A 72,089-nucleotide genomic window follows, 5' to 3' on the forward strand; every position below is an offset into this window, starting at 1 on the left:
CTTGCATTGATGGTACATTAGGAGCCAAAGTTTCGATCACTTGTTTTTTTATATACCATAAATAAATATAAGTGATACAAGAGCAAATGAAAACAATCATACATCATGTATTAGTCTGCTTGTATTGGCATGTTTGTATGTATCACAGTTCACACGGTATTCATTAATACAACATGTATTCATCGAATACAACATGTATATATCATTTCCCCTCTTTGTTTCATTCTCACTTGCCTCTTTCCTCTTGGTATGAATGATAAATATCCAAACTATAGTTTATAGATTTCTAATTAAGTCCAAAAGTTACTCAATTTATTAAATTCTCTTTTATTTTTATGACATTATATTTATAATATTAATGTTTTGTCAAACATGCATTTCATGATGTTAATATAAATTTTGTACTTTTAGTTTTTGTGATTAGTTTAATTAAAATATAAAATCAATTATTTTTTATAATATTAGTTAAGAACATATGTTTATTAGTTAATATATTTTCAAAAAAATATCTTAAATATTTAATTTAATATCATTTATAAAGGCTCTTATTTGTCTAATATAAATTTTTAATTTTAGATAATTAATTTTAATTTTTAAAATTTAATCTAACCTTATGATTACACTTGTGCAACAAAATAGTACATTGTTAATTACATTGTGGTAACCAAACATGTCAATGTAATTACTAGATTGTGTAATTACTAGGCTGGTAATTACTACCATATATCTTGTGGCTTTGCAAACAAACCCTAAGAGTTTTAAAATAGTTTACTTAAAGAAATATTTAATAACAAATTTTGGTGTTAATCCTAAAGTCCTAAATATTTTTTTTTAAATGTGTTAATTAGTTCAAAAGCTTGAGTTTAAAATTCGAATCGACACAAATGAGCTTTGTTTTGAGTGGGTAATATATCAAAATAACAGAAACGTTGAGAAAAGTTTATATCTCAAATTTATGGCGTTTTGGAGAAGATTTAGGATAGTTTTGCATCAAATTTTCAAAACAATGGGACGAAGAAGATGAAGAACATGCACTTGAAATAAAATAATTCTAGTTGTTGAAATCAATTGTGGTTTGTTGGGAATAAAATATAGATCAGATTGTAGTAGTATTTAAAGTTTATTGAAGAAAACTACTTGGGTGCCCATGTATTAAGCTTATTCAAGCTTAAATTTACTTTGATTTGAAAGATTTTTGGTACATAGGTCTTGATTGTGGAGAGTGATGGGTGAAACTACTATATACGATTTGTGGTGTATCAATTAATGTAGTGATGACAATGTTTGAAGATAGTGAAGAAATTTGGTGTTGTCATAGATGCTCTATCAGTTTGCTATGAAGAAGAAAACAAATTAAAAGTGAGATAAAAATAATAAAGAAAAAAATCCATATATTTATGAAAAAATATTTAAAATAAAATTTTAATACTTATTTTTAGTCTTCACTCTCTCAAAGAAAGTAAAATACACTCATTTTGTCAGGTAAGCATTTAGGGAGGTAATAATTTCAATTTCAAACAGTACGGTGGTGATAGGACCCCCGTGAACTTGAAGTGTGTAATTGAAAATCCGAAAATAGATTAGGCGGCATGTGACTATATTTTTCATAAATTAAATCAGAAAATTGGACATAACTTAACTATCTAATAGACGAAACATTGAAAAATAAATCAAACTTTGATTCGAAAGTATCTAATTTGAACATTTTACTAGAAGTTAATATTTTCAATTAAAATAGGACTTAGTTTAAATATTCAAATAAAATATTTTGATTTTTTTAAAAATGACTATATATTAAGCCATTTAAAGAAGGGCAAGCTACATAAATCCCATTACTTTAGATCCTAATTACTAGGATTCACGATAGTTTGTAATATTACTCTTTATATTATATTTTGATGACGAGATACATGTATCATTAAAGACGAGATATGTGTATCCAACAGTTTTAAAAGTCAAGATACACAAGTTATTAATTTGAATTAAAGGGGGTGTAACTTATTCCCTTTATTAAAGGAATAACTAATGACAAATTAACAACTCAAACTGATTTACAGGATCCTTGCATATCAATTCTAGCAAGTTTTCCTAAAATAGTGAAATCATAAATCAAAGTAATTCTATAATCATAAACTTCATCTTCTTCATCAGTTCCTTCTTTGGTAGTAAATGTGAGATACATGTATCATTAACAGTGAGATATGTGTATTCAACAACTTTATAAGTCGAGGTACACGATTTATTAATTTGAATTAAGGACAAGATACGTATTTTCAACAGTTTTAAAGCGTTTAATTGTGTATTTGTTCTGTTAATTAAAGCTTGACGTAATTCTTCCATTTTGATTGAGTCATTCCTAAACTTAGATCTCTTTTCGGCTTGAATATTGGGGGATGAAGACCCTGCAATGAAAAAATACATAACAAAATTGTTAATGAAATAACAAACAAAAATAATGTGCGTGAATTGTTATATAATATGTACCCTAAATTGTGAGGTTTTAATGGTATAGTGTAAATGACTTGTTTCCTATTATGTCCTCTTTTAGTTTTTTTTTCCTTCTAGTAAAGTTTGCAACCACTCATTTGTGCAGATAACATAACACTATCAATACTCCAACAGCTTCTAAAAAAATTATTGTACATGTGTGATATTGAATTAGTAAAGAATATACATGTTCAATAAAGTATTTATAAAATTAATCAAATCATAATTCTAATATATTAATGATAAATATGTAACGAGAATTGTTTAGAAAAAAAAAGAGGTAAGAGAAATATCATAAATTACAGAAAAAATTATAGCTTGTTTGGTCAAATTTCTTGGATTAGCTTATTTTGAAAAAATCTTTTGAAAAAATAATATCTTCAAAAGTATTCTTTGTGTTCCATATTAATTGATCATTATACTAAAAATAGTTGATATTAGTTGCTTACCTTACTAAATTAAAGAATATCTTTTATTATTTCTCGGACCATTTATTTTCTATCAAAAATTTGACCAAACACATCATTTTTTTTTAAAAAAAAAAGTTAATAAGCATTTTCGAATAAAAATAAGTTTGGTCAAACAGACTATTAGCATTAGAAAGCGAAATCGGAGATAGACCTTCAAAATTATTTGAAGAAACAAAAATCTTCATCGATGACGTAGCACCTGGGCCCCAATTGACCCCACCCATGTGCAATTTGTTGTACATTTTCGGCCCATTAGTCCTCGTCAAAATCAAAGCCCAACCCTAAAAACGAGGCCCCTTTCCTTTTAATTCCCAAAAATTTGATCGGTTGTTTCGTTTTGAGATAAATATTTTTTTTATAAGATTTTATAGACGTTAGAATATAACATAATAATTTATTAGTTTCTAAGGTGATGTTTGTACGAATCTTAGAAATAGAGATAAAATACGAATAATCACCTAAAAAAGAGAAAGATATTTGTGTAACTTAATTAGTCGATAATCTAACTGAACAATCTTTTACAAAACAACTTACGAATTACTAAAAGTAAATTTCTTTTTATTTGCCAAAAAAGTTTAACTGTATATTAACAAATACATAATTTCAATCTGAACAATATTGAAGTGATGATTTGAAAGTGTATTTAAGTAAAATATCATTAATATTTAATCACAAAATCTCAACTTTTAAACTTTTGTTGCTCAAGTAAAGTTCATTTTCAAACATAATTTTAGTTTCTACACCTTTTTTACAAATGCTTTATCTACCTTCAGCTAACATATTTGGTAATATTTAAGGTATAGGGATTAGTAGACTCCTAAATAATGAAATCTTGGATGAATGAAATGCCATAAGCAAATAAGGTTTGAAGGCGTAAGTTTGATAGATGTTCTATTTTAATGATATATAAATTATATTCGTCAATTCGTATTAAATAGAAATTAAAATAGCAAAAAATTCATATATAAGTATAATTAAATACTTGACTGATAATTTTGTGTATATATATATATATGTTAGTTTTTAAGGTTGATCTAACTTAAATTTATTGTACAATTTGCGAATGCATGTTAGGTTGAATCACGTCGAATGACGTGAGTCTTGTGCGCAAGATTCTCACAAATAATTTTTAGAAAGATTTGATTGAAAATCGATCAACATTCGCCTCATTAAAAGGGATTATAAATTTAATTGAGTGTAAAACTTATATTCACTATTAAGAAAGGTGCTTATTACTTGTACATATTGACTGCCTAATTCTTTTTTTATATTATTACAAATAATATTTAACAAAAGATAGCACAACATATTAGACTCTATTAAGAAAGGAGTTTATTACTTGTACATAACGACTGCCTAATTTTTTTAAAGTATTATTACAAATAATATTTCATTAAAGATAGCACAACATATTGATAAGTTAAGCATTTGCATATTATCAATTTATCATAGTGTTCAAGTCAACTTTTACGTATCTCAACTAATTCTATGAGATGAATGTCAAAAATAGAATAGAGGAAAAAAATCATCTAATATATTCTTGTCTCTGCTAAATTTTAAACTTAAAATATCAAAATTCTTAATTACTTTATTGATTACTAGATCACACTAACCATTTGCATTTCTCATTAGGTAATCAACCTACAATGATTATCAATAAAGGCAGCTCAGTAATTCACGTCTCCTTATCTCTTCCAACTACAAGGGCCCCCTTTTCTAACACACACATCAAAGCTTACTTCTTACCCTACAAACTTCTATTCACCTAAATAGTACTATTTCGGATCGTGAATTATTTGAGAATTTTTTTACAGTTCAAAATAAGTGAATTATTAAATTTTAGAGAGTTGTTAGTAGTTTTTTCATGTTTATCATTTATCTAATGAAGTTCTTAACTGTTTAAATTTTCTAAGAAAATAGTTAGAGAATAAAAACAAAAACATAGTGAAATATAGTCTTTTATTTTTCAAAATATTTTTCTTAAAAAGTGTATCATATCACCAACAATTCATTTAATATGAACTAAAGGGAGAATTTCCTTTGTTTTTATTTTACTTTGTATTTATATTTAAAAAATAGATATTTTACTTTACTTGTTCATTTTAGCAAACTAAGAGAGTTTTGATGTTTTTTTTTCATACTAAATCTTAAATAACTATATAAAATGATAATAATTAAATTTAGAGTTCAACAATAACATATCTAGTAAAATTTTACAAATAGATTATGATGAGGATAAAGTGTATGCATTAACAAGAATGTGTTCATTAAGGTATGTAGATCAAATTTAGAGTTACAAAGTATCAATTGTAAAGATAGTTGATAAAACACATCACTAAGTAAAATTTTACCAATGGATGTGTATTATTTCCTGAACCAAAATCAAGTAATATGAAATGGAGAAAATACTCTCCCCTCTTAATTTAAATGTTTTCCTTTTTTTTTTTGATTTGTACAAAAATTCTGTTTTTCTATATTTAGTACTTATAAGTTTTTTAATTACAACATATAACATGACAAGTTTAGGACTACAAAACTTTAAGAACTATACATATTTATAATTTAAGACCTCAAATTTAAAAATCTCTCTTTATTTCTTAAATTTTAAATCCAATCAAACCAAGGGCTTATTTGATTCGAAATAAAAATTTAGAATGTGTTTGATACGAAAAAAAATATTTTTTAATGTAAGTTGAAATAAAATAAATAAATTTTATAAATAATATTTTATATAAGTATCTCATTGTCACCTTTTAACACACCCCACTCCCAAGGCACATGTAGAGTATCAAAATTGAATTTATTTGAACATTTTTTTTCATGTGGATCATAAATTTAGGTGTTAAAATATACGAGAAGTGCAATAAATAGTAGATGGTGTGAATCTATAATTTTAATAATACAGTGGGTTCAATGCTATAAAAATGTTTCCCTTTCCCTACCCCACCCATTACCCTTTCTGCTTGCCTTTATTGTAATGGGTCAAACTTTTTTAAATTAGATAAAATTGAATAAAAATATTTTTAGTTAATAATTTGTTTAAAGATATTTTTGTTGTCAATAATTTGATTCAAATATACCCATATTAATGTGTAATAGGTCAAAAATGTCCCTTTTTTAAATAAATATTTTTCTTTTTAAATATATTTTTATTGATAATTTTTTTTGTTTGAAAATGATTCTCCTACTTCAATTTGAAAAAACTAAGAAACAAAAATATTTTTATTTTATTAGGAATTATTTATTGTTATCTAAATAAAAATTATGATCGGGTTACTATGATCTTATATATGTGTGAACTATATTATTAGTTAAAAAGGTACATGAAGTTAATCTATCTTAATCATTGAAATGAGATTAAGAAGAAAAAAAAAAATTCTACTTATTTATTAGTTAAAGTGATTTTAAATTTTAAAAAACAAGAATTGAGTTTTTTGGTAATAATATTTTTATTAGGAATAAAATATGTTTAAAAATAAAATAAAATAAAATACTGATATATTTATTAAGAGAAGGGCATTTTTGCTCATTAAGTAACTATAGAGGTATTTTGGACCAAACTGTTAGTAGTATGGATGTTGTATTTCTGGATCACATTATTAACTGAGGACATTTGATTTAATTTCACATAGTTTAAAGACAATTTTTTACTTTTTTTTAATTTTACAATTTCTATTTACTTTCTTTTTTTCCTTTTTCACTTATTGAGTTTTGCTTCATCTCCAAATCCAAATTGAATTAGATTCATTTAATTTTTAAATAATAGATTTCAAATATTAAAACATTATAGGAAAATAGTATGAATTGAAATATTTTTTCATATTAATATGATAAGAAAATACATATAAAATTATTAATAAAAAATCATATAATTTGACTCTCGAACAATAAAACAGAACAAATTAAATAGAGCGAACAAAGAAAGTATCAAATACCAGAAAATAAATTTTAAAAAACTAACATTAATATTTTCCTTTAATTCAACTTATGATATTTGAAGAAATAATCACTAGACTAGTAATACTCGGATGAGACCTACCTGAAAATAATGTAGGCATTCAAACTATGAAGGTTAACGCTTTAAATTTTTACATAAATTTAGATATATATTAATGTACAAAATTTTATTTAAAAAAATAACTATTCAAATTTTTATATAAAAGTACTAAAAATCGTGATTTAATATAGTTAAAAATATTTTTATGAAAAAACAAAATTCAGTTCATTAAAATGGTGATTAAAGTACCGATAGGTTTTATCTTTTGTGACAAAAAAAAGAAGTTTCAATGGGTTAAAATAAAGAAACCCACCCATTCAAATAATTTCAAATAAATGAAATAGAAAATTGTACTGTCCGTTTGACTCATGAATGATTTATGAAGGAATTTTTAAACTGACATAATTATTATGCAATGAATAATAACTCAAAAATTGTTGTTTTCTATGTGTCATTTCATGAAACATTCTCTTTTAATTAATTAAAAAAAGAATAATATCTTTTTAAATATTTAAAAACTCTTTAATTTTTGAACTTTTTATTTTTACACTTAAAGCATGCTTGGTACGAAGAAAAATGTTATTTGAAAAATAAATAATTTTTTTAATTATTTTTTTGTTTTTGGTAAATAAGCAAAGACATATTATTTCAAGAACATTCATATGTAATCTAGCAAAATAATATAATATTGAGATGGTGTGGGGTTCGGAGGTGGCGGGGTAGGGATGGTCAAGGAGTCAGGGTCAGAGGTATAGGTATTCGGATACCTTCCATCATACTTTTCGGTTATTGGTGTCATTGTCGTCAAAAAAGTAGAGCATATATACCATTTATACTAACAGATATACACATGTCATAATCTTATACACCAACCCGACATTTATTAAATATCGGATCGATGAATAAGATTGCGCCACGTCCACGAATGTCTCTACAGAGGTTTATGTATACTATTTACGATAGTTCAGAGTGTATTTATCCCTTTTCCGAACTAATTAACATATTATGATAATAAGAGTAAATTCAACATTTGAATATTATGAGTTTTCAAATCAAATGTATTTATAAAGTTAACAAAAAAATATCAATTTTTCATAAATCAACATGTAAGGCTTTAGACGTGTCTATTATAACAAGGTTCTAATAAAAAAATTAAGCAACTTTATGGTCAAATTTATCAAGATTTTTTATTAGTTGCTACTTTATTTTATATTTATATTTATAGATCACAGAGAAGTATAGGGAGCGATAACCTTCTTAGATGAGGGAGGTTTGATTATTTTTATTTTTTAGAAGCGGCTAGAAGTTCTGTTTTTTTATTATTTTTTTTTTTATAATTCATATTATATATTTAAAAATTATGTAAATAATACTATAAATTGCAACAATTAACATCTTGAAATATTTAAAAGATATTTACAAAATTTGTTTCACTCTCAAAATTATATCCATGCCACAAAAATGACATAAAGGAAGTAACATATATTATTTGAAAATGACGTAAAAAGTACTATAAATCACAGTAATCAACAATTGAAAATATTAAATGGTATATAAAAAATTCGTCTAACTCCCAAAATTCTATTGGTACCACATAAAATGAGATAGATGAAGTAACATGTATTATTTGAAATGACGCAAAAAGTATTATAAATCACAATAATTAACAACTTAAAATTGAAAGACATTTGTTTGACTAACTCTCGAATTCTATTAATGCCACATAAATTGGACAAAACAACTTTATTATTTGAAAATGACGTAAATACGTATTATAATTATAAATTATAATAAGTAACAATTTAAAATATTTTAAATTATTTTAAAATTACATAAAAAATAATATAAATCATAATAATTAATAACTTAAAATATTTTAAAACCATAAAAAATTTAAATGCTCCAAATTTCATTTATATTATATAAATTGTGACCAAGAAATGGAGTAACATATATTAAGCCCGCGGTGGTAGCACCAATTGTATTAATCCATCTATTTTTATTTATATGTCGTTCTTACTAAAATAGATGATTTTTAATATTTGTCATTTCACAAAACCAATGCATAAATAACACTATTTTTTCTGTTTTTATCTTTGAGAGTTATTAGTTTGGACTCTGGATAGTATGAATTTGATAAACATAAGAAAACTAAATGATTAAATTATGTCTATTGGTCAATTTCATTAATTAAAATAAATTAATTTATATTCATTTATTAAAAATTTGACTTTAAGAGAATGCTAAATAAGAATATATGGTAAATTTATATAGTTTTTTAAAAGACGTAAAATCTAAAATAGTGACATATAAATAAAGAAGAATATTATACAAAAATGGTGTATTGGCAATGATGGAATTTTATATGACTATGGTTTCTTTTAATAATTCAGAATTGGAAAGGAGTGTGAAGGAACAGTTCCCAAACTTAGCAGCATTTCACAATCTTCAGTTCCTTAAATTCTTGGGGTCCCTTTTCCTATTTCTCTTTCCTTCTTTCTTCTGTAGCTTTCAATATGTGAAAAGAAAATCCAATCAACTCAAAAAAAAAAAGGAAAAAAGTACAGCTTAAGAGATCTACTGAATAGCCTACTTGAGCTCTCACTCACTCTGTAGAGCAGTAGAGATCTTGAAGTAACCAAAAAGTTGTTTCTCTTACTACTGTTACTGTTGCTCTTTAAGGGTTTCTAGTTTGTTTAACTTCAAGATCTGTGGTTCAGTTGCTTCTGCAGTTTATTTGAAGAAAAGGGTCTTTAGGGTTTGTGTTGTTTCTTGATTTTGAAGTGACTAATTGAAGATCTGGGACAAGTATGAAGCAGCTGTTGATGGTGGTGTTTAGTTGTGGAACTGGGTTTGGATGAGTGAAAATATGGTTTCTTGTTTCTTGGTTTTTGCTTGGGGTGGGGGGGTGGGGGTGGGGGTTGTACTAGCAAAGTTTTGATTTTTTTGGAGTTTTTGCTTTCTTGGGTTGCTCTTTTTTGGCTTAACTAGTGAAAAGTAAGTTGCTTGATAGGAGTTTTGTTGATTTGCTGAAATGAGGGTATCATCATCTGGGTTCAATCCTCAGCAAGAAGAAGGTTTGTTTGTTGTTATTTCTTGTTTTGGTGAACTTGAAGTGAAGCATTATTTGCAGTCATTAATGAGCATATTTCATATTTTTATGTTTAATTATAGCAGCAGGGGAGAAGAAATGCTTGAATTCAGAGCTGTGGCACGCGTGTGCAGGACCCCTAGTTTCACTTCCACCTGTAGGAAGCAGAGTTGTGTATTTTCCTCAAGGGCATAGTGAGCAGGTTAGTATTAGATATTATGGTTCACATTGTGGCTCATTTAAGTTGAGGTGTTTGATATGGTTTAATTTCTTCATGTGATGTTTTGTAAAGCTTGCACTTCTACTTTTGGTTGTTTATTGGTGGCTAAATATAGTATGCTGCTGTTTTTGTCCCTAAGCCATTGAATTCTCTTAAATTTTTTAGCAAACTGAGTTTTTTGAGACATTCTTCCTGTTTTAGCTTTAAGTAGCTCCAGAGTTATTCATATGATATGAAACATGGATCTGAGTTTTGGATGCCATTTACAGGTTGCTGCCTCAACCAACAAGGAAGTAGATGCTCATATCCCTAATTATCCTGGTTTACCGCCTCAACTAATTTGTCAGCTTCACAACCTGACAATGCATGTAAGTTTGTTTTATGGCTGTGATGTGATATTTATGTATCTTTCTGTTGCAATGTATTCTAAACAGTTATTGAATTACAGGCAGATGTTGAGACTGATGAAGTATATGCTCAAATGACATTGCAGCCACTAAGTCCAGTATGTCACTTGCTATCTTTTCGAATCAGTTTTAGTAATAATCTTCTGCTAATGGACTTACTCTATGTAGCAAGAGCAAAAGGACGTGTGCCTGCTACCAGCAGAACTTGGCATCCCGAGTAAACAACCAACCAACTATTTCTGCAAAACTTTGACGGCAAGTGACACCAGTACTCATGGTGGATTCTCTGTCCCTCGCCGAGCAGCAGAAAAAGTTTTCCCCCCTCTTGTAGGTCCCTTTAACAGAACCCATCAGCATTATGTTTTTCTTTTCCTTTTCTTTTTGGTCTTTTCTTTGTTATGTGTCATCAGCATTGGATTCTGTAGTATCCCTCTAGTGCTCAATGGTGTTCAACAATCGCATGATGAATGTTCTTTCTCTTTTCAGGATTACTCTCAGCAGCCACCCTGTCAAGAGTTGATTGCAAAAGATCTCCATGGGAATGAATGGAAATTCCGGCATATTTTTCGCGGTGAGTCTCTGTGCAATCTGGAGCTTAAAGGGAGTGGTAGTGTTTCGGTAGTTGGTACCATGATCCAACTGCACCTGAATGAAAAGTAAATTCAAGCACGGGATTAGGGTTTTTGGTCTACTGCAGTATATGAACTTTAAAGTCACAACATTGAGCTGAGATGTTTATATCCTCATCATAATTACTGACTTGTCCTTCCAATTCAAACCCAAAAGAATATCTGCAGAGAGAGAGAGAGAGAGTAGGCCAGTGGATGAGTGACTTTAGTTCTGGGGAAGCCGATTTTCTTGACTAGTGAGGGTGTCAGTACGACACCTCATGCAGGGGCAATTTCCTCTTTTACCTTGTCAATTTAGCTTCCAAAGCCTTAAAGGCCCGACAAGAAGATGAAAATGCAAGAGGTTCTGATATCTGGTTCCTTAAATGTTAACTTTTTTCTGTTTTTGTTGTTTGGGAGGGGTTGGCTGGTATTGAAATCACATGTGAGTGTGTGAAGAGGTTCTAGATTGTATTTCTGAGCAATTTAGCTGGATGGTTCTTGGCTAATATTAAGGCAAGAGAAGGCACTGGAGCTTAGTTGAATGCATTACATCTTTGCTAACACTTACGGTCCTTTAAAGCCATTTAGCCCGGAAGTTACCAGAGATGAGACATACTCTGGTAAAATGAACTAAAGATGTTATATTAGTAAGCCTTTTAAAATCAGACTGAAGCAACTATACTGAATCTAATGACTAGTGGAGCTGTTCTTGATGATTTAAGGGCCTTGAGGAATTCTACTTTACCTGTTTCAGCTTTTTGCATCTCTTATTTTGAGGTGGAGGGAGTGATTTTAAAATCTGCAAACTCTTTGGTTGCATGTTTTCATTTATGAAAATGGGCATAAGCATTACCAGCACTAATTGGTTGCTCATGTTTAGGACAACCGAAGAGGCATCTATTGACAACCGGATGGAGTGTGTTTGTGAGTGCAAAGAGACTTGTTGCAGGCGATGCAGTCATCTTTATCTGGTATAAGATTCAGTCCTAATATTTCCTCATAAGATTCAGCTCCAACATCCGGAACTTTCAAATGATTTATATATTTCTCAGATAAATTGCATATGTATTTTTAGCGCAGAATCACATTTGACCATATTAGTTGGATAATGGTTTGCAATTGAAGGAACTCACTCTCATATCTCCCACTCAAATGAGAATCTTCAAAAATTTAGAATTGATTTCAATCTTTTTACGTCAGTAACTTTTATCTGTGGACCTGCATCATTTTATTTTTTGGATAAAGATAGCTGTGAACCTGCATCACGTATTGTGTGGTTTAACAGTAATTAGTTGGATAATCATTTGCAATTGAAGGAACTCACTCTCATTTCTCCCACTCAATTTGTGAGGATTTTATCTTTTGCTCAAGTACTGCACCTTTTATCAGGAACGAAAACAATCAATTGCTTTTGGGGATTCGACGTGCTAATCGTCCTCAAACTGTCATGCCTTCTTCAGTCTTGTCAAGTGATAGCATGCACATTGGTCTCCTAGCTGCAGCGGCTCATGCAGCTGCAACTAATAGCCGCTTTACAATATTTTATAATCCAAGGTAAAAGTTGTTCCTTTTGTTTCATTTGCTAACAAAGTTGAGTCACATTTTACCTTTTAGTTTCATAATTTCAGGGCCAGCCCATCAGAGTTTGTCATACCTCTGGCCAAGTATGCTAAAGCAGTGTATCATACTCGAATATCTGTTGGTATGAGGTTCCGGATGCTGTTTGAAACAGAAGAATCAAGTGTCCGTAGGTAGGTCTTATCTTCTTGGACTTCCGCGTACTATTTAAAGTAATTTGAATGAAAAGTTGACTTGCAGAGCCAGGTTTCTAGTAAAAGGGAGGGACATCTATGTGAAAAGGGAAGACTTTGGTGGGTAGTTAAAAAACATTTGTTAGAGCTTGGGTTTGAAGGCACACTATGCTAAGGTACCTTCCTGAAGTTTTAGCTGATTTGGAGTCAGGGAAAGCTCTTGTAGGAAGAGAAACAAACTTAGGAGATCAAAATCTCTGAGCTATTGTCTCCTCTCCTACCAAACAAAGATATCCAAGTACTTATACTGTAGTATGCTTACATGCAAAACCTAAATAGTACTATATTAATTGGGTGACTTTTCGATCATGTTTTAACAGTGTCCTATTTCCGAGAAAATAATGGATATGGTCTTGGAGGAAATCTGCTTGTTTATAGAAAGATAGGCCCTTGTTATCTTATCTCTTTTGAATACATGGAATGACTTGTGATGTCTAGTTGAACTCTCAAAAGCAATTCTTTGTCGACGGGCTGATTTCAGGATTGTTGGATCATATCAGTAGAAGGATAGGTTATATTAGCCCATCAACAAAGAATTGCTTTTGGAAGTTCAATCAATCATTCATGTATTCATAAGAGGTAAGATAGTAAGGACCCGCTTTTCTATAAACAAGAAGATTTCCTCCAAGACCATATCCATTATTTTCCAGAAAAAAAATTGAACACTTAATTTAAGGGCCAGCCATAAACATATGCCTAACTAATGGAAAAAAGTACTGGAGTGGAAAATTTTCATATATTGCAACCCTTTTTGAGAAAAAGACACCAGATACATGCCGAAATGCTTAGTTCTCTAGTCTTAACCTCTCTGATTTGAGTTTATAATGAAGAACATTACCAAGCTTAAGTAAAGATTTTTGAGTTCATTATGAAGGATGCACTGGAGGTGCCAAATATGGCTGTTTGGTTCGTTTACTTAAATAAATGTCTTTCTTTGCCTTGGGAATACCAAATTTCTTGAAAACTTTGTTAGTATTTCAAAATTTTCATGCAGCCAGTGGAAAATTGATTCTGACCTACTCCAAGTTCCCTCAATTCTCTCTCTCTCTCTCACTCACTCACATACACACATGCACATTTTAATCATTTTAATATGTTTGGATTTAGGTACATGGGAACAATTACTGGCATCAGTGATTTAGATCCTGTTCGTTGGCCAAATTCACACTGGCGGTCTGTGAAGGTTAGTTTTATAACTGGTGGCCATTTGTATAAACTATAAAGTAATAGATAAACTAAATGCTACTGTATCTTAGCATAAATTTATAATTTTTCATGCGCCTTCTGGTACCTTCTGTATATAAATTATAATCTTTTGTAACTGTTCCTGTTGCAGGTTGGATGGGATGAATCAACTGCTGGAGAGAGGCAGCCCAGAGTTTCTCTGTGGGAAATTGAACCTCTGACAACATTTCCTATGTATCCTTCTCCTTTCTCCCTTAGGCTAAAGCGGCCTTGGCCATCTGGACTACCTTCTCTCCCTGGTAAGGTTTCTCCTTGCTTTTGTTGCCCAGGGAGACAAAAGAAAATTTGGTTGTGTTCTAAATTTCAGTGGTTGTTTACCTCTCATTCACTCAGGTTTCCCAAATGGTGATATGACTATGAATTCTCCACTCTCATGGCTGCGTGGTGACATGGGAGATCAGGGGATGCAGTCGCTTAATTTCCAGGGATTTGGTGTTACTCCGTTTATGCAACCAAGAATGGATGCTTCTATGTTAGGTTTGCAACCTGACATTCTGCAAACAATGGCAGCACTAGATCCATCGAAACTTGCAAATCAATCCCTTATGCAGTTCCAACATAGTATTCCTAACAGTTCAGCGCCTTTGTGTCAGAGTCAGATGTTGCAGCCTTCTCATTCACAGCAAAATCTGATCCAAGGCTTTTCAGAAAACCACTTAATATCTCAGGCGCAGATGCTTCAGCAGCAATTGCAGCGCCGTCAAAATTTTAATGATCAACAGCAATTGCTGCAGCCACAGCTTCAGCAGCACCAAGAAGTGAACTCGCAGTTTCAACATCAACAGCAAACTAAGACCATTTCCGGTCTCTCTCAGATGGCTTCAGCCACGCATCCCCATCTTTCTCATTTGCAAGTCCTAAGTTCAACTGGTTCCCCGCAAACCTTTTCTGATATACTGGGTAACCATGTCAATGCATCTAGTAATTCTAATATGCAAAGTCTGTTGAGTTCATTTTCCCGTGATGGAGCATCTACTGTCCTGAACATGCATGAAACTCACCCTCTAGTGTCTTCGTCCTCATCATCAAAGCGAATTGCTCTAGAATCTCAGCTCCCTTCTCGGGTTGCTCCATTTGTGGTGTCCCAGCCTGAGGATGTGATAGCGCACAATACTAAGGTCTCAGATCTTTCCTCTTTGCTGCCACCTTTTCCTGGCAGAGAATCGTTTTCTGATTATAGAGGAGTAGAAGATAGCCAAAGCAATGCACTCTATGGATTTACAGACTCTTTGAACATACTGCAGACCGGTATGTCCAACATGAAGGGTAGTAGTGGTGATAATGGATCTTTATCTATTCCTTATGCTACCTCTACCTTCACAAGTACTGTGGGCAATGAGTATCCCCTTAACTCAGACATGACAGCTTCAAGTTGTGTAGATGAATCAGGTTTCTTGCAGTCCTCCGAAAATGGGGACCAAGCAAACCCAACTAATAGAATCTTTGTGAAGGTGAGCTTATAAGCTTGTTTGATATACAATTCATTCTTTGTTTTCTGAATTGCATGGGCTAACACTCTGTTTAGTTTAAAAGCTTTTAAAGAGGGAATGCTCTGTGTGTTATGTTGTTTCTCACGGCATGTTTTTGGCAGGTTCAAAAATCAGGGTCCTTTGGACGGTCACTTGATATCTCCAAATTTAGCAGCTATCACGAACTTCGAAGTGAGCTTGCTCGCATGTTTGGGCTAGAAGGCTTGTTGGAGGACCCTGAGAGATCAGGCTGGCAGCTTGTAATTGTTGACCGAGAGAATGATGTCCTCCTCCTCGGTGACGATCCTTGGCAGTAAGAATTTGATCACTTCTTTTCTTTTACAAGCTTTCCACTACAACCTGTCTCTCTCCCCCTGCCTGGAGTCTCTTTATATTTTTTTCCCGTTTTGTGGGGAATAGGGGCAGGTCAAATTATAGCTCGACTCCCTGTCTCTCTCCCCCTGCACCGAGCTCCCTTTTGGCCATAGATTTTGAAGTTGAAATTTGAAAATTTGAATTTTTAAAGTTGTGTTTGGACGTGCATTTTACTTGAAAATAATATGTTTGAAGTTTTGCAAGAGGAAGGCCAGTTTTTGAGAACTTGAACATATTTGAAGATAAATTTTCAAAAACTACTCCCAAAATCTATGGCAGCATAGTTTCAAATTGCGAGTTTTTGGATATATATGACATATTCATCTTGCCATCTATTTAAATCAGTCTTTTGTTATGCTGACTCCAATGAATTATGGGGGATCAAGGTTCAAATCCTAGCAGAGGTGGCAAAAAGTTGGTGATTTCTGTTCATTGGTCAAAGTCTCGATGGATAGAATTATCCATTCATTGTCTGTGGAAGATAGTAGGTACCTGATATATTAGTTGAGGTGCATATAAGATGGCCAATGCAATTGTTATTGCAAAAGGAAAAAAGAGACGCTTGATTTTACATGTCAATCCCTATCATATCGGCTATATGAATCCTCTCTATCCATTTTGCTTCATTTTGAAATTCTTCATTGCTAAGTGACATCTCAAGAATCTTTTTCAGAACAGAAGGCAAAGTATTAGTTACTTTATGCTGGGTTTTAAAGCATTTTTTAGCTTCCACAGATTGGTTTTCTGTTAGCCATTCAAAGATTAACATTAGAGTACTTTTTGGCGCGAGTATTATTAGGGTTAATATACTCAAGTTCTGTGGGCCAATTGTTGACATTTTGTACGACACATTATCATATCTCACTGATCTATGTCAGCAATTTTCTTTACACCTGATATATATGCACTGCATTTTTTTCTTTTGATGAGTATATCTACCACTTTGGATAATATTTGCACTTGGATGTATATTTTACTCCACACGTCTGTTTATTTTAGTATATCTAGTTCTTCCAAGTTTTGACCCATCTCTATCTTGCTTTAGGGAGTTTGTGAACAATGTTTGGTACATCAAGATACTTTCTCCACATGAAGTGCAGCAGATGGGGAAAGAGGGACTTGATCTTCCAAATGGCATCCAAGCGCAGACGCAGACGCTTCCTGGCAATGTCAATGGATGTGATGACTATATGAACCAGAAGGGCTCCCGAAATACTATGAACGGGATACCGTTGGGGTCACTTGACTACTAATGACCATTAGTGTGACCTGCCTAAGGTAATTGTACTATATAGTTGCTGTTGCCCTTGGTTAATGTCTGCAAATTTTTTGTACCCTGTTGTGTCTTTAAGTGTCATGTATCTTTTCTACCTAAAGACAAGGGCCAAGTCTCATTTGTAGCTTGTTATCCCAGATAAGTACAATGTAAATTATAATATTTTATTATTGATAAAGACTGGAACTACCTTCTAGTGATCAACTGCAGACATGTCAAGTCTGCTAATGTTCTCAAGTCTCATTTTTCTAGTATGAAAATCTAACCTCCCCGTTTCAATTTGTTTGTCTTAATTTCTTGTTTTGTCGGATTCAAAAAGTATCTCTCTTTTGCCAATTCAATTTTTTATATGATATGTTTAAAATCACAAGATTAAAAAAATCATTTGGTACATTCTACGGAAAACAAATCCATTGAAGTCCCATAAGTGGAATTTAGGAAGGCAGAGTGTACAAATTTTACCCTTACCTTCGTAGAGATAGATAGATGGACTGTTTTTGAAGGACTGTTTGAGTAATGCATATTAGAGCAGTTATAAGGAATATACAGAAGTACTGCTTATTTTAATTTATAAAATTCTAAGTTTACTTTATTTTATTAAATTTCGTGTGAAGTGAAAATCAGATAAGTTCAAAAAATATTGATAAGATATTCTTTTGTAAGAATGACAAAACTATTTTATTCTTTCACAAGTATTCTTGATTAAAAAAGTGGAGGAGCGAAGGATTTCGAATAAAAATGAAGTTACGAATTCATAAAATTATCAAGAATAAAATAACAAAATATTTGGTCAAGTAATTACATCAAAGTCCTTTATTGGTAAAGTGCATAATTTATTGAAGAATGTTATTGTAGGGTCCTCTTACTTTTGATTTAGCTGGATGCAGCTGTTTTCTATTCACCAAATGCATGGAGACACACTCGTCTTTGTCACATACTCACATTATAGGACTGATAGCACTAAACGCTACTATGACGTGTTAAAATTAGCTCATAAAAATATAACTTATTTAATTTGTTCAAGTTTGGATATATAAATCTATGACCATAATAATTCAGTTCATCTTAAAATTAGGTTGATTGTAGTTCTAATTGATCTATGATAAAACCTTATTAACATATTTTTCAAAAAGATATTCCTTTCGTTTTAATTTGCTTGGATGACATGTTAAGGACCATAAGATTAAATAATAGTTTGGTATATATTACCTATTTTTAGCTTAATATCACAAAATTCAAAAGTTTTCTTTAGTTTCTTAAAATTGGTGAAATCAAGGGAGTACTTTTTACTATATCACCCTTTGAATATAATAAATACAACGTCTTGAAAAATGTAATAGGAAAATAACTATAATTAATGATAAGGATACATTATAAACTAAGTATAAAATTATTCATTAATTTCATAAAGTGAACAAGTATCATCCCAAAATAGTATAATAGACCAATATTATTGGACGGAGAAAGTATTAAATAGTCATAATAAAGAATTCAACATAAATTTTGAACAGATTATTAACTCAATCCATTTTGTCCCGCTCAAATTTAACTCAACTCATTCTAACCCTTACCTGGAGATAGTTCAGCAAATAATTGTATGATTTTAACCTTTGTTATATTATTGAGAGGAAGAGGAAGGAAGTTAAACTTGAAAATGAAAGGTCAAAGCTGTCCAAACTCCACTAGTCCTTGCACCAAGGAGGAAGGACTTATACACTGTACTTCTTCTATTTTATATTAACTGAATTTTTGAGATAATATACACTTGTTAAAAAAAAATATTTAAAGAAATATAACTTAAATTATATTTTTCATTATTATTTTTTGTGAAATCATAAATGCTCATTCCGTTCACTTTTACTTGTCACATTTTGACTTGACACACCATTAAAAAATAATTATTGATATAAGTATTTTACCAAACTATCCCTGTTAAGTGATGTTTTGTACTAAGTCTTGGAAAATGATTTGAAGAAAGAATATTTAATGTTGTGGGTAAACATGAAAAAATATAATTGTCTTTTCTTAATATGTCAAAAGTGACAAGTAAAAACAAAAATATATTTTGGGAAAAAGTAACAAGTAAAAGTGAATAGATGGAGTTTAACTTTGTAAGTAGTGTAATGTACCTCCTAAAAGATATTCTCTCCGTTTCTTTTTATATGTCATCCTTACTATAAATAATTGGTCCATAATACTTGTCATTTTATAAAATCAATGTATAAATTACAATAATCTTCATATTATACCCTTGATAGTTAATTAGTCTTGAAAATAGATATTTGACCAACCTAGGAACCTAATAAGTAATTAATGTTCATTGTAATTACTTCATGCATTGATTAATTACTCTCACCATTGCATTACTCTATAAAATTTGGTTTCGAAAAAGACATATCAACAAACAAATTAAAAATTAAAGATGAATTTATTTTTCATTTATTAAAAAGTTGACTTCAAAAAAACATTAAATAAGAGTAAAATTGTAAACTTACTTAGTTTCTTAATGCAAGCGAAATCTAAAAAGGTGACATATAAAAAGAAATGGATGGGGTATCAAACTTCATTAAAGGAAAGGACAAATATGGGAAAAAAATTCAAACATATATCTTAAACTTTGAACAATTCAATTATTTTGAAGCATGAAAAAAAGTCTCAAAAATTCAGTTAATATAAAATAGAGTGTAGTAATACAAATTCTTGTGACAAAAATATGTTATACTAGGGAATGGTTGTTGCAGCCTTAGTCGTCACTAAAAAACACTCATAACTTTTAGTGGCAATATATTTTGGGATTTTGTGGCGACTTTTATCGCCGCTAAAGGTTTAGTTCTTTTGTAGTGAATCCAAGACGGCAATACTTAGGTGGAGGGATTAGTCCCATGTGGCTTGCCACGTCACTAAAAATTTGGATAGTTAACTCTTGAGGGTATTTGTGGTCTCTTTGGGATAACGGCGGGGTATTTTTGATCCCGAAATATAATGAAGGGTATAAGTGGTCTGTTTCGCATAGTTCAGGAATATTTGTGACCATTTTCCCTATTTTATATAATAAATTACATATTATACCAATTTTAGAAAATTACATTATATTTAGCCTACTTATAGTATGTATGTCAACCAATGATATTATACCAATTTTGAAAAATATATACAGAAAATAACTAATTTTACAGAAAAATCATGGATTCACGAGCCTCATATTTTATCCTATAAATGCACCCTGAGAGCAAGACAACTTAGCATACAGATGCATAATATCAAGAACATTCGCACACAACATGATATTGAAAACCTTTAGCTGAACATTGCTTGATTTTCAAAGCCAAAATTCATTTTCTGGAGTTCCACATTTTTACTTTCTAAGATACAATACAAAAGGGTGGAGAAGAATAATAGTACTATAAACTAACAAGACTATTAAGATTTACAAAATTTCTAGCTTCATTTTGCATTACTTTCTTATGTCTGAGATGCAGCACTACCACTAATTATCAGTTTATCCAATTTTTCTCCTGACAAAATGCTCTCTTTTTCATCAATGTCGTCATCATCATCACTACCACTTCCATCATCATCGTCATACTCGTTTTCATCATTATCATTGTTGTCACTGGGAATACTGTCGACTATCAGCTCGTTGGCACATCCTGTGATCTGCTTAGCTTCCATCTGCTCTTCTGATGTTTTTGCCAAGGACAAGAGAATGTTCTTTGCTTTTTGATCAGGAGAGACGCCGGAAGATGCCATTTCATTGAACCAAGCAATGGCACTGCCAAAATCCTTATTCCTGCCATACGCGTCCATGATTGTAGTGAAGATAGTTTGGTTAGCCTTGATACCATGGACCCGCATTTCTTCATATTTCTCCATCATCTTTTCGAGGTCATTTGTTTTTGCATATCCCTTAATCAGTGTGCCATATGTAACAACATTGGGCTCCAATCCATCTTGCTTTATTCTTCTGAAAAATTTCTCTGCACCTTCCATATCTGATGCATTAATATAAGCTGATAGCATTGTTGTGTATGAGCAAAGGTCAGGGCTACATCTGCAAGGAAAGACGGAAAATCAAAAGTCTACTTGGAGGACTCCTTGGTCAGACCTCTAGTGCCGAAAAACAACGCATAGAAGTTTTTGAATAAATACAAATAGTAAAGTTAAAAGAAGTCTTCATGGAAATGTAAACAACACATCACCTGTCTCTACGCATGCTTTTGAAGACAGTCCGGGCCTGTTCTACCATTCCTGAGATAGCAAATGCATCTAGCAAGATGTTGTAAGACTTTTGTGTTGGCCTGAAAAAAGAGGTGCCCTCATATAACCCTTGTAATTAAAGGATACGAAAACACTGTGACTGGCTACAAAGCATCCATAGAAATATAACGTCATCTGGCATGAAGACAGAGAGCATATATGTGTCTGAGCTTGAGCTACTCTTGCTAAATCACTAAGCACCTGGCTTAAACACATCTCTTCTACCAGATGATTAAGTTTCAGTCAAAGCTTAAATGTAAGCAAGAAAGTTAATTGGTTTTCTTTCTGAAAAGTGCACTCTGGAGATAGAATGGGTCTTATCTTTTAATGTGATTTCCTTCCAATCACTAGGAGGAAAATGGATAAGATATGTTAAACATGCTGGTAAGTAACTGGTCATGAGCAATTAGTTCCATATGATTGAAAGATCACAAAGAACTGATCCTATTTGAATAGCTGCCTGGGTGTCTCATGCAGAGAATCATGTTTTGATGCAGAGTATCTACTTTTGGTATAGGAAAGAAGGAAGCTGTAGGAGAGGAAAATGATGTAAAAAATTCTTGGATATTCAGTAGTGTAAAGAACTCAATACCTGACACCAGCATCAAGCATTTCCTCAAAAACAGCTAGTGCCTCCTCTTCTCTTCTAGCCTTTCCATATGCACTAATGAGCAGTGCATAGCTAACAACATCAGGTCGAAGACCAGCTCTTTGCATCTAAAATTAGGCATTCGCTTCAAAATGTTAATCAAATTTCTATATATACAAAACTAAAAGCAACAATAACATACGCAGTGTAATTCCACAGGTGGAGTCTAAGGAGGGTAGAGTGCACATAGACCTTACCCCTGCCTCATGGAGGTAGAGAGGCTGTTTCCAAAGACCCCTGGTTCAGGTAACACATCACAAAACTAAAAGGACAGAAGTGATTAACCAAATGTAAAACTGCCTGTGTCGATAAAGCTGAACAGATGTGCAAATTTATGAAGCCATTCCACGTGCCCATGATTTTCAAAACCAAACATGAAATCACAACTGAAACAGACAAATGTAATACTACAAATAATTTTGTAAATAAAGATCTCAAGTCCAGCAAACTTAGGGATTGTCCAGTGAAATATGTCTATAAAGGGGTAGCTTTATGGTCAAAATTCTGCAATGGGCTTAAGCCCCTGCAGGTTAATTTTATTGTCAATAGGTTCTTGAATCAAATATGTTAACAACAAATCAATTCTTCATCCTTAACCAAGAGGTCTCGGGTTCGAGTCCCCTTGGGTACGGAGTCACCTTTGTTAGGGAGCGCTTTACCCCCCAATGTGGGACTTCCCGGCGCGAATCCGGATTTAGTCGGGCTCCAATGTGGGTATCAGACACCGGAAGGGAAACCAAAAAAAAAAAAAAACAAATCAATTCAATAAATTCTTGAATAAAATAAGTTACAATAAACTATCTGTGACACAGAAAAATGAAGTGTCAAAACCTTATAAGAAATTAGCAAGAATTTGACGTTCTTAAAAGACCTCTAATATTTCAAATTTAAAATGCACTGTAATACTATTGCATCAGGGACTAATACAGAAAACTAATGCTAACTGCTGAGGGAAAAAAACCTATAATAGCATAAATACATTTTCTTGATAGGAAGCAACACATCGAGCACTTAAGGAGTTGTTCCAGCATACCTAATGATCATTTCCCAAAGAAAGCAGAACCTATAAATAATTTGCAATTTACCTGATCATAAATGTTTGCAACCTCCTTATAGTTGGTCTCAAATGACATCAAACTGTTGTAAGTAACTGTATTTTGTGGAATTCCTCGCTCGGCCATCAAAGAAAATAGATGACGGGCTTTTTCATATTTTCCTGCCTTCTTATACATATAGATCATCATGTGGAACATTTTCTGGTCTGGTTTTAGAGGAGGTGCATCCATATCCATAAGGGCTTCAAAGACTTCTTGAGCTTCATTAAATTTGTCACCCTGCATTAACTCCTTCATTAGCAAGATACTTAAAGTTACATAAACCAGTCTAGGCACAGAAATTCACATGGACCCGAGGAACTTTACATAAATGAATAAAGGAACTAGAGAATCAAATTTTTTTCCTCGGATTCTTGAGTTAATCTAAAGATTTTTTACCCCACATAAACACTGCATGTAGAACTACTTCTTTCTTATATATCGTTGCCTGTTTTTATTCCTGGTTAATAATCCTTTGACATTCGCAGATATGGTTCCTCCAAAAATAGAATGCTGTAAAACCACAACCAATCTTAGATTGAGAGTGGAATAAGATTCTACAGTTATCAAAGAAACGTCATTCACTACTACATTTTCTCAATCTTCTTGATTTCTTATTCCTCATTAAGCATGGAGGGTGCTCAGGTTCAGTTCAGTCAACCTTTTCCTTTATTCTAGTACCAAACCAGCATCAGCTATTCAAAACCACGCAAAGGTTTCAGAAATAATTACTTTTGGTTTGTTTTGGAGGCACCATTTCAGTTTGACTTGGTGTAGTGGTTTTAAAACTATCTTTTTCCCTCCACAATTAATTACATCTAGAAAATTGATAAACTTTAAACTACACAAGGCTTCATAGTACCCACTATCAAAATCTGAACTTAAAAATTCAGATAAGGGAAAAACATCCGACAACTAGTTTCAATTACCCAAGAAAAACAAAGATACAAGAAGATTGTATACAACAAAAAGATTTTATCAATAAAAAGACAACAATTAATTTGAATAATTGGAGAAACAAAATCAAGTTTTTGGGTGCTTTTGGTATGGAACCTTATTGTCGAACCTGCTCAAGTATAACTACTGCTACCACTACTAAGTACCGATTGCCTGCATGACACTTCATCTTATTTCAGTAGATACTCTTTGAAAAGATTTCTTTGATGATCTTTGTCAACGCCCCGTAACTTAAGGAAATCCATCAATTAATAAACTTTCGTTTGATCACTTCTCTTTTCCTTGGAATACTTGGTTGGCCATAAAAGTATGTATCATATGGTAATGGTAAACAAGGTCTACATCATCCCCTTTTATCACTTTCAATCATGACATTGTTTGCACCTACTAACCAATTCCATTTAAATAGATGACTATAGTAGCTAGGTAAGTTTTGGCAAGGGAACAAACAACAAGAGTCATTGACTATATAATCAACAGATTTAGAAAGACTAGAATCTTCAGATATTGTTCAGAAGAAGGGTGGGATTTTTCGAAAAGCAGAAAGCCAGAGGAAGTAATCGAAAAATGCTCTATTATGGGACATTTTGTTTCTCTTTCCTCTAATTAGTACTGTCATTTTTAAACATCCTTACTTGAGGATATGGAGAAGCATAAGACACAAAAAAGTCTAGTCAACATCTGCATCTCGAAGTGTTTCTTTGAACTGCTAAATCAACTCCTCTGGATTAGTCTATTTGACATAAATAAAATGTCCAGATCAAAATCTTAGGTCTAAAGATTCATACAGAAATATCGTTCATGGTCATTTTTTAACAAATAATGTAAGAATATTATTAACAATCTTGATCTTGAGCTTCAGCCAAATGAACAGATCTTCTCAGAATCATTACCAACACTCATCTCACAGGATGTTAAAGAATAACACATCCCATCTGATCAGTCAGCGATTAATTCTCTATTCTTCCATTTTATCAAGTTTTTCTTCTCATTCTACCAGATAATGGTCGCGGAACTTACAGATGGACCTTTTGACTGTTAAATAAATATCAAGCAATTTTCCATTTTAAGATTGCAGCAATCGTTATTAATCCAATTCCATTATGTAGTCCTGGCTGCAAGATACTGGATCTATCTTGCACATGAAAATCATGATTTTGTCATTCCAAAGCGAAGCATCATGCCAGCCAATGTATGGTACAAATGTTCTTTTCCACCACAGCAAGTCATCAGTCTTTACAACTTCACACTCGAAGTCTTCTCCGAGTTATTTGTTCTAAAAGTTGGATGAATCATTAAACCAAATTATAATAGCCTAACCGAGTCACACAACATGCTCAATTCAATTGACAAGTAAATTTTAGTTTTACAGTAGTGCACATAAAATTTCATAGTTATGTTCAGCCATTGTCATTCGCCTTCTTATATCTTTAATAATTGAGCTCCTAAGTCTAACTACTTCCGTTGTATAGTTTGCTACATTACCTCAACAAAGATTTTGAGAATGATTTGGTATGTAATAGCAGAAGGTTCAGGGCCTGAAGTTTGCATTCTCCGAAATATCGCTTCTGCCTTGGCGTACTGACCTCCTTTTCCATATGCCTCCATCAGAGCAGTGTGAGATATCACATTGGCAGGATAGCCCTTCTTATTCATGTAGCCTAAAATCCTTTCAGCTTTACTGAAGTCCCCTTGCTTCCCGTAGGCCGTAATAAGCATCAGAAAGTCCATCTCATTAAAATCCCACCAATGCTGAGTTCGAAGCCATTCAAGAATCTACAACGGAAACAACAGATTAGACTAAAAGGAATCAAGAAGCAAAGTATGAATAGCTGAGTATTGGCTATAGTCTGCATAAAGGAAGACAGCTGAAGTAAAACCTTAAATGACATGCTAGAGAGAAGAGTACAAACCTCACTAACAAGGTTCCACTTCTTAAGCTGCTTAAATCTAACCAAGCTTCCAAGAACAAGGTTCTTTGGAAGAGCCTGGTTCTTGTCCCTCTGGGTTCTCAGCACTGAAACAGCAGAACCAGCTTCTTCAATTTCATTCATCATCTTTCTCCAGTTTTTCTGGTCTGCTTCATCTTCAGCACTCTTGAAAACCTCTACTTTCCTCCTCTTCTGCATGAACTTTCTCGGCGTCAGCATGCCTTGACACACCACTTCAGCTCTTTTACATATTTTAACATTTGTATTCAATGAATTCTCACCACTATTTGATTTACTGCATTAGAAATGACGGTGTTTTGCTAAGCACAACTTCACAACATGGAATTAAAACTGAAATCCAAAGACAGCCCTTTAAATCCAATATTGTCATATATATATGTACCAAAATTGCACAAACTGCAAAAATCTTACGTTTCTTTGCAGTAAAAATAAAGGGTAACAGCTAAAAGAATCAGGTATAAGATTCAAGAACCACTTAACACAGCTATCTTAGTTCAATAGAGCCATAACTTGGCAGAGGTTGGATAGGGTCAGCGCACACTGTTAACAACTAAAAGTAAGACAAAATCAAACCTTTTATCCAATAAATCTTGAAAGATACGATTTTTTTGGTAAATTTAACATTTCTCAACTATTTCATACAAATTCAATTCTAAATAGCAAACAAATAAGGCCCAGAATTAAAAGAAACAACAACAGGGGATATTCAATTTTCTCAACACCCAGCTTGGACCCTTTTGAAATAAGAAAATTCCCAAATTGGTGACCCAATAAACCCTTTAGTACATATAAGATTTTACAACATGAAGCAGCCCCCACAAGAGAGAAATGAGTAAATAATAAGAAAAAGCATACCTCCAGAGAGAAGAAGATGAAGGAGAAATGAATGGTTTGAGGAAAATCATCATTGTTTGAGGCATTTACAATTTGGTTCCCCTTCACCTTCACTGCACTACAAGACTCCAATGCTCATTCTCATAGAGTTGAAGGGATATTTCTTCTCATTTTATTTATCCTACTTTTTAAAGCTAAGCACATAATACTGTTTAGTTTTAAATTTCAGAAAAGGGTCAAATATAATTCAGTATTATCCAAGTTTAAATATATACTCTCTTTCTGTCTACTAATTTACTACTTACTTTAAACAGAAAAGGGTAAAAAATATTCGACAAGTTTTAAAATATCCCTTATTTATTTATTTAGCTAAAAATAATTCTCAATTTATTTTTTTGACCTTATTTTTATCTTTAAAAATAATAATCTTCTTTTTAAAAAAAATATATATATTATTTTATTATTATATGACATTTTCCTATTGAATAAAATTAAATTTCTAACGTATTAGATTTTCTTGACGCACCCCAATTCATATAAACCCATTGATGGGTCTTTAAATTAATTGGGTTTAAGGGATTTTGTGGATATGAATGGGGCGCATTAATAATTTTCTAAAAAATGTAAGTTATAAGGGTAAAAATAGGTCAAAAAGATTAATCTAAGAATATTTTTAAATAAATAAGTGGGCATGGGGTGACATAAAACTAAATTAAGAAAACCCATTTCAATTTTAAATATTTGTTTCTAATTAAAAAAACTCGTTTTAATTATTTTACTTGATTTTAAAGATGGTGAAATTACGTGGGTAAATTATGTGGGAGGGGAATCAAATTGTTTTAAAAAATAATTAGAAGGGTTTTAATTAAAATTGAGGCACGCTTTATAAGAAAAAAAATTGATGCAGCTTCATCGGTTACTTTTCATGTAAAAATACAAAGAAAATCTCAAAAAGAAATTCTTATTTTAAAAAACTAAATGGTTGACCGTCAATTTTTATTTTTTATTTTTTTACAAAAACTAACAGAAAAACATCAATTTTAAAATGCAAAACTGCCGTTAAAAAGCATAAACAAAAAATAAAAAAATCATAAAAAATAATGTTTTGCATTTTAATGGTACAGAAAAAATAAATTTGAAAGATTAATATGAAATAAGATTGAGATATAGAAGTGCGAAAATAAAAATTGCGGGCAAGTTAAACTGTCTACGTACTTGGCCAATTTTAAAGTAAAATTTCTGCGCATATAAATGAAAATTCACACTAACAACATTAAATTTAGAATGGATAAAGTCCGGATTTACCTTTATATTTTGCGAAAATACCTAACTTCGTCTCATTTTTTAACTCAAAATTGAACCAAACTATTGCCCATAAGGACAAAGGTGGACATATTTCATACTAATTAGTATCTAATTATTTAGATTAGAGCATAAACTTACCATATGAGTACACTGGAATGGATACGGACTAATCGATTCTCTTAATACAATCTTAAAATTGAAGGGTGTTTAGCAAAGTTGACAATTTCAACTTGCAGAGCTCCATGGATGATATATTTTCACTTCCTTTAACCAAATATATAATGCATAATACTGAAGAATTCAACTACTAAAATGATGTCAAATGAGAATAAATTGTCTTAGATAAACACACATCATCTTATACAAGCATAGTTCATGTTACACACATTAGCTAATAGCTGTTAAACTGAAAGATGCACTTAAAACACCGCGATTTGCAGATGTAACCAGTCTGACCCTATCTCCACAGGTGACTTCCACAGCTGCATCATCATACATATTAGCAGACCTTGTCTCCTAGTTCACTTAGAAATGCCATAAACACTGCATACAGTTGACTATACACATGCGCTAACGCTTGATCATTCATTGAGGAACCTTGTGGCTTCCACAATTTTCACTAAGCAGTCAGCACATGATGTGTTAAGCCACTCCCATATGACACTTAAATACTGTGTCTATACATATATAATTGGGAACTAAATTAGTTACATACGGGAGATCAATAAGGGGACAGCAACAGGAGTGTCCTCACCCATGACTGGCTGGAACAGATCCACCTCTCCGTACCGCTCTAGGACACGCATCCTGCAGTCCTCAGCAGCCATTAGTCCTGTTGAATATGCACCATGCACAGAACCTGGGTAATCCATACTCGTCGCCTCCCCAGCAAAAAATATGTTATCCACCGGTATCCTCAGCCTTTCATAGAACTCATGAGGCTTCCCTACGGCATCGTAGCTGTAGGATCCGAGTGAGTTTACATCTGTACCCCAATGAGAAACAAGATGTTGGATCTGCAGAAAGACCAGGAGGAAAAGATAGTGAGCTATGTGACTATCATTACATAATATGAAAGCAAGACACAGACAATATTTGCTTCCTAGAGTAGTTCTCTTTCTCCTGATCAACTAACAGAATCTCAAGCTAACCAAATGCGTTCTCTTGAAAAGGTTCAACCGATTTCCAGAAGTCAAGATTGGAAATAGCAGAAAACTCAAATATTTTTAGGAAAAAACCATTTCAAGTGATCCTTACTAGGTTTCTGTGAAACAATAATCATATATCTATATATATATATATATATATATATATATCATACTAAAAAGTGATAGTTGAATGCAATGAAAGGTCCTGCGGAAACTGAAGAGTTGAAACAGGAGACAATGGAGAGTGATTGTATCCACTAATCCCTCATGCTTAACGGTGGAGGATTAATACATTTGGTTCATTCTCAAAAAGTAGTTCTCCTTTAAAGCCTCATCTCCTCTGTTTCAGTGAACATTCAATTTATATATATATATATATGATTTCGATTTACATGGATTCCTGCAATTGCTTCTCTCTTCTGGCTCTCTTGAGCAACTAAGTTGTATTTCGTTGGGTAGTGTACACTCAAATATGTAAGATATCATTCAAATATGCATAATGCTAATAGCTCATTAGTTTGCACTTGCATTTTTTTTCCCTTCAATTTCGTGTAACCATCGCATACTTATTCTAATATTATTTGTATTATTTTAAAATATTTATATTGATTAGCATTAGGTACACGTGCAGCGAACTTGTCCCGAGATTAGAAATTAAAAAACGGGAGTACAGAGGAATTGCAACATTACCGGAGTAGTCGCATTGGGAAGAATCCTCTGAAGTTGCTTAAAAGCAAAATTGGCAGCATCCTCATCTGATAGTTTCTCCATGTCACGGGCTAGCTGCCCCGCAGGCATATAAACTAGGACAGGATGGCCAGTGGCCTTGTGAAGATTCAAAAAGTAACTACATTCATATGAGCTCTGAGCAACTACCCCCAAGAACTCAACATTTGGCCAAAAAACCTTTTCAAAGTGCAGAATAATCTTGTTTTCAATCCCTACACCTAGTTCATTGATGGCAGCCTCCTTCCATTCAGGTAATCTGGGTTCAAACTTGATCCGGTTCGATTTTAAAACACCAAGAGGAACAGCAACAACGGCAGCATCAGCTACAAAAGTTCTCCCATCCTCAACAGTCACTTTCACTCCATTATAACGCCTTACTACTTGTGTAACCCTGAGAAAGGTTGCGGAAACAACAAATTAGTCATTCAAGACTGTTTTTTCCCTTTTCTTTTAGAGAGGAGGAGGTGCAGAAACAGAGATGTCAAGAGGTAGGTTTCTCTTACCTGTGATCTACACGAATGTCAAGCCCTTTTGCTAGTGTGTTGATGACAGGACGATACCCCCGAACCATAAGACCATGCCCACCAGGAAGCAATTCTTCCTGTATATCACAAAACTGAATGGGTAAGACTTATCTATAGTAATGTTTGCTGGGACAGGAGACTGAACAGGAATTTGTATGACCTTCTCCTTTTATCTACTGATACAAGCATAAAAATACGGATATATCTATAACACAAGTAAAAACATTTTTATCTTCCAGAACCTTAGACATCTTGCATTAAGGTTACTTTTGACACAGGTTACAAGATCTGAGCTTTGCTTAGTGTAGTTAGGGATGGCAATGGGGCGGGGCAGGGTGGGTTTAAGGCTATGCAGGGCGGGTTGAAGTGGGTTTTTTTAAAATTAATGCGGGGCGGGGCGTGTTGCGGGTATATATGATTTTATGTGGGTTCAAACTTAATTTTATTTTTTTACATATTATAAGAGTGATAGAGCATTATTTATTAAGATACTTTCTTTAAAGCTACTAAAATATTCAAGATAGTAAATGAAAATGGTTCAATAAAAATTAATACAATTTCTTGCATGTTTCCCGATTGACCTCTAACAAACAAATTTTTTAAGTCACTATCCTATTAAATTAATACAACTTAATGAAAAAATGAATTTATTCTTATGAATTTTATTTTTTGTATCAAACTTAACTAGAAAAAGAAAATATTAAAAAAAATTATGCGGGGCAGGTTCATGCGGGGTGGGTCTATGCGGGGCGGGGTGGGGCAGGTTGAAAATGAAAAAAATAGTTATGCGGGGAGGGCAGGGCGGATTAAAAATTTTACGGGTTAAGCTCCCCATTGTCATCCCTAAGTGTAGTATCTCTAAATTTAGGAAGACTCGTTCAAATACATGGGTTTTACATTTTAACCGATCAACACGATACCAAGTAGGAAGATTCATTCTATATATATACACAGACATGTATGTCAAACTTCTCATAACAACAGAAATACAAACTAGAACCTGGAGATACGAGAAAAGCTATTGGTCTTACAATGAAATGACTCTCACCTACTATTTGTATGCATTATTAAGTATCATTATCCTCCTACTCACAGACACATGTTGGATATAGGGGATCTAAGCAAAGGAAGAGATTGACAGTAAATTTAGAATTGGTTAAATTATATGAGCATGTACTGACCAGTGACCACAATCGAGGTACAACGGAACCCCTTTTTTCAAAATGAAGATACTTAGGTAGTAATAAATCTATTATCACAAGTTAATCTTAAGTAAATTGGTCCTTATTTGGTCAAAGCGATCATAGTCTTCTTACATAAGCTAATGTCAGACCAGGGTTTACCAGTTTGATGGTGCCATAACCAAAAGAGGTGTAGGGCATACAAGGTTGCATGTTGGGAGTTACAGCATATCTGTATTGGGTAAAGATGCGACAATGGGTGCTAGGCTTTATACCAAGAAGGGTAATCCTCATACTTAATTTGCTCCTACTACTGATAAAAAATTTAAGATATTAAACAAGCAAATACAACACATTTTTGAGCTGAAATCTTGCGAAAACAGCAGAACTAACATTATGCATCAACAAGGTAGACCTTATTTTTGACAGTCAGTTACCAGAATAGAACCTGGAATTATTGTTGTTAACATTGGCTTTTACTACCCTAATGATATTCAATCTTTGCCAACTATTATGTTCACTAATATCAAATCCAATTTCTATCCTATATCATCATCAAGGTGCTTCTTTCTTCATCCAATGATATCATTTCTAATGAGCTTTGCGAACATATGTCATAGATGATAGAATCCATATGCAAAAAAGGAAGAAATGTCGCACTCTTTCTGAACAAACTGTTTTACTACATCAAGAACATTTCTATATATTAACCTAGTTAACCAGTGGTCTCTGCAAGTAATGGTCTGTTAGATATAAGCATCTTCTTTATCCTAAATGGGGGCAAAGAAATCTACCTGGTCCCAGTACTTGAGTGAGATGGAATCAGCATCTGCAGCAAACCAGCCTTCCATTCTGCAAAGGTACCACTGCAACACCTTATGAGCAATGCCATCGAGCCTGTAACAAAAAAAGTCACTTAGCAGAAGTGGTACTTTTCTTAATCTTTTCAGTTAAGTTTAGGGGGAGGAGATCAGTATATCAATAAAACAATACTAAATGGTACCTCAAGTCGGGTCTCCTATCAAAAGCCATTGATATAGCGCGACCAATAGACATGTCTTCGCTGAATTCTTGTCTAATTCTATCAGTCTGCAACAAAAGTGAAACAGCTCTCATCAGAAAATATCCATAGCATCACACATTTTAAAGACATGTAACAAACATTCTTTTCCATGAAGAAGGAAATTATATTCAACAATTCAAAGATCAAAGAAATGAAGGTGCGGCGATAGAGGGAAAGAGGGGAGAGAGAGAACATGCCTCTTTCAAAATGCTCTCAAATGTTTCGCCAACCTTAGTCACTAAGTCTTGGGGAACTTGATTACCATCCATGTCAAAAAGAGCATAACTGAAGAATTAAAGCCAGGTGAAATGAGTATGCGTTTCTTAACAAGGTCAGGGAAATAGTTATGCAATCAATAATATAACCAAACTTAGATGTATATTAGTACAAGTATTTGTGTGCGAATCAGCTGTACATTAAGAAAAACTGGCATGTGAGAGGTAAGAACTAAGAAGGGCATGAAATACAAACCTCTCTAGATCATGGTCATACAACACAGAATTGTCACCACTTGTACGATAGAGAGGGAGTCCTAGTCTTCCAATGAGAGGTGCCAGAGGATTCTCTTTGCAGACACCATGCAACCTAAAACAATCAGCAAATAGCCAATTAATTTCCAAAGCAAGCAAAGAGGTTGAACTTAATTTCGTTAATAAAAAGGAAAGTCTTGGTTGTAAAGCAAAAGCAAGAGTAGAAGTCATTACCAAGATGCACCCAAGTCAACAGGAAAACCAAACGAGTAGTCAGTGTGAACACGGCCTCCAATCCTATCTCGTGATTCCAAAACAACCACCTACAGAAAAATACTTATCTTAGTTAAACATAAACATCACCACTTATGCCAACCAAGTGAAGACAAGCTCTACATGCATACCTGAAATGATGCATCATAAAGCGCCCGAGCAGCTGCAAGGCCAGCAATTCCCCCACCAATCACAATGACAGATGGTGAAGCCTCAGCCCTCTGCCCAGCACTTGAGAAGCAAGGAGCTAGAAGACAAAACCAAAAAACTGAGTCAGAAAAGTTGCTAAAGTAACAGAGAAGACAGCAAGAAACCTGTAATTAGGCAACCATACATATTTGAGGTCATTAAATAAACGGCAAATGACTCAAAAAGTGATAAAGTGGCATACAAATCCTCCAAATAAAAGCTTAACCATATTGTTTGCTGTTTGTTATACGATCTAAATATATTAATGTGCTTCTTAGGCTAAAAGACTAAAATTGCATACCAGGAGTAACAATCACATTTAAAAGTGGGATTAGATAAATGTCACAATGATCAGATGCTCCGGGAATCAGGATTTAGATCACAAAGGGTCATTTTGTTAAAAGAACAAAATATAACTTGAAGGACACCAATGATCCTTCATAGTCCAGTAAAATCGAAACGGCAGCAGATCAAAGTAATTTATTATTCATTAGTCAACTCGTAGAGAACCAATATAGCAGACCGAAAATTGACGTCATATCCATTTGCCTAATTATAATTATCTAACTAAAGCAAAAGTTATCAAGATGTAATCGAGATCAAAAGTAGCCAATAAAAGAATTTTAGAGGGTCCCTTGTACCTTTCGGTGGGCATTTTTTAGCATACTTAGTAGCCAAAAAGTGTTTGATTATAAAAAACAAAAGCAGCCCACGTCACAATAACAGGTATACTAAAAAATATATTCTTTGCAACTTGAAAACTGCAAAAGGTTTTATTTAATTTTATGTACAATAAATCTCTCCATCTCTCCATCCCAAACAAATTGAAATCGGCCATATGATTTATCACAATTCACAGACTAAAGCTTTAAACATTTTTTTATAAAAAATTTAACGGGTTACGTAATCATAGTTCAACATTTACAATTTCGTAATCATAGTTCAATGATCATTTCCAACTCAAACAATACAAACTTAATTGAAATATTAAAACAAATCCCCAAAAAAACAAACAAATTAAGTTTTCTATACTAAAAACCCTGCAGAATCTAAAATAACCACACACACTGCAAAAATATTCAGCTCAATTCAATTCAAAATACTAAAATAAAATAAAAATTCAAATTAAACGCCATAATCTAATCAATCACTCTAAAAAAACAACGGAATCAAGTAAAAAAATCATCGAGAAAACATTAATAAAAGATACGAACCTCTTTGGAGTTGACGATTACTCTTGTGTTGAGAATCCATGAGATAAATTGCGAGAGAAATGTGGATTTAATAAACTAAAAGTCAATAATCTCAATAATAATCTGAGTATAACAGAATTGCTGGCACAATTATTATTATTACTAGTGGAATTAGGTGAATAATGGAGAAGAAAGATCAAAAGACAAGTGAACAAGTGATTATTATTGGAATTTGAAGCGAACCCCAGCTTGACCAAACAGCAGCTCATGCGTATACAGATTTCTGATAAAAAAAAACCTCTGAAATCAAATTGGGGATGATCGGAGAGAGATTTTTTCTGATGAAAATTGGGGGAAAAGAGAAGATTCTAGAGAGAGAGAGGAGAGAGAAGCAAGTGTTTGGTTGGTGATTGTTAATGGAGTCCAAATTGGATTCTTCTTTGTACATTACGAAAAAGTGTGGTTTGGGATTTATTTATACACAAAAAATACACATCTTTGCCATCTGTATTTTCCTTTTTTATTTTTTAAAAAGGTATTATTTTGAATTTTTTTATTCGATGTTAAGTTGAATTTTTTTATCAAAGATAAAACAATCTCATGAATCCATATTGGTAATTAGTTTGAATTTTGATACATAAACTATGTTATAGGTTTAGGTGAAAAAATGGAGATTTTACTAACATGTGATTCATTGGTGTTAATTAATATATGTATATTACTAATAAATGTAGCGTAACAAAATAAATTATTGTGTATGTGTTATATTATTAAGTACAATTTTTTTAATTAAAAAATCATAAAAATTTTAAGATAAAAAAATATAGTTAGAGATATGTTCCTTTTTTTTCTTCTTATATTAGTTATTAGTTACTTATATATAAACATTAATTAATTATATATAGACGAAAAAAATGTATCAATAATGATAAAACTAGTAGATTGAAAACCCATGTGATTGTTCATTGACTTGAACAAAACACTAGCTGTTGAAAATTAATCTCCAAATTATTTTTATAGTTTATTACACAAAATAACAATTATTTTTATAATTTCTTACACAAAATATCTGCTGTTGAAACTCATAAAAAATATAATGATTCATAAAGTAACATAATGTTTTGAATTTTTTTTTTTTTTAAAAGTTAAATAAAGAATAAAGAGATATGAACTTTTAATCTCTACACTATTGAATACTATTATTAAAAGATTTAGTGTCCGTTTAAATAAAGTATCACTTTTAAGTTAAAAATAAAAAGTCAAACTTGAATGATTTTTAAGTCAAATTTTTTTTCAGAATGGCAGCAATCGACTTATTTCTGTCTTACAGCTTTCTTGTAGTATAAAAAACAGGGGAGACCTACTTTTGATTTTGACTTATTTTTAAGTCATTTAAAATTTATTTTAAGTCATTTTTTATTTATTTTAAGTTATTCTTTTATATTTGTCAAACAGATAGTCAGAACTGACTTAACTGTAGGTTTGACTAATTTTTAAGTCAATCCAAACACCCTTTTAAATTGATAAATATATATTTTATACTAATTGATTTTTTTCGTTCTTAACAAAATTTTACCACTCTCGTGAGTCGTGGATATCAAATACTCACCATTTTTATTAAATGAATTTGTTCTAAAATATTTGGAGGTTAAGACAAGAAATATAAGAGTAATTATTATTATTTTCAAATGGAAGATAAATGCAGTAGTTATAGATTGTAGAAAATATTTAAAAGATACTCCTGCGATCCATTTTACTAGTTAGATTTTTCTTCTAGACATTCTTTCAAAAAATAATTTAGTTAAATTATTTTTATTTATTCTTTGAGTTTAATTTAAACTTTTTTTTCATCATATTTGTGGCTCCCCCTTATTGAATAAAATAAAGGTAAAAGTGAGATTTTTATTTTTTTTACAAGTAACAATATGGTAGCATCATATGTGATGGTAATCGAACATACGAATTTGTCAAAATAAATATATATGATAGAATTTTTCTTGTATTCTCCCATTACCAGTTTGCAAAAAGAGATAAATTCACATATATCAGTTCTAGAATAATTTTTCTATATAGTTTGGTAAATTAATTTTTCTAGTGTATGTTTGAGTAGAGAGTTTTTTTCTTCTTTTTTGCATAAAACAAAATCATATCTTTGAAAATTGTTCAAAAATAATTTAATCAATTAAAAACAAAAAAGATATTTACTAAAAAAGTATATTTCAATATACCAAACACGTTTAAAAAATGGCGAAGAAAATGATTAATAAGTTTTGTAAAGGATGCATTGGATCTACAAAGTGTTGCTTTATTGAATGATTTTCCCCCCTTTTTCCACCACATGTTATTCAAAAGATAATATATTTCTTTTTTATATTAAAAAAAATGATCAAACAGGGGTATTTTACAAAATTTAGAAAGAGATGTACATTGTTGACCTCTTTATAACAATATTTTTAGACTTATATATAGAAATCTATGATATTAATAATGCAAAAGATTTTGATGCATGTATCAACATGGTTACAGACCCAATTGTTCCTTAAAATTTTTTTTCATATATATATTTAGAAAAAAAGATATTTTCGATTTATTAAGTAATAATAAAGACATTTTTTAATCAAAATATTAATGATAAGAACATTTTTAGACTAAACTATAAATGAAGAATCGTTTTTAATTATTTCATTTAATTTAAAAATATTTTTCACTCTTTCCATTAAAAAAAAATATTGATAGTCCGTCAATTTTTTGGTCGGTTTTCCCGACTTTAAATAGTGATATTTGCAGTTTTGTGACTTTGACGAGGAACAAATAATAAGATATTTGCTAAGATTAAGCTAAATAATAGAGTTATTTTTTTGGACTTAACTCAAATAATTAGTTGGAAGAAGATATACTTATCCAATTTGAAATATTGTTTTTTATGACTTTGAAAAAAGTAAACTCTATGTCTTTTTATATGCTAAGTTGCTAACAATTCATAATAATACGCATTTGTTTTCTATAATAATAAGTTATCATAATAGTTGAATTAGCATTTGATAATAAAATTGGATGGTATATAAATGTGCAATAAAATTGGATGTCCATTCAATGGATGTAATGAAATTAGGGATTGATTCATGATACAAATACTAAGTTGTTTACAACAAATTTTAAATATATGAAAAAAAAATCAATCATTTTATTCTTTCATTGATTGTTCTCTCTTTTTTTCTCCGTAGATTTTTTCGTGATTCGAGGGTTAGGTCATAATGACGTATTTTTCGAACCAAGATGATATGAACCTCCTTGAGATTTATTTCATATCCATTAATCTTTGTGAATATTCCATGAATTTGTAAAATATTTGTTAGTGAAAACTTACAAGATAACAAAAATACAAGATTACAATTGAAAATAAATATGAAGAAAATAAATCTCTTAAAAGACCAACAATATTCGAGATGCATTCTTTAAGAGAATATAATATCTTTTATGTAGACAAAACTAGGATTTATGATAGAATACATCATATAGAATTCTGACTAAAATTAAACATATTTTGCATAGTCTTATAAATTTTTAATGTCTACATGAATTATTGATTGATGATTATGGGTCAAATTCATAAATTATTGATCCTTATTTATGAATTGTGTCTGTACATTGTTGGAGAATTATTGTCTTGATAATAAGCTTTAATTATACCTAAATAGTTGGCAATCTTACCATAACTATAACAATCTATCCCATAGATTGTTTTTATATGAATTTGCATGTTTCTAAATAAAAATTGCTAGAATAAGTTTACCAAATGAATGGGCGTTTTGGTGGATTGATGGAAGACATTTCTAAAAAGATCTAATTCATCGGTGACATCCTAAAGTTGACACGATATTTCACTTAGATACCTTAACTAGGCGATATTCATTTTAGACACTTTATGTAGAATCTTGCTATGTCATTTTGACACCTTTTTTAATATTAGTAAAAATATATAATGTGTGTGTTACACTCGCGGATGACATGTAAAGTGACGAATTAAATGAGGACATTTGTCATTTGTATCAAAAGTAATTATTAAATAATTAATTTTGTATAAAAATAAAAACTGACCAATGAATTAATGACACATAATATTTTTTCCAAATAATTACAAATTTTTTAAAAAAGAACAAATAAAAGAACCCACCCCCCCGGTCATCTTCCCCCCTCCCCCGACGATCGTCTTCTCCAAAGCGCTCAAAAATACCCTACTGTGCACCATTTGAAATTTACATTTCCAAAAATAAAAACCTCCCCATCCCTTTTGCAGAAATTACCCCCACCCCACATCTGCACATCATTGCTAGTTCGAAGAATTTTTTAGCTTAGTTTAAAGAAATTAATATTAAATTATTCCAAGAAGAATTTCATGAATGGGTTTATTCTTAAATTTTAAAAAATATTTTCTGTCATTTTTGTTGAAACCTTCATCTATAATGGATGAAATTTAACTTGGACAAAATGATGGCTAAAAATGGGGAAGAAGAAGAAAAAAAATAATTAAAAATTAACTTAAAAAGTCATTTCATGCGCTGGTCAGTGAGTGTATCCACTCATGGCATGTAAGTAAAAAGTGTCAAAATGACACAGCGAGACACTATATACGATTTCTAAAATGAACATCGTTCAGTTAAGATGTCTAAGTGAAATATTGTACGAAATTTTGGAGGCCACCGATGAATTAAGCCTTTCTAAAATGCAAGTTGGTACAAGTTTTGACACATGACATCAGGGGAGGACCTAGGTTGTGTCTAGGGGGTTCACCCGAACCCCCTCGGTCAAAAAATTACGTTATATATGTAGGGCCAAATTCTGATTTTATGTGTACATATATTAAAATGAACCCCCTAAAAACAAGTGAGAAGTTTTGGCTCAATGGATAAGGGTTCAGTAGTGGCTTTTACGTCGTGTGTTCGAATCCCATACGCAACAATTCCTCTTCTCTTATTTTATTTTTTACCCTTTTTAATGCATGGAATTGGGCTCAACTTTTGGGCTTGGATCATCTTCTCTTTTTCATTATTTTTTCTCTTTTATGTCATTTTTTTTCTAATTTGTTTTTGTTTAAATTTATTAGACACATTTTTTTTTTATTCTTCTTCTATCTATTTGTTATTTTATTTCAACATAATTTTATGTACAACTCTTTAAAAATGATGAATTATATATATGAAGATAAATTAGATGTAGTTGAATGAAGAAACTAAAAACCGTCAATATCCTTTTAATAATATATATTTAATAGAATTCATGGAATTTTTTTTTCTATTTTTTCAATTCTATTTTAGAGAGATGAAAATAAAACTTATTTGATTTATTCATCTTTTTTTTTTCAACAAGTGATGACTAACCTAGTAAATTAAACTACATGAACTAAAAATTGACGATGACATTTATTTATCTTCTGAATATGCATTATAATATTAGTAAATCTATACTTACGTACACACTTTTAGAGAATCTTGATAATTTTCCTAGTAATATGTGTTTGAATGGATACTAATTTAAAAAAATTTAAAATGCAAAATAAAGTAAAACATTACAAAATAAAAGTATAAAAAGTACAAGAAATTTTAAGAATGTTCAATGGAGCAGGGTAAAAGTAGGAAGAGATGCTTAATGCAGTACGATAAGGTAATATAAATTTAGCGGGTTAAGGTAAATATTTTTCTTCTCCGTCTCACTTCCTTTTTCATCCTTTAATTTTCACGTGTTTTAGGAATCAACTTATGTAATACAACTGATCCACTATTTTTTTTATCAACGTAGCTTTGTTCTCAATATCTTTGATTAGTTTGGTGTTAACTTTTATCAACCAATGAGATACCTTGTACAAAAAGCACGTCGGGATTACTACGCTCACCGTGTACTTACATTACCACATGAGCTTCTTCTTTAAATTTCTAAGCCCCTGAGCTTAATTCCTGAATCCGCCAATGCATGACATACCAAATGTTTAATTTATTATATATTTGAAGTTATAATTTTTTTCATCTAATGTACCTAACATTGAATTTGTAAACATATTTGCTTTGAGATTTCAAATAACGATCCCAGTATATGTCTAACCTATTTTTAAAAAGGGAAAAGGGTCAAAAATATCTTTAAACTATGTGAAATGAAAAAAAATAATCTCCGCTTATAATTTGACTCAAAAATGTTGTTGTCATTAATACTTTGGCTCAAAAATATCCTTGCAATTAATACTTTGGAAAATGAGTATTTTGACCCCTTAAATAATAATAAGAGTATTTTTTGATCAAAATATTAAAGACAAAGACATTTTTGGCTAAATCATGAAGAGAAGACATTTTTATTCATTTCACATAATTAAGAATTTTTTTTTTTTATGCTTTTCCCTTTTAAAAATGCTTTAGAAAAACTTTGACAAACCGTTATAGCTAATATAAAAAGTAAATTTGGTAGGCTTGTATATCAAGTCGTTTTCTGACAAATGATAATTGCTTAGATAATAAGCATTTTTCATCTCAAATTCTAAAATAATGAGTTAAAGTTACAAAAAAAAAAAAAAAAAGAAGATAAAAACTCCTAGACAATATACATATTTTGTATATCGTAAATATAAGGGTAGCTTAGCTTTTGCTTACAAATATATATTTTATATATGCCTATTCTACTTGTGTTCACATATATATCTAGAAAATGCAAATATTTTCATTGTATTCGATTTTACAAATTACATGTTAGCGTAATGCACCCAATTACACCAATTATCAATTTCATTGTGTCTTTCCAAACAAGTCCGTTGTAAAGTATAAAATATGCATAGAATAAACTTGCTTAGGTACAATAATTTACAAATTACATTAAAAAAATATTAATCACATAAGACAAGCGTAATGTGATGAATTCTAACTTAAAAAATTATTGATAATTAAGAAAAATCGATCCCAAATCTCTTTTGTGAAAAATTACTCATCCAATCAACTAAGTAAACCACGATAGATGTTGGAATAGTTAATACTTATATCTAATTCCAGGGACCGACCATGTGCAAGTGATTGAGATTTTTTTTTTTGGTATTCTATTCAATATTCAGTATCCACATTGGAGTCCAACTAAATTCGAATTCATACCGAAAAGTTTCACATCGAAGGTAAAACGCTCTCTAACAAAAATGACTATGCACTCCGAGTACTCAAATTTAAAACATCTGATTAAGGATAAAGAAATACTTACCGCTCCACTGCAACTGACAAAGAATTGAAACTTAAATAAACGTGCGAACTTCTTTCTATTAAAAAAGGGGAAAATAATAATAATACTCCCTTTGTCTCAAATTGCTTGTCCACTTTTGAATTGACACACTTATTAAGAAAATAATAATTGACATAGTGAGTTTATCATTTTACCTTTATTAATTATGAAGTGGATGAATTAAAAACTTAAGATTTTCAAGAAGTTCTATATTTTTCAAAGCAATTAATTGAGTATATAATGGGTAAAAAATATTTGTCATTTCTTCATTTGTCAAAATAAATAAGTAATTAGGAACAACTAAAAAAGGAAAATTAAACAAGTAACTCAGGACATAGAGAGTAGTAGAAAAAAAGATAACAAATAGCAGATTGACATCTGTTACATCATGCCCTTTTCCATTTTAATTTAATGCAGCATGTGAATTGACATTTCACTAATAAAAATATCTCAGTAAATGCCCAATTCTTGCCACACAATTATTATTCCACGTGTGCACTTTTCATCTCTCTACTTATTTAGGGGATGTGTGATGTTTTTTCGGTCCTAATTTACATAACACGTTTTAATATATTTTTAAATATTTTGAGTTATTAGTTATTATAATTTATTAAAATATATAATTTTTTAATATATATTTTATTAAAAGGATAAACTACCTTATTAGACATACATCACTACTATATATACTAATATTATCTTTACTTTTAAACAATTACATATACTACCATTTTTAGTATTTTATACCATATATTAATATGTTATTTGAAAATACTATTAGATACCCACATCCCTTAAAACTATTATTGATTAATTATCTGCTTAAATAACTCTTTCACTCCAAATCAACCACTATCTCTTAATTCTCCCCTTCCATGTTTATCACTCAATTATGTCTCCTCCTTTCTGATTCAAGAATTTCATCTTACAATTTCATTTCAACAATAGTTAATCTACTCTCTTCTTCTCAAGATATCATGAACCAAAATATCATTTTGTATTGTTCATTTATCACGAGTTCCAATCACAGTAACTGCTACAGAGAAAACTTTCAATTCATAGTGGGTCTTGATTGTTTGTCTCAGAAAGAAATGGATCTTAGTTTTGATTATGTTATGCCACAGTGCAAAAGGATCAAAGGGAATATTGTAGAGAGTTTTTGTTTGTTGGTGTTCTTCTAAGACTTTCTTTGGTTACTGTGATATGGATGTGGTAGTACCAATATTACTTTGATATAGCCCTTGAAACATGTGTATCCAATAAGTAGTAATCTTAATTAAGATTCGAGTTGTATTTTTAGTAATGAGGTATCTGAACATGTATATGTATCCACTATATATTAAATTTTGGATACATGATTTTTAACATCACAATGATATTAATGATACGACAGATACTCTACAGTCGTGATTTGTTCATAGATTCATGTGTTTCAACTACATTTCATATTTAGATACATATAATTAAATGTATATGCTTATTATGTATTCGAGATACATGCTTTTGGATATAACGTATGAAATTTAGATACACATAATTAGATGTATATGCTTCTTCTTTGTGTATATTCCATATTTAGATACACATAATTAAATGTATATGTTTACTATGTATTCAAGATACATGTTTTTGGATATAACATATGCAATTGATACTTGATACATCAAATTCATACTAGATACATATAAAAGATACATGAAATTAATATATATATATATATATACACATAAAATTAATACTAGATACGTATAACAAATACATGAAATTAATGCTAGATACTTCTATGATACATATGAATGTACTTGTATGGCACTCATGTATCTAAATGTTTAGTTTGTTGGATACATCATATATTGATAATAGATACATCAAATTAATGAATTTATTATTTTAAGAGTAATAATTTGAAATTAATCAAATTACATTACCAAGATATACATGTTTTTTATCTTATATTAATAATATTAATGAATTTACTATTTCAAAGAATAATAAAATGAAATTAATTATCTATGTATTTTGAAAATCCTCAATTACTCCTCTAATTAAGGAAATAAGTTACAACCAATTAATTTAAATAAATAAATTTTGTATCTCAATTTTAAAGTTCGACAGATACATGTATCTCATGGATTCAGACTCATGTATCCTAATCATAAATATGGTAGAGGAAGTAATGTTTGAAACTATTGGGAATCTTAATAATTAAGACCTAAACTAGTGGGATTTATGTGATTTACCCTTATTAAAATACTTAAAAATTTCATACTCAAATTAATTATCAAATTTTATAGTTGTGGCTCTTAAAATTAGAATCATGCTACATAAATGGAGAGAAAAGAAGTACTATAAAAATAGATTTTGAAAAGAGTATTTAATTTTGTGTTTGCATATGCGTTTGAATAAAAAAAAATAGGAACTAATAATTTTTTACTTGAAAAAGGATTTCTAAATTTGTGTTTGCACATGCGTTTAAATTCACTTGAAAAATAAACTCGAAACTCGTCTTCTTATTTTTTTAAAGAAAAATCATATAACTAAATACTATTTTAAATTTTTGGTTGAGAAAAAGAAAAAAGAAATATGTCCATACGAGAGTATATTTTCATAATACCATGTGTAGACAGTGAAGTTTTATTGATAAATTCATAATAAATTTGGATTATATCTTAAATTCATGATACATTGACCAAGTCAAATTACTGGTTAATAAAGTCGGATTCATATTTAAGTCAAAATTATATGACTTAAATCAAGTCCAAATAACATTTGGGCCAGTCCATTAAGTTGACAAGATGAGCCCAACTCATGTTCTTCAGGCCCAGGGATCAAAATTGCTTGGACCAAAATACCCCTCAAGCCCTAGCTCAAGCCTATATAAAGAGGTCTTCATAAGACCAGAATACATATACACCCATACATCCACACAAAAATACATAATTGCTCTTCAGTGGTGATCTGCAAGTCATCCACATACAAAGAAGTCTTCGCTCCAAGTATTGAGCCGCAAGTATTCCGCCAAATCAAGAACATTTGTGGAGAGAAGAATCAGGGGATTACATATCTTTTTTTAAGAGATTTTATAAAGATTGTAACCTTCACATTTATTCAAATACAAATATTATTGTTTGCTTGCTATTTTTCTTTTCATGTTTACTGTATTTCAGGATTGAAACTTTAGATGCTTACAAATTGGCACGCCCTGTGGGACAATCTCTTCAAGACAACCAGAGTTCAAAAACACCGAGATGACTTTCAAGAAGATCAACTCGAAATCCGCATTTGCATCCAAATTTGGATCTACATCCATATTCGCATCTGGATCAAAATCTCCATTTGCATCGAAATCTGCATCGACATCGAAATCTGCATCTGCATTTGTATACGCATCTGCAAAAACTGATGGATCCAAGTTCTGCATCGATGTCGAAAACATCCTCGATGTTACTGCGGGAAACATGAGACCTATCACAATGAACCAAGCCAAATTGCTAGGACAACAAGCCTCACGAGTGCCGTCCGAATCTGCTACCGTCTTTGGTTTGTCTCCAAAACATGTGAAGTCTCCTACAAAAGTTGCAAAGGAAAACATCACCGAAATGGTTGAGAGGGTTCTTGCCCAATTGAGCCCATCTACATACAAGAAGTCCTTCGCTACGGCTGATAATGATGTTTTAAGCACGGGATCTACCCCACATAACATGTTTGCATCTCATGTTAAGGAAAATCAACGCTACTCTCCGCCACCTACTATGGTAATGCACGCAATGGTGACAAACACTTCATCCGTAGAAAAACAACTTGTGAGCTTGACAAGAGCTATTGAAGGCTTGACCAAGTATGTTCAAGATCAAGATGCTCGAATTGTTAAGCTAACTGATAGGGTGGAGGGCATGATGGATGAAGAATGAAGTCACGCACCTGGAAAACGTCCGTAAGTCCAAGAGACAATCGATCGCCCCACAAAGCAAGTTGAATATGCTAAAGAGATCCAAGTTTCTTTGGAAGGAACGATCCCGATCAACCAAATCAAGGAGTTCATCATGGGTACCATTAAAGACAAGTACGAGGTTGCAACAATGCTGGAACAATACGACGATTACCTCGTCAAACAATTTGTCCGCTCCCTTAAGGACAATGCTTTTGATTGGTACACAAACCTTGAGTCTGGTTCCATTGATAGTTGGGAACAAATAGAGCAAGAATTTCTCAACCATTTCTATAGCACAAGACGTACTGTAAGCATGGTGGAACTTACAAACACATGTTAGCGAAATGAAGAACCAATCTTTGACTTCATCAACCAATGGAGGCATGCAAGTCTAAACTGTAAAGATAGACTTAGTGAAGCTTCGGACATAGAGATGTGCATTCAAGGTATGCATTGGGGTCTCCACTATATTTTGCAAGGCATAAAGCCTAAAACTTTTGAAGAGTTGGCCACTCGCGCTCATGATATGAAGTTGAGCATGTCGTCGGTCGGAACTGAAGCACCATCTGTCCACGAACTCCGCAAAGTCTAAGAAAGGCAAGAATTCAAGAAAGTGAGAAAATATTTGCCAAAGACTGAAAACAAAGAATCCATGAACGTCAATGCCTTTCATGTGAAATTCACCACAAGGGTGGGCAGTGCGTAGAGCTCAAAAGCGAATTCTTTTGAAGGAAGGACAAATCAAAAGCTTACCTTGAAGGAAATGCAGCGGAAAGACTACCTATTTCTTGACTCAGATGTTTCCGCAATCTTTGATGAACTTCTTGAGATGAAACTTTTTGAGTTACCAGAGATGAAGCGACCAGATGAAGCAGGGAGGAGTGATGATCCAAAATACTGCAAATATCACCGGTTGGTTGGACACCCTATCGAGAAATGCTTCGTCTTCAAGGATAAAATCATGGACTTAGCTCGCGAAGGGAAGATTGAATGAGAAATTGAGTTCAAACCAAGTCAGTGTCGCTTTTGACTTACCCAATCCGATCATGACCTGCAATTTTGTTGAAGGAAATATGGAGCAAGACATTCCAAACACCAATCAAACAAGAATGATTAAGTTTGGAGACTCCGAGCCCATTGAAGTAAATAATTTGTTATCTCTTCCTATACTACGTGATGTGGCTTCTGTAGGAGAGGGATAAACAAGACAAGATGAAGACTTAGTAGATGATTGGGGCTGGACTCTTGTGACTCGCCGTAGACACAGAAAAATGAGTTCGTATAAGGAAACATGTCAGGGAAAAGATGGTAAGGAGACCCAAAACCAAAACTTTGATCGTGCATTCAAAGAAGAAGGAAATAAAGGTGCACCACTACCAAGAGCTGCGGAGACCCATTACATTAGGAGAATATTTGCCAAATTGGTGTTACACCAAGTTCACATGAGATGGCACAAAAGCTCTATGTTGTAATGTCGATGAAAATGAAGCAAAAGATGAAACTCCATCATGTCCATCACCAAAAGATGCTCCAAAGCTGTCTCCTAAAGTTGAAAATCCATCATGTCCATCACCAAAAGATGCTCCACAGTCATATCCTGGAGTCGAAAATGCATGTATGGCCAAAATCACATTCTCTGACGATGATCTTCTGTTTTGTGACACATTTCATAATCGCCCTCTATTCATGGTTGGTTTTGCACGTGAGAAAAGGGTGAATAGAATCCTAGTCGATGAAGGAACTGGAATCAACATCCTTCCAATTCACACAATGAAAGAACTTGGGATATCAACAACAGATCTTACTGATAGTCGCTTGATGATCCAAGGATTCAATCAAGGAGGACAAAGGTCCATAAGGACCGTCAAAATAGACCTTGCCATCAGAGAGTTGCAATCAAACGTGTGGTTACATGTAATTGATGCAAAGACTTCATATAACATTTTGCTTGGTAGGCCGTGGGTACATGAGAACACAATAATCCCATCTACTTACCACCAATGTTTGAAGTATTATGATGATGGAGTTGCAAAAAGGATTATTGCAGATGATAATCCATTCACTGAAGCTGAAGCGCACTTTGTTAACGCAAAGTTTTACTTGAAGAAATATTCCATAAAAGTTGATGCCATTGCATCCGGAGATGTCGGACTCCTTCACAATATGGCTAAGGTAGCGGTTGGTAAGGCAAAAGTCGCAAACAAGGAAGATTCAAAGCTTGGAAATCCAAACAAGATGCCTAACGTGATTGGTGCCTTTTCAAGTTGAAAAGTCACACCCATTCTTCGTTATGTCCCAAAGGCAAAGGAGGACAAAGGACACTCTCTCAAGTTGCGAGAAAATGCGCTAGAAGGGTTGACCCTTCCTGTAAGGCGAATTGATACGGTGAAGTCATCCACAAAATTACTTGGGAAGTCTGTGGCTTCTAAGTCATTACTTCAGGGAAAATTTATGGCCCCTAAGTCACCCCTATATGAAGCACTCCCAATGAAGCGTACAGAAGAATGTTTTGATCCTAATGCTTACAGGCTGCTAGTAAAGGCTGGATTCGATCCAAACGAACCATCAAAATTGGGGAAGCTTCCATCAGAATCTGCTATGAGGCAACAACGTGAAGGGTTGGGCTACAAACAACCTCCACTTATCCGCATCTCCATAAAAAGGGTAAGCAACAACTACATAACTGTGGAAGATGAGTCTACTAATTCTAACAAAAGGCCTTCTGTCTTTGATCGACTTGGAAGCTCAACGAAGAGGATTTTTGTATTTGAGAGGTTAGGGCCATTGAGGAAGAAAAACAAGGTTTGGAGAAATAGCAAAAGTATGCAAGCATCTGCTTTACCAAAATCTCAAAATACTCCTAAAGACTTTCAAAGTCTAATCCCTTCTAGAATGAGGCGACAGACGAACATTGTGGTCTCATATGGAGAAGTACTAAAGGCAAAGTCGCATGTTGTGGTCTACACCAAGTAACATGGTGAAGATGAAGAAAATGTTGGCTCTTCATATCATGTCGCTACACAAGATGAAAGACATAATTTTTCTCCAATTAAAATTGATGGAGAGTTGGAAAATGTTTCATGGTGTTACCATATATCTTTCAACGATGGAGAACCTCAAGAAGATGAAGATGCTAAAGATGCGTCACCCGAACTTGAAGAAAGAGTAAAGATGACAGTTGATGCATTGAAAGAAATCAACCTTGGAACTGTTGAAGATCAAAAACCCACTTATGTGAATGCTTCACTGGCGAGTGATGAGGAAAAAGCCTACGTTGACTTACTCAAAGAGTATAAATATGTATTTGCCTGGAGTTACAAAGAAATGCCTGGATTAGACTCGAAGGTAGCAGTCCATCATTTTGCTGTGAAAAGCGGTGCACGTCCCATCAAGCAAGCTCAACGGCGTTTTAGGCCTAAATTTGTTCCCGTGATCAAAACTGAAGTTAACAAGCTTATTGAAGCTGGCTTTATCCGTGAAGTTAAGTACCCCACATGGGTTTCAAGTATTGTCCCTGTGAGGAAGAAGAATGGGCAAATTCGAGTTTGCTTGACTTTAGGGATCTCAATAATGCATGCCCCAAAGATGAATTTTCATTTCCTATCCCTGAGCTTATTATTGATGCCACTATTGGGTATGAGGCAATGTCTTTTATGGATGGTTCAACCGGCTACAATCAGATCTGCATGTCGCCAAATGATGAGGAGTTGACTGCATTCCGCACTCCTAATGGCATTTATTGCTACAAAGTAATGCCTTTCGGTTTAAAGAACGCAAGAGCAACATACCAAAAAGCTATGCAAAACATCTTTGATAACATTCTTCACAAAAATGTTGAATGTTATGCTGATGATTTAGAAGTGAAATCAAGAAAAAAGTGTGCTCACTTGCAAGACTTGAGGATGGTGTTTGATCTACTATGAAGGTATCAACTTAGAATGAATTCTTTGAAATGTGCGTTTGGAGTTACCTCTGGAAAATTCCTTGGCTTCATTGTACGACATAGAGGAATAGAAATTGATCAAGTAAAAGTAGATGCAATTTTAAAGATGGTAGAGCCAAGAAACATCCATGAATTGAAGAGTCTGCAAGGGAAGCTAGCATATCTTAGGAGATTCATCTCGAATCTAGTAGGAAAGTGCCAACCATTCAGTCGCCTTATGAAAAAGGGCACTCTTTTCGAATGGGACCAAGCTTGTAGTAATGCCTTTGAGAGCATCAAGTCTTACTTGACAAAACCACCAATTTTAGCAGCTCCTGTTCCTGGAAAGCCATTGATACTTTACATATCAGCTCAAGAAAGATCAGTGGGAGCACTCTTAGCCAAAGAGAATGGCAAAGGGAAAGAAAATTCCATTTACTACTTGAGTATGATGATGACACCAAATGAGTTGAAGTACTCGCCAATCGAAAAACTATGTTTGGCCTTAGTCTTCTCAATTCAGAAGATGAAATACTACTTTCAAGCTCACGTCGTCCGTTTTATTTCTAAAGCCAACCCCATCAAATTTGTGATGTCGAAACCTGTCCTCAATGATCGACTAGCAAGATGGTATCTCCAGTTTCAACAATTTGAAATTGTGTATGTTCCTCAAAAGGCTGTGAAAGGGCAAGCATTGACATACTTCTTAGCAGACCACTCGATACCTGATGATTGGGAACTCACTGATGAATTATTACCTGATGAAGATACAATGGTTGTTGAGGTTCAATCGCTTTGGAAGATGTATTTTGATGGGGCCTCACATCGCGAAGGAGCTGGCGCTGGGGTGATATTTGTCACTTCTTGAGATGAGATCTTATCGTATTCCTTCACCTTAACGCAATGTTGCTCCAATAATGTTGCAGAATATCAAGCCTTAATACTTGGGCTTGAAACGGCGGTTGATATAAATAAATTGCAATTACAAGTTTTTGGAGACTCTGAATTAGTGATCAATCAATTGTTGGGTAGCTATGAAGTCAAAAAGCCAGAATTGCGTCTCTATCATGACTATGCACAACAATTGATTAGATGGCTCAGAGATGTAACTCTTTAACATGTTCCAAGAAATGAGAATAAGAAAGCTGATGCTTTAGCCGCTTTGGCTTCAACTTTAACTCTGCCTGATCAAGCGCAAATCACTATTTGCCAAAAATGGATAGTACCACCGGATGTGGATGAAGAAAGCAAATTTGAACATCTTGTAGCTGTCTCACAAGCTGAGATAGTTGATTGGAGACATACTCTGATTGATTACTTGTGTTATAATATACTTCCAGAAGATCCAAAGAGAAAGACCGAAATTCATCGTCGTGCTCCTAGGTTTCTTTACTACAAAGATACTCTATATCGAAGATCATTCGAGGGAGTCCTCTGGCGTTGTTTGGGGGAAGAAGAAGCGATTCAAGCTATGCAAGAATCACATTCTGGAGTTTGTGGATCACATCAATCTGGGCCCAAATTAGACTTTCATATAAAAAGAATGGGGTATTATTGGCCAACAATGGTAAAAGATTGCTTGGATTATGCTCGAAGATGTCAAGCATGCCAATTTCATGCAAACTTTATGCACCAACCTCATGATGTAGTACATCCGACTGTTGCATCTTGGCCATTTGATGCTTGGGGTCTAGACGTGGTTAGACCACTACCTAAATCTTCTGGTGGTCACTTGTACATCTTGGCTGCGACAGATTACTTCTCGAAATGGGCTGAGGCTATAGCCCTCAAAGAAGTAAAGAAGGAAAATGTTGCAAACTTCATCAGGGTGAACATCATCTATCGTTTTGGCATTCCTAGTTATATACTAACAGATAATGGAAAGTCATTCACCAATAAAAAATTGATGGATAAGATCTGCGACCTTTTTGGCTTCAAGCAACGTAATTCATCAATGTATTATGTTGCTGCAAATGGACTAACTGAAGCATTTAACAAGACCTTGTGCAACTTGTTAAAGAAGGTCGTCTCCAAATCTAAAAGGGATTGGTATGATAGAATGGAAGAAGCTCTTTGGGCATACCGGACGACTCATCGCACGCCGACTCAAGCAACTCCTTATTCTCTTATTTTTGGAACTGAAGCAGTCCTTTCACTTGAACGACAAATACCATCATTGAGGCTTGCCATCCAAGAGGGACTTACTGAAGAAGAAAATGCTTGTATGCGCCTTGAAGAGTTAAAATCTCTCGATCAGAAAAGGTTGGAAGCTCAACAAAGTCTTGAGTGCTATCAAGCTCGTCTTTCTCGTGCTTTCAATAAAAAGGTTCGCCTAAGGTCTTTCCAAGTCGGTGATCAAGTCCTTGCGGTAAGAAGACCAATTATCATATCTCATAAATCGAAAAGCAAGTTTACATCAAAATGGGACGGACCATATGTCATTCAAGAAGTCTATTCAAGCGGAGCTTACAAAATTGTGGATGCAGACGGCTTGCGGATTGGTCCCATCAATGGAAAATTCTTGAAGAAGTACTATCCTTGAAGCGGAGTCATAAGGCTGGGCACCGGACCGGAATGGGACGATCGGACCGGAACGAACCGGTACCGAACCGGAATAGGACGGTTTGACTGGGTTGTTGAACGGTACCGGGATGAACCGGACCGAAACTACCGGGATGGAGGCTCAGTTCTGTCCCGTCCCACTATATACCGGGATAGAACCGGGACGGATCGGAATGGACCGGAACGGAACGGGATGGAATAAACGGGACGGCACATATAGCTATTTCAAAAAATAATTATTTTTTTTGAGTTATTTTGAATTACGAAAATACGAATGTTTTTTATTATTTTTCTAAGTTATATTAGTTTATAGTATTTGAGTTTTAAAATTTATAATAAGTTTACTTAAGTTTATTTTAAAGATATTTTTTTAAATTTTTACGTATATAAGTTTGTAAGTTAAGTTTAATAAAGTTTTTTTTAAAAAGTTTTTGAGCTTATGTAGTTATGTTATAAGTTTTAAAGATTTGAATCTTTTGAAGTTTATAAGTTATTAAGCTATTAAGTTATACTTATAACTTGTAAGTTAAATAACTTAAGGTTGTAATTTTAAAAAATTAAATAAACAAAAAAGAAATGCTAATAAAAGTAAATAATGACAAAAATATTATTTTTTATTTTAATTAAAAATGATTTACCGGGACCGGACCGGAACGGAACCGGAATGAACCGGGATGAACCGGTATATCATAATACCGTTCCGTTCTGTGTACCGGTTCAATGTATCCCATCTCGTCCCGAATACTACCGGACCGGAACGGTACCGGTACAACCCGTTCCGGTGCTCAGCCTTAAGCAGAGTCATACTCCTGGCCCGCAAGAGTATAAATTGTGTACGGCTCCAAAAAAAAATAAAAAATTCATTCTCTGAACTACATAATGAGTTGATCCTCTTCACTGAGGTACGTAGGTAGCTTAGAGTATTATTACTCTAGGTTTAGTCATAAGAATAAAAAAAAAACGTCACCATATTAATATCATGCTAATTCTTTCAAATGAAAATTCAAGCACCCAAATTTTGAGCTGACTTTGAAGACAAATCTGTATTAATCCGTAAATCCTATAGACGTGATTTTTAAATGGATTGAAAATCTCGAAGTCGTCTTTCCAACAAAAAAAGAAGCTCATTATTCTGGCGCTCCTACTCCACGTTATTAATTTTCTTCCTCATGTGCGCAAAGCTGAAAATTCAAGCACCCAGATTTTGAGTGGACTTTGAAGACAAATCTATATTAATCCGTAAATCCTATAGATGTGATTTTTATATGGATTGAAGATCTCGAAGTCGTCTTTCCAACAAATAAGAAGCTCATTATTCCGGCGCTCCTACTCCACGTTATGAATTTTCTTCCACATGTGCGCAAAGCTGAAGAAAGCTGAAAATTCAAGCACCCAGATTTTGAGCTGATTTTGAAGAAAAATCTGTATTAATCCGTAAATGCTATAGACGTGATTTTTATATGGATTGAAGATCTCAAAGTCATCTTTCCAACAAAAAAAGAAGCTCATTAGTCCGGCACTTCTACTCCACTTTATGAATTTTCTTCCTCATGTGCGCAAAGCTGAAGACTGAAAATTCAAGCACACAGATTTTGAGCTGACTTTGGAGACAAATCTATATTAATCCGTAAATCCTATGGACGTGATTTTTATATAGATCGAAGATCTTGAAGTTATCTTTCCAACAAAAATAAGGTCATTATTCCGGTGCTCCTACTCCACGTTATGAATTTTCTTTCTCGTGTGCGCAAAGCTGAAAAGTTAATGTTTTGTTGCTATCCTCATATACACGCTAGCTTATGGAGTCTTTTGTTTTTTAAGGAAAGGGGGCTCGTGGAAAGAAACAATCAAAATTCAAGAGGAGAAAATTCTTATTGAAATATAAGTCACTATTTTATTGCTTCAAAAAAAAGAAGAAAGAACCGCTGCACCATAATGAGCGAATTAGAAAATCCTAAGCAAATAAATAAATAAAAATCTAACTACGGAAAAAGTTTGAAGCTTATGATTTCTTGGCGACTTTTCTCAACCGCCGCTTCTAGCTTGGCTAGTCTCTCAACTTCATCGTTAGACATCACATTATTTGCCTCAATGGTATAAATATCGCCCTCCGTAATGGTGACATTCTCTTGACTCTTGGACAACTTCTCTTGATATTTGTTAATGAGCATAGTGACCTTTTTTTTTCTTGTAAGTCAAGGCTTTTAAGTCTTTCTCCACATCTGCTAGAGTTGCTTGAAGTTTCTCCATGGATCCATCCAACTTTTCATGTGCCATCCTTGCACCATCGAGACGGCGTTGTGCATCAGAGAGGGCCTTTTCATGTGGTTCTTTAGTCATCTTTGATGATCTTAAAGTATCATACTCTGCGTACGACTTGAAGAAATTCTCGACATGATCCTCCAAAGAAGAAACATCAATAATGTTTACCTTTCTAATCTCATCAAGAGTTGAAGCGATACTTGACTCTAATTCTGTTAAGCCATCTGAAGAACCTAAGGAAAATTGTGTAATCCATCCACACAATGCGCCCCACATCTCAGAAACAAAGGTTGATTTGGCGCGGTAGATGGTTTCTTGTGGCTCAAAAGAAGGAGAACCAAGTCGCAACGGCCTACTTGGTGACTTTCTTGGTGGAACCAGTTCCAATGAAGGCATCACGTCATTAGAAGGTGACTTTCTTGGTGGAACTACTTCCAATGAAGGCATCACATTATTAATGGAAGGATGAAAGTCTTTTGCAGCCGCATCAAGACCATTAAGATCTACTATGAAATATGCAACCGCGCCATTGTTAAGGTCGCCACCATATAGTTCTTGAAGATCCAACTGGAAAAAAAAGTAAGAACAAAAAGATGATCAGATTCAAAACTTTGCAAAAAAAATAAAAATAAAAAATGAGGGGGCCTTGCTTGTTTTGCCAATTCAAAGAACAATGCCGAATTCAAATCCTCATCAACAAAGTTGATCAACAATAACAATTGTATCTAAAATATCAATACCACAACAAACATCATCTAGCTCTTGTGCCTTTCTTTTTGGACGATTCTAGTGACGATCCGTTGGACAAGGAGATGCATTGGGTCGTCCAACACCATCCGATGAAGCATACATATGAGAAATTTCATCACAAGGCGTCTCAAGGTTTGATGTTTGATCAGTACCATTGTCTGATGAAATATGAAGTTCATTTGTTCCAGAAGAACCATGGCCAACTTCGGGAGCAAGTGAAGTTGCCTTGAGGCTAATGTGAGACGCCTCAATTTTGATTTCGCAGACACATCCCCATCTTTCGAGGTTTTGGACTTGGATGAGGTCTTAGCGACTTGCAGAGTATCATTTGACTTCACTTGAGATTTGGAAGAAGGATATGGCTTTTCCTTTGATTGATCAGAAACCCCTTTAGATGAAATGGATGTAGAGTCTTGCTTCGTCTTCTTCAAAGTGATGCGGAGTTTTCCTTAGGAAGTATTCATCCTTTGGGATGGCCACCAATCTACATACTCGCGGGTCATTAAATGAGCACCTTCTAATGGGCACGTTGGAATCATGACTTTAGAAAAAATATTAAGTCGAAAAGAGGAATTCCATAGTTGCACCAATGTTAATAGTGTACCATCGTAAGGACGCTCCATAAGATCTCTGGGAACATCTTGACAAAAATCGAATTGTTGACTAAATCTGATAGGGTTGTAGGACTCCATGATGAAATTTGAATCATGCCTAAGTGTTGCATAGCCTGAACGAAGGCTTATGATATATTCGTTCCACGAATTTGAAAGCTTGGCATTATCAGTAAGGTGCAAATCCTTCCCTTGCAGCATTGCTAAATGATGGAGGCGACATGCATCATCCTGTTGAAATAACTTTTGGGCGTCAGTAAAATCAAAACACTTGGCCATCTTCTCGCCAGAAATTTTGCAAAGCGGTATCGATCGATGTGAACGATTAGCTAGATCATGAGTCCCAAAGTATTCCCCAAGCCAACCATATACATAGTGTATGGGGAAAATTATATTTGCCACACTCAAGTTTGAAGAAGTAGAGATTTCTTTCAGGCCGCGATATATGCTTGCAAGAACTGTGACCGCTAAGGAGAATTTCTTTCCATGAGCCATCAAGCTCGCAACTTTAAAAACACTAGCGCGCACATGGTTGACTTTCTTATTTGGAAGCATAAATTTGCAAAGCCAACAAGCAAAAAAGGATGCCAAGTTAGTCTCATTTCTAAGTGATTCTTCCACATCTAACTCGACAAAGGGGGCATTCTCCTCGTCAGTCCACGGTAGGAAGTTCGAATCAATATGTCCAGAAGGATTGTGGTTTAATCTTGGCTTTGTGGCTCGTACCTTTGACACCTTTTGTGGAGGCTCGGCATATATATTAGGTCTTCTAAACCAAAACTTTACCCAATCATGGATGGACACCTCATGGAGATCATTTTTCGCTAATCTGTAGAAGGCCGAAAACAAATATCAAAAACTTTGGGGAAGAAACAATTCTTTTCGAGTATCCGTCTGTGTCAATTCTTTGGCCGAGGGAATGACTTTGTCATAAAAGTGTCCTTGTACGGGGAGACCTCCAATGGCTTGTAAGTCCCAAAGTGATATGTACATCTCTCCAATGAAAGTAGAAAGCGTGATGGTAGATGGGCGCCAAAGATCACAAAAAGCATGGAGTACATTGTCGTCATAGTCGTACGTAAACAAAGAAGTATATACAACGTCATAGACCTTTATGAGCTAAAAAATCTCCTTGTGGCGGGGTAGCACGTCCTTTACCCATTCCAAGTAGCCAGGTGTGTAGCAAACATTGACAAAGTTAGAAGAAGGAACACGCCACTTGTTGAAACTTCCATCAGAATGAGAAGATTTGGAATATGCTGTGTCACGATGAATTGCGAATTTCAGTAAAGGAACTTTCATGCTAGTAGCCTTGCTCGAGAAGTTTCTCATAACATCTTTGGTATCCATTTTTGACCATTCTTTAAGGAGAAGAGATTCATCATATGCTCCACTAACAAGGGAGAAGACGCCGATACACTACTAAAAAATTGTCAAAAAACGACGGCCAAAAGTGACGGACTGCGTTGCTTTTTTGGTCAAAATCGACGAAAAACGACGCAGTCACTTCCGTTGCATTTTAGCTCGACGCTTTTCAAAAAGCGATGGACTGCGTCGCTAAAAAGCGAAGGACAACGTCGTTTTTAAAAAAGCGACGGACTGCGTCGCTTTATTTTAATTTTAATTTTTAAAAATTTCTAAAGCGGGACGCAGTCCGTCGCTTTTCTGGAAATTTATTTTTTGAAAATCCCAGAAAAGCGACGGATAAAAGGACACTGTCCGTCGCTTTTCTGGAAATTTTATTTTTAAAAGCCCAAAAAAGGGACTAAACCACGTTGTCCGTCGCTTTTTCTGCAATATTTTTGACAGTAGCAGCTCGCAGCTTCTACTGCCCATCTGCAAATGCAATTCAATTCAATTCTACACTATTCAACCCAATCAAACACATAATTATAAACAATCTAAACAAAACATAAAACAACAAACTTAAAATAACATTCTAAATCATAAATTAAAGACTTATAAAGTCTTTTAAAATTCGTTTTAAAATTTGAAAAAGTTCATAAATATCCGGAGATCTAAACTAGGGAGTGAGATCTACATAATCATTTTCATCACTCTCGTCATCGGGAGCCGAAGTAGTAGGTCGACGAGCAAGGTTCATCACTTGTTCTTTGATTTGCTGAACGGTCTCACTCATGCTTTGTTGTTCAGCTACTCTTTTCCGCTCCGACTCTGCTAGTGCCACTGTAAGTTTAGCTTTTTGATCCGATATAGTAGCAATCTGAACACCGTCAAGTGCCTCAGTTTGATGTGACGATCCAATACCTTCTAAGCCTGACTGAAGGCGTCTAACATCGTTGCGAGAGACTAGACCATAGCATCTACCCTTATGTGTCCCCCCTACCACTTTTTCTTTCCAAATCTGAGTGGACAGTTCAGGTGTCAATTGAACCAAACTATCTAGATTCTCAGCGACGTACTTATGAAAGTCATTCTGCATATTAAATATAAATAGTGACATCAGTATATATACATATCATAAATATAATCACTATTGATATATATTATTCATATTAAATAACTTACAAAAGTTCGTTCGGCTCTTTCCTCCACCCACACATCCAGATCCGACTTATTTCCTTTCTTCCTGACATGAGTCTTTTTGAAAACCTCTGGTTCAATGGGAGTGCGTCCCAATTCTTTTTCCTATAAATAAAAACTAAAATTTATAACGATATATATGTATCAACTAATTATTTATTTAAAAGTTTGAATTAGAACTTACCATCTCTCGTGCAATTGTTCCAACCATATTTGCACCTCCGGTGTACAACGAGCCACCTTTAAGACTGCCTCTAGCCATTTTGGCTTGATCTGATATTGCCTTAAACTTGTCTGTGTTCCAATACTGACCCAATTCATCAAAAACATGAGCCAGCATCCAATCGGGACGTTCACCACTATCCCGAACGCTCTTTAACCAGCTAGACAGTCTGGCGGATGCCTTCCTCTCAAATGTGGTCCCAACGACCAAATTGTACCCCGACTCCCAAGTACACATAGTCTGAAAAAAATAATTAAATAACGTTAATTAAATCGATAGTAAAAAAAAGTAAAGTATACTAAACTTAACTAAAAAATATATACCTTAAAGTTATTAAACATCGCCTGGCGTATACTGTTTGGAATCTCGCTTCAAGAGTGATAAGCTTGTGTATAGAGTCTTCTAACACACTCTTTTAAAGCCCGGGCAGCATCCTTTGCAGGATGCCACCTGCAAAACACATAATAAATATGTTAGTTCATGAATAATAGATTAAAGTATAAGAAATAAATAAAATAAACTAACAAATAGATAACAAAACAAACTTACGATGATCCATCCGGCTCAATCATGACTCTACCAAGTCTGTCCTTCTGGCCAGGAGCTAGAGCAGACATCGTATCATGTGGTGTAGCACTAGGTGCAGCTGTAGACGAGGGTGATACATCAGGATGCACAAAACTCTGAGTCAATAGAGGCATATCGGCCATAGCATCTGACTTCTCGCTACTATAATCTCCAATCCTCATGGCAGATAACTGAGGAGATGTACCTGTGGGAGATGGAGTACCTGCCGATAAGGGTCGTGCTTGATGAATAGCCTGTAAAGGTAGGTCCTCGTAGCGTCATGAAGGCAATGCCTGTGAAGTAGATGAAGCACCGACTGGTCGACGATAATTAGGATAATATTGCCGAGGATCCGTCGTACCAAACAGAACAGCAAATAAATGAGTATCATGGCTAATGCGCTCTGGCGCAGAAGAAATAGATCCTGCAATATCCTCAGGATCTTTCGGTCTCCTAGACTTCTTCTTCTTAGCCTATTTAGTCTGGCTAACTCTAAAATGCTCGCGATGTCTATCATCGTCACCGCCAGTTGACATCTATATGCAAATTTACATGTATAATATATATAAAAATCATAAATTAAATAAAATTAGTAAAATACACTTACATATGTACTAGCTAGCTTTCATTCTACACTATTTCTCCTCGCTTGTTTCAATTCCATCATTCTCCCATTCTTCATCCTCAGTTGTTTCATTTTCATTATCGTCCCATTCTTCGTCATCAAATGATTCATTTTCCTCATTCTCGGATATTTCTTCCTGAAAATTCAATATCTCATCATCAGATACTTCTTCTAATATGTGTTGAGGATGTTGTAGTGTGGTTTCCAATTCAACATCAACTTGTTGTTGAACAATTGCAACATCATTTTGATACGCCACATCTAAGACATTGTCAATTTCAATTCTTCCCACATGCTTACTTTTTATAACAACCCACCAATCAGCTTTGTCTCTACGTAATGGATATGAAGCGTAATACACTTGTTTTGCATGTTGTGTAATAATAAAAGGATCATAACTTCTGTATTTCCTGGTGTGCTTAACTTTAACTATATTATGTTAATGGTCCACCTTTGTGCCTCTATGTGATGGGTCAAACCACTCACACCGAAACAATACAATCTTCTTATTAGGCCAACCTGAATACCTCACTTCAATAATCTCTTGAATGACACCATAATATTCAAGAGTTTGACCAGTACCATCAACATCACCTTGTATATAGACACCGCTATTATTTGTTTTCTTGTTCCTAGATACTTCTTCAGTTTGAAACTTAAAACCATTGACACAATACTTATTCATTGCCAGTACTTGAGATTCAGGTCCAAGGGCTACTTCTTTCACTAATTGCAAATGTTGGACAATTGAGTATTCATCGTAAACCTACGCGATTGTTATTTCAAGTAATATAATTTAGTATAACATGAATATATTATTAAATACTTAGTGATTGCACACTTACATAGTTTCTCAGCCATTTGGAAAATTCTGTATAGATGGCTTCATTACCCCATGTGTTTACGAACAAGCTGATCATTTTACATTCAAGTATTTCGTTAGTTAATGATCACTTATTAGTATGTAATTTAATAACATATTTTTAACACTTACTTGACATATGATTGAATCTTAGGACAATTAAGCAAAATATGTGTCACAGCTGATTGCATTTCCATATCAGTGAAGCCTCGCTTTCTACGTTTTTTAGATCCTCAACCATTTTGATTAAAAATTGATATCGGTGGAAATAAATGATCAATATCGCCTTCATCATTGCGATTGAGCCTGTTTCTCCTACATGATACATCATGACCAAAGTCATAAGAATAAAAATCACCTGTTTCTTTCCCAATATGACCTTGAACAAATGATCCTTCGATCCTTCCTCTTTGCTTAATCGTTTGCTTCGAACTACCAATTTTTCTGCATGTATATATGTATATATATGTTAATATATAAAAGACTTGGCGAATATATATAACTTAGTGAATATTTCAAATGGATACCTCTCAAATGGATACATCCATCTTGTTTGAACCGGACCTCCGAGGCGGGCCTCTTGTACAAGGTGAATTGGAAGATGCTCCATCACATCAAAAAAACCACAAGGAAATATCTTCTCCAACTTAGTAGTAGTGACAAGAATATTTTCCTCCATCCTATCTAAACTACTCTCCAACAACTTTCCAGAACACAAATCTTTCGGGTAGATGGCTAAAAGCGATAGGAATTAAAGTTTCCATGAACACATGACAATCATGACTTTTCATACCTATCAGTTTTCCTTCATTCATATCTGCCCGCTTTCCTAAATTCGAAGCATAGCCCTCTGGCATCCTCAAATTTTTACCCCACTCAATAATTTCACGTTTCTCATCCAATATGAATGAAAAGATGGCTTTGGGCTTAACTATTTTACCATTCTGTAATTCCTGCAGCCATAACTCTTTTCTCCTACAATATTCCTTTATGTCCATTCTAGCTTTTGGATTGTCTTTTGTCTTACCCTTAACATCCATCACTGTGTTAAACAAATTGTCAAAGTAATTTTTTTCAATGTGCATCACATCTAGATTATGTCGTAGCAGATTGTCCTTCCAATACAGCAACTCCCAAAATATGCTTTGTTTGGTCCAATTATGTTCAACACCATATCCAGGAAGTCTAGAAGGTGAACCTTCTGTAACTTTAGGTAATTGAGAAATTCTCTCCCAAATTTGATGCCCTGTGAGTAATGGAGGTGGGGGGGGGGGGGGTCACTTTCAACTTTATTTTTCCTAAATGCATTTTTCATCTTTCTAAACTCATGGTCCATTGGCAAGAACTGGCGATGACAATCAAACCATGTATTTTTTCTGCCATGCTTTAAAGTGAATGTCTTACTATTTTCCATGCAATACGGACATGCTAGCTTTCCAGCTGTCATCCAACCAGACAACATCCCGTATGCAGGAAAATCATTAATAGTCCACATTAAAGAAGCACACATGATAAAATTCTGCTTATTTGATATATCATAAGTCAAAACGCCTTCAAACCACAATTGTTTGAGCTCATCTATCAATGGTTGTAGATAGACATCAATCAAACTTTTTGGATTCCGGGGACCTGGAATAACACAACTTAGAAAGATGTAGGGACTGGCTATGCACATTTCAAGAGGATCAACTAGTGTTGGTACTCATGCTTAACACATATATTATTTCTAAATTTAAAGCTAAGTGTCAACACTAGATGGACACAAATCGATCTTGCAAGAAAATCAATTTTGTCATCAATAGGATCAACTAGTGTTGGTACTCATGCTTAACAAATATATTATTTCTAAATTTAAAGCTAAGTGTCAACACTAGATGGACACAAATCGATCTTGCAAGAAAATCAATTTTGTCATCAATAGGATCAACTAGTGTTGGTACTCATGCTTAACACATATATTATTTCTAAATTTAAAGCTAAGTGTCAACACTAGATGGACACAAATTGATCTTACAAGAAAATCAATTTTGTCATCAATAGGATCAACTAGTGTTGGTACTTATGATTAACAAATATATTATTTCTAAATTTAAAGCTAAGTGTCAACACTAGATGGACACAAATCGATCTTGCAAGAAAATCAATTTTGTCATCAATAGGATCAACTAGTGTTGGTACTTATGCTTAACAAACAATCGATGAACACAAAAATATTATCATAAAATTAAAGCTAAATTTCAATACTAGATGGACACAGACACATTATTGAAAACAATTGTACTTGAACTTTAGAAATTTAGAAGCACCAACCTTATCTCCTACTTTGATGAAAGAAGCAATATAGTCTTGTATCAACTTTTTTAGATGTTGAGCTTCCTCAGTTGCCTAGCACAAAAAGTTCTAAAATTAGTTAAGTTTCAAGTTCAAGTTCTAATTTCAAGTTCAAGTTCTAATTCTAAGTTCAAGTTCAAGTTCAAGTTCTAATTTCAAGTTCAAGTTCTAATTTCAAGTTCAAGTTCTAATTTCAAGTTCAAGTTCTAATTCTAAGTTCAAGTTCAAGTTCAAGTTCTAAGTTCAAGTTCTAATTCTAATTTCAAGTTCAAGTTCTAAGTTCAAGTTTTAATTTCAAGTTCTAAGCTCAAGTTCAATTTCTAATTTCAAGTTCAAGTTTTAATTCTAAGTTCAAGTTATAATTCTAAGTTCAAGTTCAAGTTCTAAGTTTAAGTTCTAATTTCAAGTTCTAATTCTAAGTTCAAGTTCAAGTTCTAATTTCAACATCAAATTCTAAGTTCAAGTTCAAGTTCAAGTTCTAATTTCAAGTTCAAGTTCTAAGTTCAAGTCAAATTCTAAGTTCGAGTTCAAATTCTAATTTCAAGTTCAAGTTCTAAGTTCAAGTTCTAATTTCAAGTTCTAAGTTCAAGTTCTAATTCTAAGTTCAAGTTCTAATTTCAAGTTCTAAGTTCAAGTTCAATTTCTAATTTCAAGTTCAAGTTCTATTTCAAGTTCAAGTTCAAGTTCTAAGTTCAAGTTCAAGTTCTAAATTCAAGTTCAAGTTCTAATTTCAAGTTCAAGTTCTAAGTTTAACTTCAAATTCTAAGTTCAAGTTCATGTTCAAATTCTAAGTTCAACTTCAATAATAATTCAAACTAGTCCTAAATTCAAAATTCAAACTAGTCTTAAAATCACAAATTCAAACTAGTCCTAAAATCCCAAAATCTAACTAGTGCTAAAATCCTAAATTCAAACAACTCCTTAAATACCCTAATTCAAATAAACCCCAACATTAAAATTTTCATTTCACAATCAACAAACGCAAACTAACAATGAAATAATCCCTAATTCAAACTAACCATCAAAACCCCCTAAATCTTTCACTTACTAACTAACAATCAAGTTCTAAGTTCAAGTTCAATTTCTAAGTTCAAGTTCAAGTTCTAATTCTACGTTCAAGTTCAAGTTCTAATTTCAACATTGAGTTCTAAGTTTAACTTCAAATTCTAAGTTCAAGTTCAAGTTCTAATTTCAAGTTCAAGTTCTAAGTTCAAGTTCAAATTCTAAGTTCAAGTTCTAAGTTCAAGTTCAAATTCTAATTTCAAGTTCAAGTTCTAATTTCAAGTTCTAAGTTCAAGTTCAATTTCTAATTTCAAGTTCAAGTTCTAATTCTAAGTTCAAGTTCTAATTTCAAGTTCTAAGTTCAAGTTGAATTTCTAATTTCAAGTTCAAGTTCTAATTCTAAGTTCAAGTTCTAAGTTCAAGTTCTAATTTCAAGTTCAAGTTCTAAGTTCAAGTTCTAATTTCAAGTTCAAGTTCTAAGTTCAAGTTCAAGTTCAAGTTCAAGTTCTAAGTTCAAGTTCAAATTCTAAGTTCAAGTTCAAGTTCTAAATTCAAGTTCAAGTTCTAATTTCAAGTTCAAGTTCTAAGTTTAAGTTCAAGTTCTAAGTTCAAGTTCTAGTTCAAGTTCAAGTTCTAATTTCAAGTTCAAATTCTAAGTTCAAGTTCAAGTTCTAAGTTCAAGTTCTAATTTCAAGTTCAAGTTCTAAGTTTAACTTCAAATTCTAAGTTCAAGTTCAAGTTTAAGTTCATGTTCAAATTCTAAGTTCAACTTCAATAATAATTCAAACTATTCCTAAATTCAAAATTCAAACTAGTCTTGAAATCACAAATTCAAACTAGTCCTAAAATCCCAAAATCTAACTAGTGCTAAAATCCTAAATTCAAACAACTCCTTAAATACCCTAATTCAATCTAATCTTACAATTCCAAAATCAAACTAATTAACTCAAGAAATACCGAATTTCAAACAAATCCTAAGATACCCTAATTTAAACAAACCCCAACATAAAATTTTCATTTCACAATCAACAAACACAAACTAGCAATCAGATAATCCTTAATTCAAACTAACCATCAAAAACCCATAAATCATTCACTTACTAACTAACAATCACTCAAACTAACAATCAATAAAAAAACTAATTCAATACACTAATTAACAAATTCAATACTCAAATTGAAAGAAATTAAAAATAATATTATGAAACCCTAACCTTCGATTAAAGGAGAAGGGCAGTGGATCGAGGTCGGGGTCAGTTGGCCGGAGATGTTGTTGCTCTCCTCGCCGGCTGCTGATGTTGATTGCTTGGAGCTCGCTGGCCGGAGCAGTTGAGGGAGAGACAGAGCAGCGAACTTTCACTGATTGGAGAGACGAGAGAGAGGCGGCGATTTGTCTCGCCGTTCTCGCCGGTGAGAAGAGACGGGAGGGAGCAAGGAGAGAAGAGATGAGAAGAGGAGGGCGGCGGGAGGAGGGCGACGGGAGGAGGAGGGTTGTTTGAGAGATAAGAGATTAGAGGGTTTGGTCTTTTTTTAGGTAAAAAATAGGAAGGTTAGGTAGATTTAATTTGAGCCATTGGATTAGTTAAGATGAGTGGCTAGGATTTGATCTAGGATTCACTCAAAGGATAGACGGTTAAGATTTAAACTAATGTTTCAAGATTTGGACAAAAAGGGTTATAATTGCAATGAATGAATGGCTAAAATTGCAACTAAAATTGATATAAAAGGCTATAATTGAAAAACGAAATTGGATTGAGGTGGCTAGAATTGCAATGAATTGAATAAGGAAAAAGCTAAAATTGAAAGGAATTAGATTAGAATGGGCTAAAAATTAAATGATTTCGAGAAAAATTAAAGAAATGCTATCCAATTAAAATACTACAAATATTATAACATTTTATATAATAAAAATCACTTAAATTTTAAAACATTTGAATAAAATAATTATTCCGAGTTTTACTTATAATTTTAAAAATATTTTAATAATATTTACGATAATTTTATAAAGCATGCAAACTAAAATATATAATTTTTAGACAAAATCGATTAAAAATTTAAACTCAGAATATTTTTTAAAAAACACGTATTTAACCAAATAACACTTCTGAAAGGGCTATAGGTCGGTCAAAATTGGGTGTCAACACACCGACATCGTGAAGTCGATATTATCTAAATAAAATAATTATTTAAATATACCGACCTCTTTAGGTCGGTATTTATTAATTTATTTTAATATAAACTCACCTTTTGAGGTTGATTTTATTAATTAAAATTACATACATACATACATACATATATATATATATATATATATATATATATATATATATATATATATATATATGTATATATGTATATATAGGCCAAACACATATACAACCCCTCAAACTTGCCCTCATTTTTTATTTTGGCACTCCAACTTAGCATTGTTCCATTTTAACCCTTAAACTCCATTTTTTCTGTACAATTTAAACACTTATGCTATTTTTTATGATTTGTTTTTATTTATGTTCTTCAATTGCAATTTCTTATTTTAAAAAAATAGACGTGTGCCTGTTAATTAAAAAAATTAAACATTCGCGAACGAACATAAAATTTTTCAAACAATAATATTATTTTTTGATATTTCTCTGTATTTTTGCATGAAAATAAATTGACGAAAGTTCTTTGATTTTCTTTCTTAAACATTCAATCAAATTAAATAACACTAGTTATTTATTTTTTCTTATCATCTAGGCTATCTAAATTTAACGCAAATACTCACTTTTAATTTTTAATATAAATCAATACGAATAAAAAAACTCATCTTCAAAACGACTCGACTGACTTAGTTAATAACACTACTAAAAAAAAACTCTTGTTCATTGCTAATAACACTACTAAACAATGTTAAAACTCGACTGACTTTGTTAGGTTGTCAGTGATTTTAAAAAAAGAAAACCAACACAATTTCGTCGGTTATTTTTCACACAAAAATACATAACACTCTTAAAAAGAAATTATTATTTTTTAAAAAGAATTATTTTTTGTTAATTTTTAATTTTTTAACTAAAATTAAATGACACATGTCGATTTAAAATAAGAAGTTGCAATTGAAGAATATATATAAAAATAAATAAATCATAAAAATAGTATTTCATGTTAAAATGGAACATAAAAAATGGAGTTCAAGGGTTAAAATGGAACAAGGCTAAGATAAAGTGTCAAAATGAAAAATGTGGACAAGTTAGAGGGGTTGTATATGTGTTTGGCCATATATATATATAATTTAACTAAATTTAATTTATCGATCAAGTTAATTTTATAAATTTAAATTATATACCTTCTAATTATATAAATTTAATTTTATTGATCAACAAAAGTTTATCAATATCAAATTTAATATATAAATCTCCTTGAATTGATCATCGGTATTTCTTTAATTGATAATGTATTTCATATCTGAACCACTAGTATATAAGACTTGATTTGTTAAACTACTCGAGGAATATATATATAATTAATCAACGTATTTCATACTCCGATGAAGTATCCTTTACATGTCATCATAATTAGGAGGTGATCACTACACTTGACATCCATTCAAGATCGAACGTATATAATAATACTATCTCGCATTTCATACTAGAATGGATTATATGTTAGCTCTTCACCTCTACTACATCATGACATGAGATATTAAGTTTATGATTAGACGACAGACTGATAGGATTTGTACATTACTCTATAAATATAAGTATAATTATCTCCTAATTCATATCAACGTAGTTTCATACTCTAAATATGGATTATAGATTTTTTTTTTATTTATTTCACGAATTCTAACATTTTATTTGTAAAAGTATACAAAATTGTTACACTTTTTGAACAATTAATCGCAAGTGTAAAATGAAATTTTAATATTATGCACAATAGCAAAATTACGATTAATAGGAATATTTTAAACATACCGACCTCCGAATGTCGCTTTTATTAAAAGTAATTAGATATAATAAAAAATACCGACCTCATGAGGTCGGTATCACATTAAATTTTAAGATAAATAAAAAGTAATCATGTTAATTAAATAATATTGACATCGGGAGGTTGGTATTTTATATTAAATTATTTTTTAACTTATATAAAACCGTCATTCGGAGGACGATTTATTTAAAGTTAATTGAAAATATTAATTTATTACATACTATTTAATTTTACCGACATCTGGAAGTCGGTATTATAATTTTTTTTGTTTTTTATTTTACACAAAACCATTCTCCGGAAGACGATTTAAATAAAATTAAATCAAAATATTTCTCAATTTTGTTTTTTATATGGAGAAATGGGGAAAATCGCGTCTGCTAGTGCAGGTATTTTTAAAAAAGTGACGGACAACGTCTCTATGTCTGTCGCTTTTTAAAAAAAATGTTTGACTAACATTTTGACCAAAAAGCGACAGACTAAGAGACATTGTCCGTCGCTTTCTTAAAATATTTGACCATATATTTTTACCAAGAAGCGACGGACATAAAGATGTTGTCCGTCGCTAATTTAAAAAATAATTAAACAATTAAAATTAATAAAAAGCGACAGACGGCGTGACTTTTTTTAAATTAATAAATAATTATTTTTAATAAAAAGTGACGGACTGCGTCACTATCTATATAAAATAATTAATTAGCAAAATTACGCGAAAAAAAGCGACGGACTAAGCGATGCCGTCCGTCGCTTTTAAAAAAAAATTAATTAAAAAGCGACGAACTAAGAGACGCTGTCCGTCGCTTTTTAAAAATGTTTGACTAGATATTTTGACCAAAAAGTGACGGACTAAGAGATGCCGTCCGTCACTTTTTTTAAAAACTAATTAATAAAATAAAATAAAATAAAACGACGGACAGCGTGGTTATTGTTTAATTTATAAATAATTATTTTTAATAAAAAGCGACGGACTAAGAGATGCAGTCCGTCGCTTTTTGTAAAATAATTTTAAAAATAATTATTTTAATTAAAAAGCGATGGACGGCATCTCTTAGTCCGTCGCTTTTTCTTCCGTCATTTTTTAGCAGTTTTTTAGTAGTGATATAGCAGGAGGTTGAACTTCCAAAAGTAGAACTTTGGCATTTGGATTTTGTTGGTCGTCGCCCACTATTTCAAGAAGAGGATGCGGTGAATCTCGGTCGCGGAAGTGCATCATGTTGCGGGATCGAAGTCGTATTTCTCTATCAAATATCTGCAAAAAAAATTAAACAAAAGAAAAAGCTCAGATTCTTATGAACATGTCCAAAGTAAAGGTTGTAACCTCAATTTTTTGCGGTTGGTGAAAGGCTGATTTCAAATAGAAAACTGAATCAACACAGATGCAATCTAATGGTGGTTTTAGTATATGATGTAGCGCTATGAATTTACTTTCCAACACCGCAAACCGCTTGTGATTTCGTTAATCCTACGTCGAGATATGAATCTTTCCGTGAAGTCGCACAAAGCTGATGCGTTCAGTTTATCAGAATTTTAGGCTGTGTTCAAAAAATCACCTGAGTAAATTTGAGAGTTACCTGATCGTCATTTTCGGATATGTTGTAGCTCTATGAGTCTATTTTTTGGAAAATCAAACGGATCACAATTTCAATATCCCTACAATGAGATATGAATTTTCTACCAAAGTTGCGCTGAACTGAAAAAAGGGTGACGAAAATCAGAGTTGAAAAAGAATTTACTTGAGAGAGAAGGTCTCAATTGAACTCGATCATGCGGCAATGCGATATACAATCACTGGGTGAATGTGGGTATATATAGATTTCAAAATATAAAAACATCAATTTGATTCCTACAAATTATGGAAAATTATAATAATGGAAAGTTTAGTTCCTACAAATTATGGAAATTATGGTAAGTTTTCATAGGAATTAAATTATGAAAATTTTCCATGGGAATCAAATTATGGAAATTCCATAGAAACCAAATTATGACAAGTTTTCATAAGAATCAAGTTATGAAAATTTTCCACAGAAGTCAAGTTATGGAAATCTCATAGAAATCAAATTATGGTAAGGTTTTCTTGGAAACTACATGGGGAGTAAAAAAAAAATGCCCCGAAGGAGAATAGACTCGCGTAATGAGAATTTGAATTCCTTGCGTTTTATTCAAGTGATTGAGCAAAGTTGAAAAAAAAAACACCACCGGCAGGGCATTCAACCCCAAAGAAAGCAACGCCTAAAATTTGCATCGAAATCAGAAGCTCTGTATCACCAAGTCAAGCTGGTAGACGCAATCCTTGCTCATTGAATTGACGATCGTTTTGTAGTTGATGATCCAAATAAAATTACCAAACTATGAAGAAATGTCATGCGATAAGTCTTCATGAGCTCGAAACACTTCAAGTCGAAAATGAGATGATAAACAATTGAAAGTCAAATGATCTCTTAAAAATTAGAGAATGTTGTCATGAAGACTCTAGTAGATGTTGACATCAACGTATCGGCATAGTCATTTCTGATGAAGCTTCAAATGTCTCTTGAAAGATAAACTACGAAGAAGAAAAAAAAAATTTGCTTCACAAATACTTCAAGGCTTGTCTTTACAAGTTCAATAAATCAAGCACCCCAACAAGCCTCGAAGCAGGGGGCATTTGTAGACAGTGAAGTTTTATTGATAAATTCATAATAAATTTGGATTATATCTTAAATTCATGATACATTGACCAAGTCAAATTACTGGTTAATAAAGTCGGATTCATATTTAAGTCAAAATTATATGACTTAAATCAAGTCCAAATAACATTTGGGCCAGTCCATTAAGTTGACAAAATGAGCCCAACTCATGTTCTTCAGGCCCAGGGGTCAAAATTGCTTGGACCAAAATACCCCTCAAGCCCTAGCTCAAGCCTATATAAAGAGGTCTTCATAAGACCAAAATACATATACACCCATACATCCACACAAAAATACATAATTGCTCTTCAGTGGTGATCTGCAAGTCATCCACATACAAAGAAGTCTTCGCTCCAAGTATTGAGCCGCAAGTATTCCGCCAAATCAAGAACATTTGTGGAGAGAAGAATCAGGGGATTACATATCTTTTTTTAAGAGATTTTATAAAGATAGTAACCTTCGCATTTATTCAAATACAAATAATATTGTTTGCTTGCTATTTTTCTTTTCTTGTTTACTGTATTTCAGGATTGAAACTTTTGACGCTTACACCATGTACCATGATTTTGTTTTTTTATTGGTCAACTCAATAATAAGTTGACGTGAGTGATGGTAGGTAGTTTTTTAAGCAATATAAAGGGCAAACCCATCGGTGGCCACCTAAAATTGGCACTAATTTTCACTTAGACACCTTAACTAAGCTTCATTCATTTTAGACACCTCATGTCATGTCTTGTTGTGTCAATTTG

General features: G+C 32.8%; 4 protein-coding genes across 5 annotated transcripts; 2 read left to right on the forward strand and 2 right to left on the reverse strand.

Moving 5' to 3' along the window:
- The first annotated feature begins 9,344 nt into the window (after positions 1–9,344).
- LOC125835411 (auxin response factor 6-like) lies at positions 9,345–17,636 on the forward strand. 2 transcript variants are annotated; one of them, XM_049514534.1, is made up of 14 exons: positions 9,345–10,031; positions 10,129–10,247; positions 10,535–10,633; positions 10,714–10,770; positions 10,841–10,999; positions 11,159–11,243; positions 12,164–12,254; positions 12,673–12,837; positions 12,912–13,034; positions 14,202–14,277; positions 14,431–14,578; positions 14,673–15,790; positions 15,931–16,121; positions 17,229–17,636. In XM_049514534.1, exons 1-14 carry the CDS (start codon positions 9,989–9,991, stop codon positions 17,434–17,436), a joined length of 2,682 nt encoding a protein of 893 aa, XP_049370491.1. In that variant the 5' UTR covers positions 9,345–9,988; the 3' UTR covers positions 17,437–17,636. The 2 variants fall into 2 exon arrangements, with proteins under 2 accessions (XP_049370491.1, XP_049370492.1); XM_049514535.1 differs by having other exon boundaries at positions 10,132–10,247.
- A 3,103-nt stretch (positions 17,637–20,739) lies between these two features.
- On the reverse strand, positions 20,740–27,385 carry LOC125835427 (pentatricopeptide repeat-containing protein At3g59040). The gene is made up of 7 exons (XM_049514554.1): positions 27,224–27,385; positions 26,330–26,642; positions 25,902–26,192; positions 23,451–23,699; positions 22,309–22,433; positions 21,659–21,757; positions 20,740–21,510 (listed from the first exon to the last, which is right to left on the reverse strand). The coding sequence occupies exons 1-7, from the start codon at positions 27,286–27,288 to the stop codon at positions 20,922–20,924; spliced, it is 1,731 nt and encodes a 576-aa protein (XP_049370511.1). The 5' UTR covers positions 27,289–27,385; the 3' UTR covers positions 20,740–20,921.
- A 1,445-nt stretch (positions 27,386–28,830) lies between these two features.
- LOC125835440 (polyamine oxidase 2-like) lies at positions 28,831–35,723 on the reverse strand. Its single transcript, XM_049514567.1, has 10 exons — positions 35,299–35,723; positions 34,027–34,142; positions 33,857–33,945; positions 33,624–33,737; positions 33,350–33,437; positions 33,093–33,178; positions 32,884–32,986; positions 30,888–30,985; positions 30,346–30,775; positions 28,831–29,523 (listed from the first exon to the last, which is right to left on the reverse strand). Exons 1-10 carry the CDS (start codon positions 35,336–35,338, stop codon positions 29,215–29,217), a joined length of 1,473 nt encoding a protein of 490 aa, XP_049370524.1. The 5' UTR covers positions 35,339–35,723; the 3' UTR covers positions 28,831–29,214.
- Positions 35,724–47,724: 12,001 nt separating this feature from the next.
- LOC125835509 (uncharacterized) lies at positions 47,725–50,376 on the forward strand. The gene is made up of 5 exons (XM_049514642.1): positions 47,725–47,818; positions 47,943–48,697; positions 48,755–49,274; positions 49,437–49,996; positions 50,095–50,376. The coding sequence occupies exons 1-5, from the start codon at positions 47,725–47,727 to the stop codon at positions 50,374–50,376; spliced, it is 2,211 nt and encodes a 736-aa protein (XP_049370599.1).
- The last annotated feature ends 21,713 nt before the right edge of the window (positions 50,377–72,089 follow it).

This window comes from Solanum verrucosum, unplaced genomic scaffold (genome assembly GCF_900185275.1).
Source record: "Solanum verrucosum unplaced genomic scaffold, falcon-dt-bn FXZP01000040.1, whole genome shotgun sequence".
Taxonomy (NCBI): domain Eukaryota; kingdom Viridiplantae; phylum Streptophyta; class Magnoliopsida; order Solanales; family Solanaceae; genus Solanum; species Solanum verrucosum.

Bases quoted from the DNA above. Each gene is read 5' to 3' on its own strand.
- LOC125835509 (XM_049514642.1), top strand. From the start codon at position 47,725: ATGAGTTCGTATAAGGAAACATGTCAGGGAAAAGATGGTAAGGAGACC. The intron at 48,698-48,754 runs GTGATTGGTGCC...TATGTCCCAAAG, and splicing joins ATCCAAACAAGATGCCTAAC to GCAAAGGAGGACAAAGGACA. The intron at 49,275-49,436 runs GTATGCAAGCAT...AACATGGTGAAG, and splicing joins GGTTTGGAGAAATAGCAAAA to ATGAAGAAAATGTTGGCTCT.
- LOC125835411 (XM_049514534.1), top strand. From the start codon at position 9,989: ATGAGGGTATCATCATCTGGGTTCAATCCTCAGCAAGAAGAAG. The intron at 10,032-10,128 runs GTTTGTTTGTTG...GTTTAATTATAG, and splicing joins CAATCCTCAGCAAGAAGAAG to CAGCAGGGGAGAAGAAATGC. The intron at 13,035-14,201 runs GTAGGTCTTATC...GTTTGGATTTAG, and splicing joins GAAGAATCAAGTGTCCGTAG to GTACATGGGAACAATTACTG.
- LOC125835427 (XM_049514554.1), bottom strand. From the start codon at position 27,288: ATGCCTCAAACAATGATGATTTTCCTCAAACCATTCATTTCTCCTTCA. The intron at 26,193-26,329 runs GTTTGTACTCTT...TTTCCGTTGTAG, and splicing joins AGTGGAACCTTGTTAGTGAG to ATTCTTGAATGGCTTCGAAC. The intron at 21,758-22,308 runs GTATTGAGTTCT...CTCTTTTTTCAG, and splicing joins ATGCTTGATGCTGGTGTCAG to GCCAACACAAAAGTCTTACA.
- LOC125835440 (XM_049514567.1), bottom strand. From the start codon at position 35,338: ATGGATTCTCAACACAAGAGTAATCGTCAACTCCAAAGAG. The intron at 34,143-35,298 runs GTTCGTATCTTT...TTTGTCTTCTAG, and splicing joins TAATCGTCAACTCCAAAGAG to CTCCTTGCTTCTCAAGTGCT. The intron at 30,776-30,887 runs GTAAGAGAAACC...AACCTTTCTCAG, and splicing joins GACATTCGTGTAGATCACAG to GGTTACACAAGTAGTAAGGC.